The 71,433-nt window shown below is 40.6% G+C and overlaps 5 protein-coding genes and 1 long non-coding RNA gene across 6 annotated transcripts; 2 read left to right on the top strand and 4 right to left on the bottom strand.

The window, feature by feature from the left end:
* The first annotated feature begins 16,034 nt into the window (after nt 1-16,034).
* LOC120045999 (G1/S-specific cyclin-D1) lies at nt 16,035-23,803 on the top strand. The gene is made up of 5 exons (XM_038990917.1): nt 16,035-16,557; nt 17,936-18,151; nt 18,617-18,776; nt 19,938-20,086; nt 20,227-23,803. The coding sequence occupies exons 1-5, from the start codon at nt 16,360-16,362 to the stop codon at nt 20,380-20,382; spliced, it is 879 nt and encodes a 292-aa protein (XP_038846845.1). The 5' UTR covers nt 16,035-16,359; the 3' UTR covers nt 20,383-23,803.
* A 4,053-nt stretch (nt 23,804-27,856) lies between these two features.
* LOC120052188 (protein LTO1 homolog) lies at nt 27,857-33,617 on the bottom strand. Its single transcript, XM_038999025.1, has 5 exons — nt 33,595-33,617; nt 31,947-32,052; nt 28,390-28,460; nt 28,154-28,271; nt 27,857-27,925 (listed from the first exon to the last, which is right to left on the bottom strand). The coding sequence occupies exons 1-5, from the start codon at nt 33,615-33,617 to the stop codon at nt 27,857-27,859; spliced, it is 387 nt and encodes a 128-aa protein (XP_038854953.1).
* A 4,156-nt stretch (nt 33,618-37,773) lies between these two features.
* Nucleotides 37,774-40,094, bottom strand: LOC120045973 (fibroblast growth factor 19-like). The gene is made up of 3 exons (XM_038990897.1): nt 39,805-40,094; nt 38,893-38,996; nt 37,774-38,455 (listed from the first exon to the last, which is right to left on the bottom strand). The coding sequence occupies exons 1-3, from the start codon at nt 40,013-40,015 to the stop codon at nt 38,135-38,137; spliced, it is 636 nt and encodes a 211-aa protein (XP_038846825.1). The 5' UTR covers nt 40,016-40,094; the 3' UTR covers nt 37,774-38,134.
* Nucleotides 40,095-40,698: 604 nt separating this feature from the next.
* LOC120045992 lies at nt 40,699-59,746 on the top strand. Its single transcript, XR_005476761.1, has 3 exons — nt 40,699-40,885; nt 58,933-59,038; nt 59,245-59,746. It is a non-coding gene; the product is annotated as an uncharacterized LOC120045992 (long non-coding RNA).
* On the bottom strand, nt 48,185-52,609 carry LOC120045983 (fibroblast growth factor 4B-like). Its single transcript, XM_038990906.1, has 3 exons — nt 52,066-52,609; nt 49,460-49,563; nt 48,185-48,775 (listed from the first exon to the last, which is right to left on the bottom strand). The coding sequence occupies exons 1-3, from the start codon at nt 52,358-52,360 to the stop codon at nt 48,599-48,601; spliced, it is 576 nt and encodes a 191-aa protein (XP_038846834.1). The 5' UTR covers nt 52,361-52,609; the 3' UTR covers nt 48,185-48,598.
* Nucleotides 59,747-61,175: 1,429 nt separating the features above from the next.
* Nucleotides 61,176-64,169, bottom strand: LOC120052179 (fibroblast growth factor 3-like). Its single transcript, XM_038999015.1, has 3 exons — nt 63,893-64,169; nt 62,293-62,396; nt 61,176-61,565 (listed from the first exon to the last, which is right to left on the bottom strand). The coding sequence occupies exons 1-3, from the start codon at nt 64,167-64,169 to the stop codon at nt 61,176-61,178; spliced, it is 771 nt and encodes a 256-aa protein (XP_038854943.1).
* Nucleotides 64,170-71,433: the final 7,264 nt, after the last annotated feature.

Here is a 71,433-nt window from a genome sequence, read left to right as displayed (position 1 = left end):
TTTCCCTTTCTGGTTTTGCCCGTGGAGTTTCCTGATCCGAAAGGTGAAATCCAATTTAGTTTTCAGTTGAATCATAATGAAAGATGCCTGTAAGACTGCATTTCATTTGACTATTTCTGGGAGTCTGTGTCCTCAGAGTTCTTTGCCTGGTAAGGTTTTCATGAGCCTTACTGCTTTTTTGAGCTGGCCTCAGATTGACAAGGACCTGCAATGTTGATTTTCTTCTATTTGCTGACACTACATTGTCCTGAAAGTTTCAATAACACTATTTCAAATCAAAGGGTATTCGTCACATGCGCCTAATACAACGGGTGTGGACTTCACCATGAAATGCTTGCTTATGAGCCCTTCTGAACGATGTAGAGTTTAAAAAAAACATATATACAACTAAAAAGGAATAAAATACACAAGAATGAAGCTATATACAAGGAGTACCAGATCAATGTGCAGGGGTACGAGGTATTTCAGGTAGATATGTACATGAAGGCAGGGTAAAGTGACTAGGCATCAGGATAGATAACAATAAGAGTAAGAATAAAGAACTGAGTAGCAGCAGCATATGATGAGTGTTAAAGTGTGTGTGTGTGTGTGTGTTGTGTCAGTATGCACGTGTGTGTTATGTGTGTGCGTATGTAGTGTATGTGAATGTGTGTGGGTTTTGTGTGAGTGTCAGCCTAGTGTGTGTGAGTGAGAGTGTATATAGTTATCTAGTCTTGTGAGTGTGCATAGAGTCAGTGCAAGATAGGGTCAATGCAGATAGTTAATTAAATTGTTACCCGCACTATTTATTTTATGGCTTGGGGGTAAAAGCTGTCTCGGACCCAACCTCTGTAGCTCTTTGCGGTCAAAGGGCGTTGCATTTGCTATACCAAGCGGTGATGCAGCTAGTCAAGATGCTCTCGATGGTGCACCTGTATAACTTTTTGAGTATCCGAGCCCCCATGCTAAATCTTTTCAGCCTGTTGTGGGGGAAGACGTGCTGTCGTGCCCTCTTAATGGCTGTGAGGGTGTTTGTGGACCGTGTCCTTAGTGATGTGGACGCCAAGGTACTTGAAGCTCTCGACGCACTCCACAACAGCACCGTTGATGTGAAAGGGGGAGTGCTCTCCCTTCTTTCTCCTGTAGTCCCCGATCAGCTCCTTGGTCTTACTGACATTGAGGGAGAGGTTGTTGTCCTGGCACCACACTGCCAAGTCTCTGACCTCCTCCCTGTACGCTGTCTCACTGCTGTCGTTGATCAGGCCTACCACCGTCGTGTCGTCAACAAACTTGATGATGGTATTTGAGTCATGTGTGGCCATGCAGTCATGGGTGAACAGGGAATACAGGAGGGGACTAAGCACGCACCCGTGAGGGAGGTGTTCTATTTCGAGTGAGAGGGATCCTAGTCAACATCAAAACTTTCCCAGAGGCAAATTACCAATTCTGGATCACTATTTTACTCTTTCTATTATTACTCAACTACTCTAGTACTTTTCCATTCTCAATGTTCAAGGTCTATGCAAATTACATTTGAGGGGCGTGAATGGTGTTCTTAGATATTGAGATACTGTAAGTATTTGTTTAAGGATAAATAGCACATGCATATTTCAAGGTGTTCATGATTATGATTATTTCATGAGTCAAGCAAGAGAACACCTCCCATCTACACACACAAACACACACACATACACCCTACCCACCCCACCCCCAGTATGCATTGCTTTGTCTATAACAAGATAGGAGAATAGGGAAGAAAGGAGAGTTATTCAGAAGCAAATGAGCGTCAGTCTTACAGCTCTGAGACCATCAGACAGAAAGGACCTGGAATCCTCCTTAAGCCGCCAGAAGCTTCTACAAGACAATCCTGCCATCAGCACCATGGACTTTACAAATGGCTGTCAGGATGGAGGCTTATTGACACATAATTGTCAAAAGAGCAAACAACTGACTACAGATTGTTGGATGAGTTTATTTCGATCCAAACCAAAAACTATGACTGTGTGGTGTGTACAGTATGTACAGTAAATGTGTACACGTACATGCACGCTCGTGAATGACTTTTGCAATCCGTTGTGCCCTGAAATCATAGCACAGGCTCCAACTTTCTTCCAAAGCAGATATGGGCCATATAAGTAGAAGTTTTTCCTTCATTATGCTTATCCCATTCCTTGTCTGGAGTCCGCCATGCTCCATGGCTCTGTAGGGCCCCGCATGACAGGGACGAGGTCCTTCTCTCTCCCAAGGGCCTCCATTGTTCAGGAGACCTTTCCTCTCATTGCTGCCCTTGGCCGTACATGGCCCCCAACCACCCACCCAAGCCAGTGATGTCAGGTCAGGCACGGTGCAGGCGTGCCCTCCAGACTGGACCCCCACCTCTCTCAGTTTGCGGATCACTAAACAGGACAATCACTCTATCCATCTTTTCAGGGGGGCATTGTGGAGCTGCCTAGAGTTGAGAAAGGGGCTTCTTTCAGTGGGAAAACTTTTCTCTCTTTTTTCATTATGCTTGTCTGGGTTTGCGGATGGTTAAAAGAAAAGCTCTCAGACTATGTGTCTTTTATTGCAAGGCCTTCTCCCTTTTCGGCGCACACATCCAGGATATGAAGAGGAATCAGGACATCAAAGCTGGAGATCTGAGCGTGAGAATGCCTGCCCCCCCCCATCCTCAATATTTAAACCAACTGTCAATATACCTATCAAGGAGTACATTTACATGCATACTGACAATTCAATATTAATCTGATTATGGCAGTAGGCAGAATATGGCATTAGTCATGTAAACACCTTACTCTACTTATCTTAATCGGCGCACGGTGTGTTTGAGCTGTGCACGTGCTAGCACCAGCAGACCAAGACTCCTTCTTTTGCGCAAGTGAAGTGAGTTCAGAAAAAATGTAAAGCATGCATCTTAAGAAATAGTTTTCGCATACAAACTTTACATGTCCGAACTCAAACAAACTTTATATGGTCGATGTGGTAGAATGTTTATTTTGATTGGGCGATTTTCTGCATTTATCAAAGCCCCATCAGGTAGCCTGATTTCAGATGTGTCCATGTAAACAGGATTATTAGGGAAATCATAGCCCTGCTTCCACAAGATTTGTCATTGCTATTGACTTCCTGCATTAAAGCTACAATATCTAACTTTTTCGGCGTGTATTACATCATTCTCAATGAAAGCAAGTCTAAGAAGCTAGTTCTATGTTATCTATTTCTATGCTTCTTGTTCTTGAGTTTCGTTTTTGCATCTTTTACTTTCGGTTTTGTACACCAGCTACAAGCAGCTGAAAATACAGTATTTTTGTTTTTGGAAAATATATTTCACAGCAGTTTAGATGGTACAATGATTCTCTACACAGTGACTGCTTGTTGGTTTGGCACATAAACTGAAATCAGGCAAACTATTAGAATTTTTGCAACCAGGAAATGGTGGAGCGGTTTCTGCATATTGCATCTTTAACAACCAGTAACACACTGGTGTCCCCCAGCAACCGGTTCTTACATAAAACGTCATCTATTCAGTCTGCAAAGGCGTCAGGTTCCTCCTTAATTTGATTTAATGGCCCGCTGGCCTAAAAAAAACGGAAAATGTTTGTACACCACCATTTTGATGTTGCACACCACGTTCAGCCAATCAGGTTACAGCAGTCTGTTTTTTACCCCTGGCTGAACATGGTGCGCAACATCAGGAAGTAGCATTAGTCACTCTCGCATGGTGGTGACGGTGTTTTATTAAGACAGTACGCATATTTTCCCTGTTTTTTTTAGGCCGGCAGGCCATTAAATTGAGTTAAGGAGGAAACTGACGTGTTTGCAGCCTGAATGGAGGATGTTTTATGTAACAACTGGTCACTGTTTTGGTAAACAGCTGAGGGATGTGGCTGGAGAAATGTAACCACTCTTAAATTCATAGACAGAGCTATGGATGCAAGGACTGACCATCCATGATCTCAACATTATAGTTTTAACCATGTTTTGAAGCTATACATTGTTTTCAAACAATGGAGTAAAAGTTTATATTTTGGGTTATGGAGTACGACAGTTGAATTAATCTCATGAGGCATTTCTCTAAGTTATTTTCTTAGAGAATCAAACATTTGAAAGTCTAAAAATGTATGTACCAATTGCAGATTGCCCCTTTAAAGTTATTTCAGGACATTAATCAGTAGTCAGTTATCAACAGAAACGTGTCAAATTTGATGAAATTATCCTATTACATTTCAATAATGATAGCTCGCAGTCATCTTACGTGAAGCAAGTAAAAGCAACTTTGGTAGAGTTGTCAGAGACAAATTATATTCCATGATATGTAAACCAACAGACGGTTGTTGTGACAGATCTACATAAAAATAAAGTTATTCAATTTAAATCAGTTGACCGATTCACTCAAAAATTCATTCATTGGTCAATGCAAAGTCATTACAGTTTAAGAATGCCACATGTGCTTCCAGTAACTGAAGTTTCACTGAGAATCGTGAGTAAATCTTCTAATGATAGGGTTTTTGCACCGTTACACCCATAATGTGGGAGGACACTATTGTTGCTTAAATTGACAGACATGACACGAAGCTGTACTGACAGTAGTGGGCATTTATTCATCAAAATGTCACAAACAGATTATTAGAATTTGAGGCCAAATTCATGACTCACTGAACAAGAACTTGAATGAGCCACCTACCCACTCCAGACCCTTAATTTAAAGGCAAGTTCCAACAATATGAGACAAGATTATCTAAAAATGCAATCTGCTAAATCCTGAGTGAGATGATCAAGGTAGGTAAGCACTATTTAAAGGCATATTTCTAGTTTTGCAGTTCAAAATCACACACACTTCTATCACAACACACTCCCTGTCTATTTCACCACTTACGCGACACACTGTAACAGAAAACTGTAATTTATAATAGTAATTATGGGTATTATCAACAGTAAAAAACGGTGAAACATATTTTGTTGGCAGGGAAAGAATTGCTGTATTTCGAATGGTACTGTAATTCTATCCCACAGAATACTGTACCGTATTTATGGAGTGCCAAAAACCTTTTGACCATTAGTGGTTGCATGGTATTGTTGTTTCTGGCTCATTAACATATTTTGAGGTGTGCATTGTAAGAGGCTAAATTTGTTGCATCCGTTAGTGAGAGTGCTGTAGTAGTTAGTTGGTATGTGGTATTTAAAAAAAAATGTAGGGGACAGATTGGAGTGGCAGCAAATGTTAAACCTTTCAAGTGCAACTGCCCCTAAAAAAGCTAATTCTCGTTTTGACAATAGCTGTATGTGGCATCGATATGAGTCAGAAACATTTATTTTAGTGCCAAAATTGACTACAAAGTGTAAATAGAATAATTTTGGTCATAAAGTCAATCTCGTCCAAAATTGAGATTTGCGAGATGATAGGTAAAAATTGTATGTCACAAAACGAAGGATACCGTAATAGTTTTCTGTGGGGTGGGTTTATTTTAATCCTGCCCACAGCTGGCAGCACTCAAGTAATAATCAATTCGGAGCGCTGCTGCATAATGCCCATGGTCAATTTGGTTTGACATTCAATATCCCTATGGGGTTAGTTAGGGACCATCAGCAAATGACACAATATACATGGGACAATATTTTAAAAGGTCAATAGCTCCAAATTTCAATGACTTAAACCTCACCAACTATAAATTGTAGAAATTCATATACAAATATTGAAAGCATTTAATGAGACAACTAAAAGATGTGCAACATGAAAGCATTGTCCAATTTACATTGTGTAATTTATTGACGGCCCCTAACTATCCCCAGAGATAAGCTATCCAAAGACAAACCAATTTTGCCACAGTAAAACACCAGCAGGCTAAAGCTATTTGGCAAAATCATTTGACTAACTTTTCCCACCTGCGAACACACACAAGAGACACCCACATTTAACCACACCCAAAAACCAACTCATGTTTGAATTCAATCATGTCATGGCCACTAGCATTTCTTAATGAACCAAATCTAAAATGAGGCCAAATCAGGAAGTGTAGTCCTCCTTTAAGGGTTTAGCATTTAGCCATGTGCTTTTGGTCTGTTTTGCCACGGAGTCGCTGCCAGTTTAGAAGTCTTTGTTAAGGCCTCTAGAAGTTGCCTGGCTACCCAGACTCCTTGTTCTGGCCAAACGCTACGCCACGCCCAAAGACGTTAGTTTCTTCTCCGAAATGAGTCCGGATCTGAGTACCCCCCTGACCCTTCACAAAATGTGAACACATTTGGGGCCATCTGATTGGTCCAGAAACCAATGGGTTGGCCCAGAGCCAGAAATCACGTGGGTAAAGCGGCAGTTTGGAAATCCGTCATTTGCTTTGATACTCTGATTGGTTAGAGACAATTCAATCGCTGATGACTTTGATTTGTACAATGCCCCTCGTGCCCCTTCTCACCACAAACAACTTCAATGACTGCAATCTCAGACTAAAGTAAATAGCGAACGACAGAGGAGCGGAAGAATTTAGTGTGAGTCATCAGGCTACTCTAGAAGAGCACGTGATATAAAACACAAAATATTAATTGATGTGCTGTATGTGTAAACACATTACCTAGCAACCAACCTGCTTGCACCAATCCCATGTAATTACAGTAAAATACTGTGAAATACAAACCCCACCTCCCCACAATGAATTTCATTCATCCATTTATTCACACATTCATTACTAATACAGTAGCATTTATTTGTTTACAGTATAATACAGTACATTCTCCACTAGTGTACAGTGTGTCATTACACAGTACATGCATTGATACTGTATTTAGATTACAGTAGGTGTACTGCAATATGAAATACAGTAACTTGCCAATGAGCTGCCTGTAAGTTACGAAATGAGTCCGGATCTGAGTACTTCCCTGACCATTCACAAAATGTGAACACATTTGGGGCCATCTGATTGGTCCAGAAACCAATGGGTTTGCCCAGAGCCAGAAATATGAAATACAGTAACTTGTCAATGAGCTGCCTGTAAGTTACAGTCAAATTCAATGCAACCCCTTTACAGTGTACAATATAGTTTTACATCAGCACGAGTTGACCACATGAGATGGCCAACATAAAGCAGTTATGTCAGGCACGCAGGCTGCCTCTGACCCTTGAACCCAGAGATACTTCTGGTGTCAACCATGCTCTGTATGAATGGGCCTACTGACTATCAAATGTGTTCCCTGTGGCCTTTTTGCCAGAGCCCCTGGTCGAGAACAGAGATTCCTGTCTTTCTCAGTCTGATGCATGGAGTCAGAGCATCTCAAAACTCATTGAACCATTCAAGCAACCACACTTCTGAGAAACATCATTTTGCAGAACTGTAATTCTTACTATGGTAGTCCCATCAGAAATCTATTTACTATTATTGGTCAGTCAGATAGATCCAGGCAAAGCCAGTGTCCCACCTACTCAGTGAGTTTAGTGAGTTTGATGTCTAACCAAACATTTGAGTTTTACTTTAAACATCTGACCTGACAAGTGCTATGGGCCTCCTTAAACACACAAACAGACAGACAGACAGGCAGGCAGACAGACAGACAGACAGACAGACAGACAGAGACAGACAGACAGACACAGGAGAGAGAGAGAGAGAGCAATCTGCCACGTCTCCATTAATCTCTGCAGAAAGAAAGGGGCCTGCCTAGGGTTTGGCCTCTACTGGCGGTGAACTGGGAATCCTTTTGATTTCCTTTGGCACCAAATTAATCTTGATCACCATAAGCCAAATAAAAGGTGGCTTTGAGGAGCGAGTGTCTTTGGGAGTGGTGGAGAGATGGATCACAGAGACAGTGGTGTGGGGGAGTGTTGGGCCCCTCACAATGAGATTCAATCTTTGTCTAATTGCATGCAAAAGTGATGATGTAATTTGTGTGGAATAAATGTTATTTCAATAATCGAGGGGCCATGTATGTTAACACATTATGTGTAAGTGAAAAACAGTGGAGAGTGGAGAGTGAGAAAGAAAAAGAGAGATGTATGTACAAATCAAATCAAATGTTTTTGGTCGCACACACATATTTAGCAGATGTTATTGCGGGTGTAGCGAAATGCTTGTGTTCCTAGCTCCAACAGTGCAGTAATATCTAACAAGTACTTAACTAAACATGGTGGCTTAGCTCTGTGGCAGCCAAACCAGATCACCATCAACATACAAAACTTGTGTTTAGTTTATAATGATGGTGGCAAAAGTTCTCCTAACCAGACCCAATTTATGACAAATGATTTATTATGAACTCTTTAAATTGAGCTTTCACTTATTAACAGTGCTATGTGGAAGATATTCAGATTCCCCATTCAGGTTTTCTTTTTGTGCAGACTTCAGAGCTGTTCTTTTGATTTACAGCAGGGGTCGTGGGGGTCGGGCACTGCCATAGCCCATAGACTGAGAATGCTGCCCATTAATCTTTGATACCTGTTACACAGTACTTTAGCACTCCTTGTGTAGTTGGCTTTCCATTATAGGTCTGTGATTTATTGTGGCATCAGGGGGTCCCTGAGGTGGTCTTCTTCCAAGGGCCACAATTTATACTTTCAGAGACGTCGTAACATAGGACCAGCCTCTCTAATGAAGGAGAGAGGCCTGGACTTCCATGGACCAGCTGGTTCTGAACTCCGTAGTACTAAGGTCCCCGTACTAAACTATTACTCACTAAAGAGTAAGGCACAGATAGTTGATCCATCAATGGAAATAAACCATCTACTCAAATTCACATATTCATACAACAGAGCCTTTAACTAACAGTAGCCTATTAGTGTAAAGTCTTCCATGTTCACAGCTCAATAGGTGTGCAATTATCAACTGGGCAGGAATCTCGCTCTGTAATGTACAATAGACGAACACAGCTACACTTTAACCCACATTACTAAAACTGAAACGTCATGACCAGCAAACTTTTGCAGACGTTTACCGGAGCACATTTTCACAAACCATAAGCTATACTGAAAACGCCGCCCCGCCCTTAGGTCGTTAACCTCTATAGGTCAAGGAAGTCTGGAGGATTGACCCCGTATTAGCATAGGGTGCACGCATGACACCCGCCGAGGAAAGAAAGTGAGCTCAATGCATCTGAGTCCATGGCGGAGTGGAGACAAAGTGTCAACGTGGAGCAATCCTCAAAAGACAAAGAGAAGTGGGAGGAGGCAGTGGCTGGGAGATGGTGGGAGGTGGTCAGGTGAACGTTATGTTAAGTGATTGACAACCTGTAATCCTCTCATTAGGCAGCTATTTGTTTTGGGATTTGCAGCAGCACAGGTTGGTGGCAAGACACCAGCACTCGTCACCCGGCCTACAGCTGATTTACTGCACACCTGTGTGAGAGAGTTGCAACAGCAGCAGGGCCTCGGGACACTCAGTCAGGCCACTCTCCACTATAGAGTAGCATTTTAATTCCTAGAAAATCGTTCTCTCTCTCTCTCTCTGATAAATAACCGAGGTCCATTCAGACAGTGAGCGTGTACTCTTTAAAACACACATATACTTCATATATTAACATAAACACAACACAAACATACAGTACTAGCTATATACAGTAGACAATACCAGCCACCCTCCACTAACACAGAACAGCACTCGTATTGTATGTTACTAACAAAGCAGAACTTCAACAGACTACACGTCATCTCACTTCTACGGCGATAAAAACGGCATCCCTTTCAGAAGGGGAAAGGCACATAATTGTAGCATTGCTATCACAAAGAATGAGAAAGGAGTGAATTCCTAGTGCTCATGAAGCATTAAACCGGCAGGTAGCCTAGTGGTTAGAGCGTTGGGCCAGCAACTGAAGGGCTGCTTGCTCAAATCCTTGAGCCGACAAGGTAGAAAATCTGTCGTTCTGCCCCTGAACAAGGCAGTTAACCCACTGTTCCTAGGCCGTCATTGTAAATAAGAATTTGTTCTTCACTGACTTGCCTGGTTAACTAAAGAATATATATATTTTTCTTAAAACAAAAAGGGCCATGCAATAATCTACCACAAAGCTCTGACGCATGAAAAAGAAGTATGCTTGTTCAACCAGTGTGAGATCACACTAACAAAGAATAGAAGGAGTGGTAGTGTGTGCTGCAGCTGCAGAAGGAATGAACTAGAGTTACTAGAGGGTGTCATCATCATTCATGAATCTGAAACTTGCCAATGATGGATCCCATTTTACAACAAGTGTATTTATGTGGTAGTCAAATGTATTCACACCCCTTTACTTTTTCCCACATTTCCTTGTGTTACAGCCTGAATTTATAATGGATTAAATTGATATGTTGTGTTACTGATCTACACACAATACCCCATAATGTCAAAGTGGAATTTTGTTTGTAGTATTTAAAAAAAAAACATTTTTATAACAAACAAAAAGCTCAAATGTCTTGAATCAATAAGAATTCAACCCCTTTGTTATGGCAAGTCTAAGTTGTGCTTAACAAATCACATGGACTCATTCTGTGTTCAATAATAGTGGTTAACATTCTTTTTGAATGACTACCCCATCTCTGTACCGCACACATGCAATTATCTGTAGAGACCCTCAATCAAGTGGTGAATTTCAAGTACAGATTCAACCACAAAGACCAAAGGTTTTTCAATGTCTCGCAAAGAAGGGCACCGATTGGTAAATGTGCAAAAATTGTAAAAAGCAGACGCTGAATATCCCTTTGAGCGCGGTGAAGTTATTAATTAGGCTTTCAATGGTGTATCAATACATCCAGTCACTACAAAGATACAGGCGTCCTTCCTAACTGAATTGCAGTTGATTATACAGAGTTCTCACTTTAATCAGTCCAGGGATCACTTAGTAGACTGACAACCTTTGTACAACTTTGAAAATAATATACCTTTAGTTTACATGCAACATAAAATAGGCTTACCCAATACAATAGGCTTACTGTGTGCAACTAACACATTGAGTTGTTATGGAAGTCACTGAAAATCAGGGGTGTCAATTGGGTATGCCAGAGTATACCCTAGTTCAATACCAGTAATTAAAATTCAACTCCTTCCAATCCCAATTGAAAAATGCAGTTTAACAGGCTGGCTTTAGGACCATGCTGGATCAGAGCTGACGAGCAGGCTCTTTTATAGATGAGTTGGTTGTTTAGCAACAAAACCGACGTGTGCGCAAGTATGGAGCAAAACAGACGGGGTTGGCTTATGTTGACAACATGTAAACTACACTGAACAAAAATATAAACGCAACATGTAAAGTGTTGGTCTCATGTTTCATGTTTCATGAGCTGAAATAAAAGATCCCAGAAATGTTCCATATTCACAAAAAGTGAGATAGCAGATAGCAGACAGCGTGTATGGTGTCGTGTGGGGAGCGGTTTGTTGATGTCAACGTTGTGAACAGAGTGCCCCATGGTGGTGGTGGGGTTATGGTATGGGCAGGCATAAGCTACGGACAACAAACACAATTGCATTTTATCGATGGCAATTTCAATGCACAGCGATACAGTGACGAGATCCTGAGGCCCATTGTCGTGCCATTCAACCGTCGCCATCAACTCATGTTTCAGCATGATAATGCACGGCCCCATGTCGCAAGGATCTGTAAACAATTCCTGGAAGCTGAAAATCTCCCATGGCCTGCATACTCACCATACATGTCACCCATTGAGCATGTTTGGGATGCTCTGGATCGACGTGTACGACAGCGTGTTCCAGTTCCCGCCAATACTCATCCACTTTGCACAGCCATTGAAGAGGAGTAGGACAACATTCCACAGTCCACAATCAACAGCCTGATCAACTCTATGAGAAGGAGATGTTGCACTGCATGAGGCAAATGGTGTTCACACCAGATACTGACTGATTTTCTGATCCACGCCCCTAACTTTTTTTAAGGTATCTGTGACCAACAGATGCATAACTGTATTCCCAGTCATGTGAAATCCATAGATTTTATTTATTTATTTAAATTGACTGATTTCCTTATATGAACTGAAACTCAGTAAAATCTTTGAAATTGTTGCATGTTGCATTTATATTTTTGTTCAGTGTATATTTAGTCTCCAAATGTTTATTGAAAACATAAATACATTTGCACAATGAGCACTTGCTGTCCCTCAAACACATTGTTACAGTTGTTGGTTAGCTAGCTAGCTTGCCATATTAGCATTGACATGAAATCAGTCAAAACAATACCAGAGGGGTGTCCTACGAAGCAGTTTTAAGGCGTTAGCAAGGTAACTTTGGTCAACTGAGTTCAACTCGGATAACCGGTCATATGAAATTGGCTCACTTTTTAGCCAGGTACATTTCTATGGTAGCGAATCCTTCAGAACCAACTTGCTCCGGAGCAGGCTAACTCATGGCTAACATGCTGACCATACCACACGCACGCGTGCGTCTGCGTGCGCCATCGCGCGCATGTTGATTTTGTCCGCCCACACCAGACGTGATCAGGACACTCAGGTTGAAATATCAAAACAAACACTAAACCAATTATATTAATTTGGGAACAGGTCAAAAAGTATTCAACATTTATGTCAATTTAGCTAGCTAGCTTGCTGTTGCTAGATAATTTGTCCTGGGATATAAATATTGGGTTGTTATTTTACCTGAAATGCACAACGTCCTCTACTCCAACAATTAATCCACAGATAAAAGGGTAAACCGAGTTTGTTTACTAGTAATCTCTCCTCCTTCAGGCTTCTTCTTCTTCTTTGGACTTTATATTGCAGTTGGCAATCAACTCTAAGGTGCATTACCACAACCGACTGGAGTGTGGACCTCAGTTCATCTTTCAATCACCCTCATGGGTATATGCTCCTAAAAAACAATGAGGAGATGGCACGTGGGTATATACTCCTAAAAACCAATGAGGAGATAAGAGAGGCAGGACTTGCACCGCGTCGAGCGTCACAAATAGAACCATGTTCTATTTTAGTGCCTAACCACACAGACGCTCGCGAGCAGTATGGGTGCAATGATTGAATAACATGTACAGTATGTGTACATTTATTTTGCAACGCTCGCGCATGCGACGAGTCCGGTCTGGTCAGCATGTAACCCAACTTACCCTGAATGAAATGACTGAGCCACGAGTTGGGGACCAATTAAACCAGATTCCATCCTTCTTGCAAAGATTGCGTCCTCGTCCCTTTAATTTGAGGAAGACGACTGATTAAATATTTTATTAATTAAATGTTTTTTTTAATGTGTTAAAAATGTGTTATGTCACGCACAGTATGACTTAATACAATTATTTTATCAATAGGAGTGGGGGAAAAATGTGCTTGTGGTTGTGCATTGATAAGCACACCAAAGCACACCGAAGTCGGCATTAACGATAAGTAATAAAATAAAGAAGGCCATTCTAAAAGCCTATTTTACACCATAGCCTGCTGAATTTGCAAGATAACTTCTCTCACATTTTTATTTTGGCACAAATGAAAATGTGGCACTGACTCGCCATGGATTTATGTTTCAGCATTGTCTCAATGAAGAGTTTGGCGTTCGACTATCCATGTGCAACATGCATGCGCAGTTACAAGCCTGCTAGTTAGTGGGGGGCGGACGAGCAATATCCACCATTGTAGTACGGACGAAGACTGGGCTGGAATGTGAAGCTAACTGAAGCTGATTAGCTTTAGAAAATCCTGAGTAGATCTAGCTTGCTTCGTAGGACACCCATCAGGCAGTGGTGTAAAGTACTTCAGCACAAATACTTTAAAGTACTACAAGTAGTTTTGGGGGTGTCTGTACTTTACTATTTATATTTTTGACAACTTTTTATTTTACTTCACTGCATTCCTTAAGACAATAATGTACTTTTTTCTCCATACATTTTCCTTGACACCCCAAAATTGACTTATCAAGCGAACATCCCTACTGCCTCTGACCTGGCAGACTCACTAAACACACATGCTTCATTTGTAAATTATGTCTGAGTGTTGGGGTGTGCCCCTGGCTATCTGTAAATTAAAGAAAACAATAAAATGGTGCCATCTGGTTTGCTTAATATAAGGAATTGTAAATGATTTATAGTTTTACTTTTGATACTTAAGTATATTTAAAACCAAATACTTTTAGACTTTTACTCCAGTGGAATTTTACTTTTACTTTAGTCATTTTCTATTACAGTAGCTTTACTTTAACTCAAGTATGACAATTGGGTACAGGTATCAAGAACAAGATAAAACTAGCTGAAATGAGACACCTACCATTCCCAACATGGCAGCTTCTTGCCATTGTTGCTAGCTATCTGATCATTTAGAATCACAGCGAAGCAGGGCTTCTGGCCCTATCCATGGGTATGCATTTTCTGTGTGACTTTGTCAGCCAACCCATCTATGGAGAGTGGATTGACACAGCTGCAGGGGACAGCATTACTTTTCTCTCAAAACAGTGCAGAGGTGGAAGATGGCTGTGGTAGAAAATACCCCACTGTAGCTTTGCCATACCCTACGTTTAGCTGAAGCCCCTGCTGAAAATATGTAGGGATTTTGGCACATGATTTGCATAATGTCCCAAAAAATGAAAAAAGTTGAAAAGAGTGCAATAATGTACAACTTGGGTGATAAGAATACTAGGCCTACCTTATAGGCCATATGGGTAATGATAAAAATCACAAAGACGCTAACATCGATTTTGATTGAAAATAAGTTTAGTTTAAAAACTTGTGAAGGTGAACGAGTCACCCACATTCAGTCAGCAATAGCAATTCTTGACAAAAAGAAAGTCTCTTTCGGTAGTTTTAGGTAGCTATTCAATAGCCTATGAAGAGGAATGTTAAGAATGCGAAAAGCTCCTATTCCTATTGAAACGACTGAGATGAAATGTTATTGCGACTCTTAGAAAAATTGTGACAAATCTGATTTGGACTATTCATAGAATTGATCACTTATTTAGATCCTCTTCCACACAACAGCAATAATATTGATATTCTGCTCCCATGACTTGCAACTGTTCTAAAGGCAAAAGAACATACCTACCTCTATTTTCAAAATGTACTTTTTTAGTTATTTTTTTAGAATGTTATATAACAGAACAGTTCACACGTTTTTATTTGGCCTACAGCCAATGGTATTTTAACCAATCACATGATTATCGGTAACTTTAATTTGAATAGAACATTTCAACACTCTCATCATAAGTGCTTGGTCGTCTTCTGCCTGGTAACAGCAATTCCTCCTATTGGTTTAGACCAATGTCGGTCTCCTCCCTAGTCAGAGAGAGAGAGAACTTGTGTGAGAGTAATACTTACTGTTCCGTTTTTATTGTTCATTTCACTTTTGTTTATCCATTTCACTTACTTTGGCAATCTAAACATATGTTTCCCATGCCAATGAAGCCCCTTGAATTGAATTGAGAGAGATAAGAGGGGGGGGGGGGGTCAGGTTTTTAAACTTTTATATCAGTCACCACGTTATTCATCTTATACATGACTATTTCTACACACACAGCATTGTAAAGTGAGGTGGTGCACTTTTGTTGTGCCAAGTTTAATGCCGTAAAATTAAACTGAAACCTGAAATCAATATTGATAATAGGCTAATTTGTCTAAATTATAGATGTTTATAATGCAATTATTATTAGGTTTTAACGTAAACGACTTTGCACATCGTGTTTTACTCATGAAACATTCAATTGCCTGCCTTATTGAATGGCTCTGAAAGTTTTATATGCTTTTTACAGGTTTTGTGATGCATAGGTCTATTGAATATGCCTGCAATCTGAACAAGTACATGAATTGCTGCATAATGATTATGTTAAAGTGATTTAAAAAATACATGCCCCACTGTTAAATGTCTTTGTGTGTTAGAAGCTTGCCCATGTGCTCACCTCATGTTCGACTGGGTGACGAGAAGAGAAGCCGGAGCTATTCTCAGAGCTTTTTTTAACAGGAAAGTTTCATGAATGTGTCTATACCGCCCCCTATCAAAATTGAACCAATTCACATTAATCTCTGCATAACCAACTTCCCTATACCGACACTAGCCCTTTACATCCCTCCTCCCTCAAACCCCCACCACTCAGCGTACGTTCTCTTCACCCCCTCCTGACTCCCCTCCGCTGTATAGGCTACGCCACCCAGAATACTGGGACCTCCCATTTCCATACCTATAGGAGTGGATAAGCAGCGATTGGAAGGACTTGGAAACTTTAGAGGGGTAGTTCTTTAGAGTTATCCTCCTCTCTCTATAGACTCCTTAGCTCGGCTCTCTCCGACTCGCTGTTGCTTTGATCTTCTCCTTAACAACAGTTAACGTCATCGCATAGCCCTCTGAAGGGGAGTTTTGTCTAGAAGGGTGAAGCGTTGGAGCTCTCAGAGGGCTTACATTGTAGGAGCAGCAAGCAGCATCCACGGAGCCTCACTCACTCCTAACAAGAAGCACATCTTTTGATTGTTTATTCAGCCCAGAAAACGCAAGCTACCACCGCAAAAGATATGGAACACCAGCTGTTGTGCTGTGAAGTGGAAACCATCAGAAGAGCTTACCAAGACGCCAACTTACTAAATGACCGAGTTCTACAGACAATGCTCAAAGCAGAGGAAAATTACCTTCCGTCTCCGAATTACTTCAAGTGTGTCCAGAAAGAAATAATACCGAAAATGAGGAAAATTGTGGCTACATGGATGTTAGAGGTGTGTACATTTATGATGTCTAGATGTATTGCTTTAACGTTTGTGTCCTAACACTAACCATGCACTTTGGACGCAATGTATTGAATTGGTCGTTTTATGCATCGTACGATTATTCTTTCAAAGCATGATCATTCATAGTATGTAAACATACTGACATGTAGTAGGCTAATGTTTCATTTGTAACGGTTGTCCAAGTAGGCTAAAATAGATTTGGAACACTGTTGTAGCATATTAGGCTATTTCCCAGGTATTGTGTGTGTTCAGTAATTACAACACTTGCAATGTAGCTGCTCGATTCTTTTCTTTGTCGGGACTTAGGAAATGTATTTAGATTGAAAAAATGTTCCAAATTAATAGCAATGTACACGTATGCAGTCTTACTCTTGCCAGTATTATGCGCCATCTTTGTTGTCGTATGCGTAGGTTTTTAATATCATTAAAAATCTTTAATAATGTCAGCAATGACAGTAACTCAATCAGCAAGTCGAAAAGTATATCTTGGGTATGCACTTATAATCCTGTCGCACAGATAGCGAAAAATGATTATATAAAACCATGAAGTTTTGTTTCGGCTTACTTATCAGGCTGCTGTTCCTGCAGTTTCTGAAGGTCGCTCTGGAAACATGATCATTTTCGCAAAAATGTTAAATAAGAATGCATTTTCAATGGTCGGATATGATACTATATCGATTAATCAACATTTACATGTAGTTAGAGATTGAGTCTTATGTCGACATACATTTTTTATTAATTTCAGAAATTGTGAGTCCGCACAAGATCTAAATGTCGCACGCTCCACGAGAAAGAGCGGTGTCTTGTAAATTAAATGTTTTTTATATGTTTACTATATGAAAATTCGACACATCTTAAAACTATCCGATGAGGTATACCATAAGGATCATTTACATGCTAATTTCACAAACCGGGACAATTTTTACATATTTTTTATTCTTTTTTGAAAAGATGACGAACTAGAAATTTCAGGGGAAAGTTGCATTGACGCCACCTTTGTGTCTTAGTAAGAAGCGACTGAAAACAGCCTAAATTTTCAACTATTTCAATTTCCGTTTTAATTAGGCTTAAGCAACTGTTTTAGTTTTTCGAAATGCATGATTTTATGTTAATTGCATTGGCAGACTATAGCCTACTTTGCGCCAGCTAAAGGCTATAATTAGGCCATAGCTTTGTTTTAAGGACAGCCTTAAGGAATGGGAGGATAATTTTAAAAATGCGTAGTGTTGCCATTACAGTATTTCGTTTTCACTTATGGACAGGCCTATTTATTGGTATATACAATCGACCTGAATGCACTTATAGTCCTATATTATAGGCTACTGTAATTTGAGGCTATAGGCTAAATTGCTGTTTTCACTTCTAGGTCTGCGAGGAACAGAAATGCGAGGAGGAGGTTTTTCCCCTGGCTATGAACTACTTGGATAGATTTTTGTCTGTGGAGCCCACACATAAAACCAGATTACAACTCCTGGGGGCTACTTGTATGTTTTTGGCCTCAAAGATGAAGGAAACGGTCCCTTTAACTGCAGAGAAGTTGTGCATTTACACCGACAACTCCATCCGGCCCAGCGATCTATTGGTAAATGAGCAATGTCAATCTTCTACATATACACTCTGTATATGGATGTAGTTATAATCCATTTAATATCGTATAGGCTATTTGACTGAGCATTTCCATAGTAGGCTATCTCATAATGCAATGGTAGCATATAGGCCTATGCCTACAGGTAGCCTACTACAATGCATCCAGTTTGTAGGCCTATAGGCCTACTACTTGTCTTAGTTTCTCTTCGACGGGATCTAAATCATTATTGCATCATTTTTGTTGTGTTAATTTCAAAGAAAGTTTGCATCAAAGAAAGACTTTGGATTCTTGTACATTTCACATGATGGCTTACAACGGTTAGGCCAGTGTAGCGCAATGACATGACGAGGGCGACATCTCCCTCTAGTGGATAAAGTCAAATGTAGAATCAATTATGTGAAGCCACTTGTGAAGTTCGATTGTCTCATTGCGCACGTCTGTTTTGTCTCTCCTTTGTAGCAAATGGAACTACTGACTCTAAACAAGTTGAAATGGGATCTAGCATCAGTAACGCCTCACGATTTCATAGACCATTTCCTCTCCAAGCTACCAATCCATCAGAACACGAAGCAGATTCTGCGCAAGCATGCCCAGACATTCGTGGCTCTCTGTGCAACAGGTAGGCCCACACATGAACCATTGTCTGTTAAGTGTGAGCTTTTTCCTGTCACTGCTCCATAACCACTTTTTCAGGGGACCAATGGCTAAGATATGTGTTTGATGCAAGATATAGATTTTTTTTGTCTGCATTTTTTTCCACTTGTGAGGATAACTCTTCCTCCTTGAAAGCCCCCAGGTGGCCAATGGTCAATGTAAATGGTTGGGGGTATGGGCTCCGGTGCAGGAATGTTTGAGTGTACAAGGCCTAACATGTTTTATGGAGGGTGTCTCAGTCACTGTGTAGTGTGGACAAGTAAATGAGAGCACTGACTCCATTCCAGTATATATTTTTCTCCAGATCAGTATTATACGAGTACGAGTTTGCTTCTCACCACAATGGTTTGTTTGCGTGGTGTTTCTCCCCAAAGTCAGAGTTTACTCAATAGATTTTGAATGAGTTGTCACTGGGGTGTGTTTTAGGGCTATTGTGGAAAATGAAACAGGTTGTGCTGTTAATGCATTTATTTGTGAAATTATATCTACTGCATGCATGGGGGGGGGGGGGGGGGGGGGTTCAGTTGGGGGATGGACACCCCACTCTAGATTCATGGTCACCTTTCATGCACTTGGAGTAGGAAGTGGGGTGCTAACCTCTTCAGAGGGAGATCAGCTCAATGGGGTTTAAAACTATAATTTATGTGAGGGAAACAGGTAGGAAGGAGTGGTATTTCCTTTCTTCTTGGAAAAAGTTTTGAAGTGGTGTACCCATTGAATGTGTGTGCTGGAAGTACTTTTGTACCGGTCCTATTTTGTCGATGAGCTAGATGTATTGTTCTTGGAAGTCTGTGTGCATGAGCACTGGTGTCCTGTCAGTAGCCGGTTGTGAAATAAAGCACATTCAGGATATTGTGACTGTGAGTGAAAAAGGAGCAACAGGATTTCCATTGTCCCCTACAGTACCTCATTCTGCCACAGCCTAGAATGGCCTCCCTCACATACCCTCCATCTGCCTCGGTCTCTCTTTCTACCCTTGTGTACAGTACTTGATAGCTCTGCCTCTTTTATTTACCACATTAATCCTTTTGAAAGCTCAGGTGTACCATTTGGCCAATGATCTGTTTCAGATGTTTCGCTTTACGACTCAAGTACTTACCGTCTTTTTCTTATGTCTTCCCTGTAGATGTCAAATTCATCGCCAACCCTCCCTCCATGATCGCAGCGGGCAGTGTGGCAGCAGCGGTCCAGGGGCTGTACCTAAAGAGCAAAGACGGTGCACTGTCATCCCAGAACCTAACCAACTTTCTGTCCCAAGTCATCAGGAGTGACCCGGTACGTCAAACACAGTTCTCCAGGCCTTTACATTGCACCACACACATGCTTGCATTGACTATTTGTCACAAAGCCTTTCGCTACTATTGTCTTTGAGGTATTTTGCTTCATTATGCTGACATTATTCTCTCTCCTCACAGGACTGCCTGAAGTCGTGTCAGGAACAGATTGAGTCTCTGCTTGAGTCTAGTCTGAGACAGGCACAGCAACATAATGTCTCCACAGAAACAAAAAGGGTAGAGGAGGATGTGGACCTGTCCTGCACCCCTACAGACGTGAGGGACATTAACATTTGAGTGGCAACCTCCCCATTTTTTTGGAAATATTTTTGAGGCTCTGGCCTTACCAAGAGGCCATCTGGGAAAAGAGGACACCAGCGCACCCTCGAGTCGTCACCCTCTGAACACACTCTGGCAACCGCTAATGTGCCACACCTGTTACGGTGCCCCGGCCTGTATGGCCTCCCAGTGACGTGTGGCCGCCCTCAGCCAGGGCTGTCAAGAAAGGACTGAACACCTCACTTTTCTGAGACCATCAGTCATATTCCCTCTCACTCTCCCATCCTGTCTGGCTCAAGACATAGACAAGGATGCTAGCAAAAATGAATTATTGTGAAAGATACACAACTAAATGGATGAAACAAAAACATTATAGTTTATGTGCAAGATTAAGCCACAGAAATATACATTGTTACCACCCGATGTTGAACTAGGATTTTGAAATACCATAGACTGACTTTACATGCCTTCTTAAAACATTCAAAATAACAACAAGTAGGTCTTTTTTGTCTGTCTTTGTGTCTAGGTTTTTATTTGAAGTATAAATTCATTTATAAAAGAGAAGGGGCATTTTTTGTTATCTATTAGGCATTTTGCTTGCTATCAAAGCTCCCGTTTTTCCCCCCAGTCTAGTCGTCTGTATATCCCTGCTTGCTTATGCGTTTAATCACTTTATTATATTATCTAGACTTCTAAAGAAATTCTGAGCCCCTAGTTTTGGCCTCTTCTCTTTTTAACTGAGTTATATAACTCAACAGTATACTTTTAGTATATATTGCTCTGTTTTATTGTTTAGGTTGTGGATTGCTGGTGCTGAGGTTTGGCAAATAAGTTCATTCATTCTTCAATATAAGGACAATTACTTTATATTCAATTAGGAGTAAATAGAATGCACCAGCATTGTTTGGCTGTTGATTTGTGACTTATTTTGTCCTCATTGCCACATGTGTACATATATCAACAGCTAGCTATGACACAATAAGCTAAAATCTAGCGTTAGTTGCAAATCTTTACCATGCAATCCATAGTTCATTTTTTTGTGGTTATATCTTACTTTCTAATTCCATTCCATTTTTAAAAGCACTTTTAGTCAGTTTTTCTGACTCATAAAAGAAAAAAATCACAAAAAATTGAAAAAATGGTATGGAGTGGAGCAGGTCTCTTTTAACTATGGTGTTATGTGTTACAATTTTGGGTACAAGTCAACGCAGCCTTATAGCAATCCCGTGTACACTTGATGTAGAAGGGTATCATTTTGGAGATTGTTATGCCACAGTTCTTACAGGAGTGGTCTACAGTGAGACGAGCATTGGGTGTGGCATGTTTCTGCATCCTGTATCCCATCGCTTGAACGGCATCCAGAGCATTTGAAACACTAAAGTATCAAACTTGAAAGCTAAAACAAAGATTAACAGTGTTTATTATTGCATATTTTCCTCTTGGAGCCAGTGCAGATTAGAAACAGGATGCCAAAGTCTGTCTGTGCGTAACATTTTGTATACAACTATTTACCATAGTGCTAAACACATGCCTGCCCTTCAAATCATGTATGACAGTGTTTTCTCAACACAAAACTGAAATATAAATACCATAGTTAAAATGCTGTTTAGAATATGTGTAGTTGAGGGGGTAAAAATACACACAAAAAAATTTGGTTTAGAGATGATTTTGCACATACCTGAAGACATAGGCTATGTTTTTGTGGCTTGCCTAAGAGAAGTGGATCACTAAGATGGGATGGGTAACGTTGAAAAGTGGGAGTGGGAAAAAGGGAGGCAAAAGGGGTGACAGCTTGACAGCAACAAGTTTTTGTTGAATTGCTGAATTAAGGTGTTTGATTGTACATTGAGAAAAAGAGATGAGGAAACAGGATAATGGGAGACCACACTCCTCCTTTTGAGCTGCTATGGAGGAATTTCCAGCAAAGTGTAAAACAACAAGAAAAACAACAAGAAAGAAACAATGCTTTTTCTCCTATTGTTTGCTGCTATATATTTTATACATATAAATGTCAATATACTGCCATGTAATAGGTTTTTAATTTTCTGTGAGAAAATTGTTATTGACATCTTTGTTTTTGTAGTCTTGTCATCAGTTTTACTTAATATGATTTCAGTGCTATTCCAAAAAGATAAAAAATTAGACAATGGACATGGTTTTTATCAACAATACCTCATATTACAGTCAAGATTTATCTTTAATTTAGTTTTAATTTTTAATTTTTTTAAATTGTTACTTGTTTGTTCAGTGGCTGATTGTCCTGTTGTAAACTGCTAATGGTAATGCATTGATCATTATCCAAATGGGTCCTGATGTGAGCAAGTAGAGAGCATTGATTGAAACTGGTGCCATAACAGACCGGATTATATAACTCTTTTGAGTGTTAAGCTGTCTCATTGAAAGAGTCTTTATCCCCTTTAAGCTTCTGAAGGCCCTGCTATTTTTTTATTTTTATAAAGCATTTGCTCAAGTTAAAGCCCGTAATGAGTTTGAGTTTGTTAAATACCAAGCCATAGAATTATTTTCAAATCATCATGCCGTTATTCCACACAGTTCAGTTCATGCTTTTCTAGATATCTTGTCCTCCACCAAGAAGCATAGCATATTCATATTTGTGTCAACTGCACAATAAATGGTAAATAGATTTAAATCTTGGAACACTGCAGTTTTTTTCTTAACTGAACCGCTACTGGTACATTGAAGCCAAAATAATGGGCTACAGATATTGTTAGGCACACTTCCATTTGACCCAGACATCCTTCAATCAGAGTTAATGAGTGTGAGAGCCAACAGTGGTTCACTTAGCCATAGACATGATGCTGCTATATGTTCTGGTTGTAGATGTGAGGTAGGCCTAGTGTTGCCTAGTATTTGACAAATGATGTTGCTGCAAGCTGCTCAAATTTCTACTAGCTAACACAGGACCCAGGATAGAGATATTGTTTTTCTGTCTAGTGTAAGGAATACTTGTTACCTCAAAGAATGGAAAAAAAATACATGTTGATACCCCTGGGCTCAACTAAAGATGACATTACATATTTTTGTCATATTAATACAAAGTGCTGTTAGTAAAAATGAAAACAGAAGGGATGGAGATCTTTGTCCAAACTTTTCAACAGAATGTGCTACATTGCTCGCCCCCCCCCCCCCAAAAAAAAGCTAAGTGGTCAGCTTTTTACCATTGCTTCTATTGTTAATGACGGTCGGGTAGTTCGCCCCTCTTACTGAACTTTGGGTCAGGATCTGTGTTCATTGCAATGGGTCAAAGGTAATCTGGGGTCGAAGAAAAATAAAGCAAAGATACTGAAATGTCTGCTTTATATGTCTGTTTTGTGTAACAGTCGCTGGTCTGAAATGCACAACATTTTACTTGCAGATCCATTCTAGAAACATGATTTGAACATCAAACTAAACAAAAATTAAAAGTGGATTAAAAACATCCTGTTTTGTCTTTTCTTGATGGGAAAACAAAAAAGAATGTTGATGTCTTTTACAATGTCACATATTTCTTTCTAAAACAGTTATTGTATTCCATACATACCTAATTACATAATCCTACCTCAGTTATGATTTTTGTTTTCTTTTGGGGTGCTCCCGAGTGGTGCAGCGGTCTAAAGGCAGTCCCTGGTTCAAATCCAGGCTGAATCAAATCAAGCCGTGATTGGGAGTCCCATACGGCGGCACACAATTGGGCCAGCGTCGTCCAGGGTAGGCCATCATTGTAAATAAGAATTTGTTCTTAATTGACTTGCCTAGTTAAATAAAGGTTAAATTAAAAATATATTTAAAAAATGATCAGTAATTATCCATTTTGACTAGGAAGTTATAGATTACTGACAGTGACTGAATAGTTTTTCAAAAAGCAACATTAATATACATCGTGATATTGAGGACATTTTCCAAAATCTAAAGTACAAATGCTTTTGTGGGGCTAATGATTACCCATGCTATTGGTTAAAGCATGTGTGTGACAGTACTCATTGATTTATTATGCAAGGAATTCCTTTGATCGGGGTTTTCTATAAAGAAAAAGGCGTGAAATTCTAATCCTTTCCCACAGCCCTGCAATCGTGAGCTGGACAAACAGTGGATAAAGGGTTTCAGTACATAAGGCAATGCGGCACCAAACCCCTGCTGGCACACAGACATCTCTCTCAACATCATGCCGCATAATGCATCTTATAGCATTTGTAAACGAAAGGATAAAAAAAAAAAAAAAATGCAGCCATAATGCTCACTATTTAACAAGCACCAAAAACAACAGTCATAAAATGTTTAATTTAACCCTAGCCCTGTGTTATAACTGTTTCACTAATGATTTATTTATCCTAGCCCTAGCTTTAACCTGTTGTTGATTGTATCATAAACCTTTTGCATCCGTATCTGACCAGTCAGATCAGCTCTTTTGCCAATAATCAGCACTGCGTTTTAACACTGGGGACCATTTTCGTACGCGTCACTCCGTTTTGTATAGTTCTGTTGGCTGGGAGTCCCTGACTACCAGAAGGGCCCAGCACTGGCTACTTTTTGTAAATAAAGTTGTTCTTCAGAGACTCCTCCATGACGTCAGCTCACATATTAACTGGAGATCCAGCGATTTTCAGACCCGCTCACTGTACTGGCCGGTTCTGGAGGTCCCGCGGGTCTCCACGGACCTGGGAAAAAAATGCTTTTCATTTTTATTCCCCCAGCTCATTGAATCTTCTTCAGGCCACCTTGAAATTAGACTTGCTTGTCTCCATTGGACAGTAAAGATTGAGTTTAAGGGAGGTGATATGTGAGAGAGTTGTGTTGTTTTGATTAATTTTGTAGTATTTATTGTATGTTCATGTTTTGTATTTATTAAGGATCCCCATTAGCAGCTACTCTTCCTGGGGTCCAGCAACATTAAGGCAGTTATATACAATTTAAAATATTACATGACATTACATTTTAATAACACTTTTCACAACATGTTCACAGGGCTCCCTTGCAAATGAGACCCTGGTCTCATTGGTGACCCACCCTGTATAAATATAAGTCATTTACGGATAGCCAGGGGGAAGCATTTGTGTTTGGTGAGTCTGCCAGATCAGAGGCAGCAGGGAAGACTAGGGATGTTCTCTTGATAAGTGCGTGAATTGGACGATGTTCTTGTCAAAATGTAATGAGGACTTTTAGGTGTCAGGGAAAATGTATGGAGTATAAAGCATTATTTTCATTAGGAATGTAGTGAAGTAAAAGTTGACAAAAATATAAAGAAAGACACCCCAAAAAAACGACTTAAGAAAAAATACCTTAAAGTACTACTTAAGTACTTTACACCACTGTGTAAAAGCAACTGATTGTTGGGTAGGTCACAAGAAAATGTCAAAGGCTTTCAGATGAGCCAGAGTAAAGAAAAGACGGGACCCACTGCTCTAATGTACATGAGGCACCAAGGCAGTGAAAAACTCTGCCACCATTTAGTTTTTGTAGTTTTTTTCTTCCTCGAAGTGCCTGGCGGTTGCATTTGTCACGTCTTCTTTTCATGTCACCACTCGCCACCTGCTCCAGAAATTCCAGAACATTCTCTAAACCCTCCAGTGCCCCCATAGCCCTCTCTGCCTCCTCCCTTTCCTTGGCCCCATCCACTCTGCTTGCCCAACACAGGGAATCAAAGAAACAGTGCTGCTACAGCTTTCATTCACTGGCTTACCCTCTCTCCCTCTGTTCTTTTTGTTGTTGTTGCATTGGACTCAGGCACACACAAGTAACTACGAATCAGGTCAGACTGCACAAAGATAAGCAGTTCCTTCTTCCCTCCAGCTCATTTGGGCTTTATCTGTCCCCCTCAGAAGGTGCCGCGGGGCAGTGTTCACCTGCTGCTGCACAGTGCATCAACCAGCTGCCACTGGCCCCCACCACCGTTGCCCCCCCCACCTCCCTATCTGGTTGTCTGAATTTTTATCCGTACATTGAATAGAAAGGGGGGGGACACGAACGAAAAACAAGCACTCCGTAGCCCCTGCCATCGCTTGTGCCTCTTGATACCATTGTTACAGCCAGAGGCCAATCCCACACATGACCCAGGAGAAGGGGCCGAACATGAACTGACTGCTGACCACCCATGAAATTAGGCTGAAAGGCCCAGTGGTGGAATTTCATGGGGATGGAGTTGGGTGAACAAAACCAACAGACCGTGATTGCTTTGTGCCTCTGGCAGGTGAATCAACTCTCCTGTCATTTGTCATTCTGTATATGAAGTCATTTTACAACAACAAAAAAGTGTTTTAGAAACCCATACCACCTCAGTTTGTATCGCATAGTAAAGAATTGTGGTTTTGATCGCTTATTTCATATCATTGTGAGTTCAATTAATGCTGGTTAACTAATACACCATAGCTGATGGAGGAGATCCGTCTCCATACTCTTCCACATTATCTCAGCCAGAGGAGCTCACTAAAACATGCGTGTGATATTTTTCATTGACCACACGGTGGGGATGTTGTAGTAGAGTTGAAGTTTCTGGCTGTCCAATAAAACTTCCTACTACTTGCTGATCATTTCAACCGCTGGAATTATGTATCGCCACGTGACCATTTAAAAATGTTTTAGCAAGTGTGGATACAAACATACATACTTCACACAAGTATTTGAAAGAAATAGCTTTTTATTATTCATGTTGTTATCATTATTTCACATCAACCAGTAGTTTTAGCAATCTCACAGCACTCATTCTCAACCAGGAGGTCACTCAGAATTGATCTACACTATTAGAAAAAAAGTGTTCATTGGGGTTCTGTATAGAACTTTTAGGGGTGTTACTGTATATATATGAAGCAAGCGATAGAACCCTTATTGGTTCCATTTGGAACCTTGTGTAGATTTTTTTAATATTCACTCCTTTTTATATATAGAATCCTTAGAATTACAAAAGAATTGAGGAAACTCAGCTCTCTTACCACCCAAACAAAGCACTAAACATCCAGGACTATATCAGCTGAGGACCCCAAGACGTGACCATTCTGTTTTTTGCCCTAACACAGCTGATTCAAATTATCGAAGCTTGATGATAAATTGATTATTTTTATCAGCTGTGTAGTGCTAGGGCAAAAAAACAAAACGTGCACCCCTTGGGGTCCCAAGGACAGAGTTTGGGAAACCCTGGTCTATATAACACCAGTTATGCCTATGTAGCACTTGCAGTTCACTTTGTGTCCTCAGTGACACACCATATTTCAAAACTAGACTGATGGCCCACCAATTGATATCGTAACCTTTGTCATTCGAAAACACCAATTCTTCATAGTACCAACTGATAGCATACTTTATACTCCACTCTGAAAAGTCAGTTAACTACACTACAGACCAACTCAGGACTTCCTGTTTACATAAGAGCAGGCCCAACTCCAGGTTCCTCCTCCTCAACTGTTCTCCTATCTTCTCGTCTTCAGAGCCACAATGCTTCACAGGAAAGGTTGCATTTAAGGAACCCCCTTCAGATCCTCAAGCTGAGGGTTGCCAGTTCCCTTCAGAAGGATATCCCCCCAGACTTCACATAATCACTGAAGTCTGTTGGCACATTTAACAGAGAGCAGACCTGAAGGTGAAAGAGATTAAGGGGAGCTAAAGATCAGTACCTACTTTTTCAGTAGACATTAGTTTAGACATCAAAATAAGAGCATGGAAAACACTGCTAACCAGTGGCCAGTCATGGATAATCTAAAGGCCATGAACCTTACATTGAAAACCAGTTGAGTTAACCATTCGTTGGTTTCTAAGAGCTTCTTCACACAATTGACATGTGGTTTCAGTGAGATAGTCCTACCAGTCTAAACTTGGCCCGAACCTTCTCCATGTCTTCCTGTAGATTTTCATATTGAGGTTCTTCATGGGGGAACTTCAGAATCAACCCAAGAGGAGATTCCAAGGCTTTCAGCCTTTTTCTGAAACATAAAATAGACAAACTGAAGATCATATTATTTGCATGAAAGTCAACAGGAACAAGTGACCGATGAGTAGATAAGCTATAGGCATTTTATTACTGCAGATGAGAGGTCAAACCTGGCTTTCACATCTGTGTTGTTTTGAAGAAGGCATTTCCAAGTGATTCCAAATCCATAATCGAAGGAAACCTATAAAAAGAGGTGAGTGTAGTTTAGAAAGTTATCTGTAGTTGGGGAGAAATTAGTTGTGAAACTCAAATCACACTTATTTAACAAACCAGTAAGCCTATATATGTAATGTGCATGTAACAACATCATATGTATGACTATAGCTGAGTAACAAATCAGCTGCTGTAACAACACTGGCTTGCCATGCCTGCCCTGGGGTTTAGAATAGCTATTAAAAAATAGTGGCTAGCCAGACCATTATTACTGTTCCAGCTGGATGATACAGTACCGTGCGAAAATATTCACCCCCTTGCATTTGTCCTATTTTGTTGCCTTACAACCTGGAAGTAAAATAGGCTTTTGGGGGGTTTGTATCATTTGATTTACACAACATGCCTACCACTTTGAAGATGCAAAATATTTTTTCTTGTGAAACAAACAGAAAACTTGATCGTGCATAACTATTCACCCCCCCAAAGTCAATAATTTGTAGAGCCACCTTTTGCAGCAATTACAGCTGCAAGTCTCTTGGGATATGACTCTATAAGCTTGGCACATCTAGCCACTGGGATTTTTGCCCATTCTTCAAAGGCAAAACTGCTCCAGCTCCTTCAAGTTGGATGGGTTTGCTGGTATACAGCAATCTTTAAGTCATACAACAGATTGTCAATTGGATTGAGGTCTGGGCTTTGACTAGGCCATTCCAAGACATTTAAATGTTTCCCCTTAAACCCCTCGAGTGTCGCTTTAGCAGTATGCTTAGGGTCATTGTCCTGCTGGAAGGTGAACCTCCGTCCCAGTCTCAAATCTCTGGAAGACTGAAACAGGTTTCCCTCAAGAATTTCCCTGTATTTAGCACCATCCATCATTTCTTCAATTCTGACCAGTTTCCCAGACCCTGCTGATGAAAAACATCCCCACCGCATGATGCTGCCACCACCATGCTTCACTGTGGGGATGGTGTTCTCGGGGTGATGAAGAGGTGTTGGGTTTGTGCCAGACATAGCGTTTTCCTTGATGGGCAAAAAGCTCAATTTTAGTCTCATCTGACCAGAGTACTTTCTTCCATACATTTGGGGAGTCTCCCACATGCTTTTTGGCGAACACCAAACATGTTTGCTTATTTTTTCTTTAAGCAATGGCTTTTTTTCTGGCCACTCTTCCGTAAAGCCCAGCTCTGTGGAGTGTACGACTTAAAGTGGTCCTACGGACAGATACTCCAATCTCCGCTGTGGAGCTTTGCAGCTCCTTCAGGGTTATCTTTGGTCTCTTTGTTGCATCTCTGATTAATGCCCTTCTTGCCTGGTCCGTGAGTTTTTGTTGGAAGGTTTGTTGGTGCCATATTCTTTAAAAAATGTAATAATGGATTTAATGGTGCTCCGTGGGATGTTCAAAGTTTTGGATATTTTTTTATAACCCAACCCTAACCCAAACCTGAACCCTGAGTACTTCTCCACAACTTTGTCCCTGACCTGTTTGGAGAGATCCTTGGTTTTCATGGTGCCAATTGCTTGGTGGTGCCCCTTGCTTAGTGGTTTTGCAGACTCTGGGGCCTTTCAGAACAGGTGAATATATACTGAGATCATGTGACAGATCATATGACACTTAGATTGCACACAGGTGGACTTTATTTAATTAATTATGTGACTTCTGAAGGTAATTGGTTGCACCAGATCTTATTTAGGGGCTTAATAGCAAAGGGGGTGAATACCTATGCATGCACCATTTTTCCGTTTTTAATTTTTTATACTTAAAAAAAAAAATGTTATTTTTCATTTCACTTCACCAATTTGGATTATTTTGTGTATGTCCATTACATGAAATCCAAATAAAAATCAATTTAAATTCCAGGTTGCAATGCAGCAAAATAGGATAAACGCCAATGGGGGTGAATACTTTTGCAAGGCACTGTAGGCGTTATTAGTTAGGTCATGATAAGCATAGCACAGAGAACTTTCAACCAACCTTTACCTGGCGATAGGCTACTTCCTCAATTCCCGACTAGGAAGACAACAAATGTCTTCTAAACTTTCATGTCTAGTTATAGGGAGTTTGTTTGAATTTAGAAAATGCTCCGTTATTAAGTTAAATAAATGTAAGTAATCAAACAATGTGTACGACACCATTTTGTATATTTAAAAACTTCTCTCCTTGAGAGTGTTATTTTATGCTGGCCCGGGTTAAACCGGGTAATGGCACGTCACGTCATTTGGGAGAAAACGGGGAGGGAGGCGGGCCCTTCTCAAATCGAACAGTAATCTGTGCTGCTCAGTCATGTTGTCAACAAGACAGCATGGTGCATCATCCAGAAACATACTCTCTTTTCCATGAAATACATTTTTGAATTTTAAAAGTAGTTTTCATTGGGAAGGCAGATAAATCATTTTTATCAAAAGGAATCACTTTTGTATGGGAAAACACAGAATCCTACTACTTACTACACAAGTTTAATTACGTCACTTTTGTTTTAAACTGACTTCGGCGTCTAACAGAGTGGGACATCTGGCTCATAACCAGGAGGCGAAATTAATGGACCTCCTCATAGATTGAGACAGGTGGGTGCCCATCCCAAAGTGCTGCATGACATGGTGACACTAATCTGTCTCAATCAATGAGAGAAGATTTGAAATAGACAAGATGGCTGCGTACACAATTTTGGATTACTTCATGGAGCAAAAAAAGGATTTAATTTAATAACGTTCTAAATGCAAATGAACCCCTACAACTGTACATGGAAGTTTAGAATAAATTTGTTGCTTTCCAAGTTGAAAATTGTGTAAGTAAAGGTTAGTCGACAATTATCTGTGCTACGTTTAGCATTACCTACCTAATAACATCTATCAGGCAGCTGGAACAGTAATAATGGTCTGACTAGGTGATATTTTTAAAGGGATAGTTCACCGGGCATTTTATAATTTGGGTTTCCTTGCCCTGTAAGCAGTCTATGGACAAGGTATGACAGCAATTCATGCTTAGGTTTAGTTTCTCTGGCACTGTTTCCACATGTTAATTTGTGGCATAAATCCCATTCAAGTCATGGGACCGATGTTAGCATTTTTTGTGCATCAAGTTCAAATCATCTTAAGTGATTTTGTTGAGCTTCACAATCCATTTTAGATACTTTTGGATGATTTGAACATGATGTGCGAAAAATTACAATATCAGTCAGATGATGATTGGGATTTGTGACAAATGCTAAAACGTTAGCATGTGGAAACAGTGCCAGCAAAACTAAACCAAAGCATGAATTGCTGTCATACCATGTTCACAGACTGCTTACAGGGTAAGGAAACCAATGTGTAATTTTGTAATTTGGGTAAACTATCCCCTTAATATCTTTGACTAGATGGTTTACAGTTTGTCAGAATTTACTTGTTGTAGCATGTTAGAACTTACGCAGTAGGTTAGGTTAATTAACGTAGCAGGTTAGGTTTAGCTCAAGTGCAAAAAATATAAACTTTTGACGTCAATATAGACATGACCCTGGCTGAGTGATGCTCAACTTGCCTCCGTTGAAAGCTTGGCGCCATGTGATGCTCTATGTTTCCGACCATCAATCATTCCTTGTCGCGTGCCTTCATCGAACCCCTTGCGGTACCCCTCTACATGGAACCTGAAAACTCATACGTAATCACAGAACATTGCTACAACTCTAGCTAGCTAACCAGTGAACTATAAACAGACAGGCATCATGCTAGCTAGCTAAATAAACTAGAGCAAGGCCGTGTTCAGCCTCTTCACTTTTGTGGGCCATTTTCAAAGAGTATTAAAAGAGTATCGGCTATTAAAAAGATTACTTGGTTAGCTATCTAGCCTAGCCAACAGCTCTCACTTCTGCAAACATCAATTTGTGGCTACAACATTGCTTTGGATAGCCCAACAGTTAGCTCGCACATCACTGCACTCTACTAAGTTGGAGTTTGTTGGAGCCAAGGTTACTGTTAAAATCAGTAAAGAGATGCTAGAGTTGAAAATAAACATTACATTTAGAGCTATATTGTCACATCTCGCAATGAACATGACGACTAACACCATGAACATTGCCACTGAATTAACAGCCAGTGGATGTATCTCAATTACTATAGTGCTCTAGCAGCACCCAGTGCAAGCAGTGGTGTAAAGTAATTAAGTAAAAATACTTTAGAGTACTACTTAAGTAGTGTTTTGGGGAATCTGTACTTTACTTTACTATTTAAATTTATTTTGGTCAACTTTTACTTCACTACATTCCTAAAGATAATTATGTACTTTTTACTCCATACATTTTCCCTGACACCCAAAAGTAGTCGTTACATTTTGACAGGAAAATGGTCCAAATCACACACTTATCAAGGACACATCCCTGGTCATCCCTACTGCCTCTGATCTGGCAGATTCATTAAACACACATGCTTATTTTGTAAATGATGTCTGAGTGTTGGAGTGTGCCCCTGGCTATCCGTCAATAAAAGAATACAATAAAATTGTGCCGTCTGATTTATACTTTTACTTTTGATACTTAAGTACATTTGAGCAATTCCATTTACTTTTGATGCTTAAGTATATTTAAAACCAAATACTTTTAGGCTTTTACTCAGGTAGTATTTTACTGGGTGACTTTCACTTTTACTTGAGTCATTTTCTATTAAGGTATCTTTACTTTTACTCAAGTATGACAATTTAGTACTTTTTCCACCACTGAGTGCAAGGGAAGTCCACATTTTCTTTACCCTAAAAAGGCCTACCAGGAGATGAAAGCCGCTTGAAAATATAGAAAACAAACAAACATTTTTGTTTATATGAATGACAAAACATTGTTTAAAAAATAACAGGATTAGCATTCGCTGAATTTCTGTCCATGCATGGGTAGGCCTATCAGTTATCATACTGGCCTAGTACTTTCCCTATGGCGGTATATTTAATGTGTTATATCTTTAGTAGGGTACTGCCCCAACCCTACCTTCAGGCTATGCGCAAACCCTACACCCCAACCCGAGCACTCCGTTCTGCCACTTATGGTCTCTTGGCTGTGGCAGGGCTTGAAAACTATTACGAGCTACAAAGGGAAACCCAGCTGCCCAGTGACACTAGCCTACAAGATGGGCTAAATGCCTTTTATGCTCGCTTCAAGGCAAGCAACACTGAAGCATGAATGAGAGCACCAGCTGTTCCAGACGACTGGGTGATCACGCTGTCCATTGCCGATGTGAGCAAGACCTTTAAACAGGTCAACATTCACAAGGCTGCAGGGCCAGACGGATTACCAGGATGTGTACTCAGAGCATGCGCGGACCAACTGGCAAGTGTCTTCACTAACATTTTCAACCTCTCCCTGACTGAGTCTGTAATACCTACATGTTTCAAGCAGACCAGCATAGTCCCTGTGCCCAAGAACGCCAACGTAACCTGCCTAAATGACTACCGCCCCGTAGCACTCATGTTGGTAGCCATGAAGTGCTTTGAAAGGCTGTTCATGGCTCACATTAACACCATCATCCTGGAAACCCTAGACCCACTCCAATTTGCATACCGCCCCAACAAATTCACACATGACGCAATCTCAATTACACTCCACACTGCCCTTTCCCACCTGGACAAAAGGAACACCTATGTGAAAATGCTGTTCATCGACTACAGCTCAGCGTTCAACACCATAGTGCCCACAAAGCTCATCACTAAGCTAAGGACCCTGGGACTAAACACCACCCTCTGCAACTGGATCCTGGACTTCCTGACGGGCCGCCCCCAGGTGGTAAGGGTAGGCAACAACATCTGCCACGTAGATCCTCAACACGGGGCCCCTCAGGGGTGTGTGATCAGTCCCCACCTGTACACCCTGTTTACTCATGACTGCATGGCCAGGCACAACTCCAACACCATCATTAAGTTTGCCGATGATTCAACAGTGGTAGGCCAGATCACCGACAACAACGAGACAGCCTATAGGGAAGAGGTCAGAGACCTGGCCGTGTGGTGCCAGGACAACAACCTCTCCCTCAATGTGATCAAGACAAAGGAGCTGATCGTGGACTACAGGACAAGGAGGGCCGAACACGCCCCCATTCACATCGATGGGGCTGTAGTGGAGCAGGTCGAGAGCTTCAAGTTCCTTGGTGTCCACATCATCAACAAACTATCATGGTCCATTCCCCCTCAGGAGACTGAAAAGATTTGGCATGGGTCCTCAGATCCTCAAAAAGTTATACTGCTGCACCATCGAGAGAATCCTGACCGGTTACATCACCGCCTGGTATGGCAATTGCTCGGCATCTGACCATAAGGCGCTACAGAGGGCTGTGCATACGGCCCAGTACATCACTGGGGCCAAGCTTCCTGCTATCCAGGACCTCGACTAGGCAGTGTCAAAGGAAGGTCCCAAAAATTGTCAAAGACTCCAGTTACCCAAGTCATAAACTGTTCTCCCTGCTACTGCACGGCAAGCGGTACTGGAGCGCCAAGTCTAGGTCCAAGAGGCTCCTTAACAGCTTCTACCCCCAAGCCATAAGACTGCTGAACAATTAATCAAATGGCCACCCGGACTATTTGCATTGACCCCCCCCCCCCCCCCTCCCCCCACTGCTGCTACTCGCTGTTTATTATCTATGCATAGTCACTTTACCCCTGCCTACATGTACAAATTACCTCACCTAACCTGTGAGGTAATTGACTCAGTACCGGTACCCCCTGTGTATAGCCTCGTTATTGTTATTTTATTGTGTTACTTTTTAACTTGAGTTTATTTAGTAAATATCTCCTGAACTCTGTTTTCTTCAACTGCATTGTTGGTTAAGGGCTTGTAAGTAAGCATTTCACCGTAAGGTCTACCGAGTGGGGCAGCGGTCTAAGGCACTGCATCTCCGTGCTAGAGGCGTCCCTACACACCTTGGTTCGATTCCAGGCTGTATCACAACAGGCCGTGATTGGGAGTCCCATAGGGCGGCGCACAATTGGCCCAGCGTCGTCCGGGTTAGGGTTTGGCCGGGGTAGGCTGTCATTTTAACTAAGAATTTTTTCTTTATTTGACTTGCCTAGTTAAATAAAGGTTGAATAAAATTAAAATACACTTGTTGTATTCAGCGCATGTGACATATAACATTTTGTTTGGATTTGATTTACAGGGTAAGGAAACCAATGTTTGACTTTGCTGATAGCTATTGTATAGAGGAAAAATGTACGTACTAGCCTGTGATATGTGGTTGTCCCACCTATCTATCTTAAGATGAATGCACTAACTGTAAGACACTCTGGAAAAGAGTGTCTGCTAAATTACTAAAATGTAAAATGCACAAACAAGCCCATGTGACAACTCATATTGGAAATAATCATAATAAAATACTATCACAGATTACATCTGTGATACTGTTGTATGAATGATAGTCGTTTCAGTACACAATAAGCCCAAACACTGAATCATCAAAGCTACTCTGGACAAACTCAAGAGCGTGCAAGAGGAATGGATGATAATGATGTTTGTTAGAGTTCCAAAACTGATAAAGAATTGTGCGACTTCGAAAATGTTCAATGTGCTAGAATTTACTACATTGTGTGCCAATAATAAACACCTTTTTTGCATGTGTTAGTCTTGTTGAACCAAAAACTGCTGTGAGAAACGAATCATCAATATGGCTTTCTAGATCTGATGACTGATTGAATGATCAAAATGCATTCCAATAACACGGGGTGCCAACAATGAGGTGACAACAATTACACATTTGGACAAATTATTTCACATGGTGTCTTTAGTACATTTGAAAATGTAAATGCAAAGACATATGAGTTAAAATGAAGGCCTAATTATTTTTTTTAAAAGCTGTACAAATACATAAGTATTTACAAATACAGTTGAAGTCGGAAGTTTACATACACCTCAGCCAAATACATTTAAATTCCTTTAATCCTAGTAAAAAGTCCCTGTCTTAGGTCAGTTAGGATCACCACTTTATTTTAAGAATGTAAAATGTCAGAATAATAGTAGAAAGAATGATTTATTTCAGCTTCTATTTCTTTCATCACATTCCCAGTGGGTCAGAAGTTTACATACACTCAATTAGTATTTGGTAGCTTTGCCTTTAAATTGTTTAACTTGGGTCAAACGTTTTGGGTAGCCTTCCACAAGCTTCCCACAATAGGTTGGGTGAATTTTGGCCCATTCCTCCTGACAGAGCTGGTGTAACTGAATCAGGTTTGTAGGCCTCCTTGCTCGTACGCGCTTTTTCAGTTCTGCCCACAAATTTTCTATAGGATTGACGTCAGGGCTTTGTGATGGCCACTCCAATACATTGACTTTGTTGTCCTTTAGCAATTTTGCCACAACTTTGGAAGTATGCTTGGGGTCAATGTCCATTTGGAAGACCCATTTGCGACCAAGCTTTAACTTCCTGACTGATGTCTTGAGATGTTGCTTCAATATATCCACATAATTTCCCTTCCTTATGATGCCATCTATTTTGTGAAGTGCACCAGTCCCTCCTGCAGCAAAGCACCCCCACAACATGATGCTGCCACCCACGTGCTTCATGGTTGGGATGGTGTTCTTCGGCTTGCAAGCCTCCCCCTTTTTCCTCCAAACATAACTATGGTCATTATGGCCAAACAGTTCTATTTTTGTTTCATCAGACCAGAGGACATTTCTCCAAAAACGACGATCTTTACCCCCATGTGCAGTTGCAAACCGTAGTCTGGCTTTTTTTATGGCGGTTTTGGAGAAGTGGCTTCTTCCTTGCTGAGCGGCCTTTCAGATTATGTCGATAGAGGACTCGTTTACTGTGGATATAGATACTTTTGTACCTGTTTCCTCCAGCATCTTCACAAGGTCCTTTGCTGTTGTTCTGGGATTGATTTGCACTTTTCAAACCAAAGTATGTTCATCTCTAGGAGACAGAACGCATCTCCTTCCTAATTGGTATGACGGCTGCGTGGTCCCATGGTGTTTATACTTGCATACTATTGTTTGTACAAATGAATGTGGTATCTTCAGGCGTTTGGAAATTGCTCCCAACGATGAACGAGACTTGTGGAGGTCTACAATTTTTTTTCTGAGGTCTTGGCTGATTTCTTTTAATTTTCCCATGATGTCAAGCAAAGACGCACTGAGTTTGAAGGTAGGCCTTGAAATACATCCACAGGTACACCTCCAATTGGCTGAAACTATGTAAATTAGCCTATCAGAAGCTTCTAAAGCCATGACATAATTTTCTGGAATTTTCCAAGCTGTTTAAAGGCACAGTCAACTTAGTGTATGTACACTTCTGACCCACTGTTATTGTGATAGTGAATTATAAGTGAAATTATATTTCTGTAAACAATTGTTGGAAAAATTACTTGTGTCATGCACAAAGTAGATATCCTAACCGACTTGCCAAAACTATAGTTTGTTAACAAGAAATTTGTGGAGTGGTTGAAAAACTAGTTTTAATGACTCCAACATAAGTGTATGTAAACTTCCGAAAAAATGTAGACAAAGTGCATACAGAGCCCCATATTAGTTTTTCAAAATACATGGATCAAGTATTTTCATTAAATAATATGGCTAAAAGTAAAGTTTTAAAAATTATAATGAAATAAATACTACAATTGATTTCAATCCGGTTCTTCTTGGGCCTGTATGTTTGGAGTGGTGTATAATGTCATGTGCCAAAAACAAATTTTGAGTTTGGAGACACCTTGTAGATGTAGAAGCTTCTTAGTATAGATTGCATGTTAGCACCATCAGTTGCTCATCTCTTATTGAAACTGGGGCTTTGGATCGAGATCTGGGAAAGTTTCCCAAAGGCATCCATAGTGTCTATGTCCAGGCCTGACTGAGGGCCTTGCTCGGGGTGGGCTGACAACTCCAAATCTGTTGTTATATCCAGGGGCAGGGTGCTCACCCTTGGTAGAAACTGGGACAGTGCAGGAATGCCTCTGTCTCGCCCCTGGAGCCTCTGCCTGCTGCCACCCAGGCTCACCAGGGTCCCATGCTTGTCAGAGACATAAATATTGTAGCCGTCTGGGAGGATGTTTTCCTTGAAGGAGCAGTCATCTTTCATATAGGTTTTCTGTGGGAAGATGAGGGAGAAAATAAGGTTTAGTGAATATGGAGTGACACACATAGGCTATTTGTCAGAACCTCTTCATCAAAGTGTGTCGTCCTGACTGACTCCTGCCAGGAGTTCTTCGAGAGCTATTTGCATAGGGTACACAGAGTCAGTAGAGGCCAAGGTTGTTGTTCCTATTCCTTTCCAATGAGGTTTTAACTATACCCTACCAGTGGACAAAGGTTGCTGCAGGGACATATAACCTATAGTAAACCATATATTTCTCAGTATTTGACAAATGTATTTTAAATCTGGTATGGAAATGTAATGTAACATTTTATGCAACTCCAAACTGTGAATTGCTGTTATTCACAAATCGGAGCTGCATCTGAAATTGTTCAATCAATGTGAACGTTAAATAAATGTTACAATCAAAAGTCAAATGTGAGTGCTCTTACCGATGCATACAGTCTTCCATTCCCTTCCATGCAGAGATACTGCGAGGCTGCTACTCCTTTGATTGCGACACAGCCCGTGTCTACAGGTCGGATTTCCACCAAACCTGTATCAACACAACAGGTCATTCAGTTGACTTTTTACAATTTATTTTGATGAAATATTTCAAAATAATAATAAAACAGTGACAGAAATACATAAAGTCATACCAATAGACAACCACAACACGTGATAAGACAAAACATAAAACACAGGTTTATATTGTGCCTAATCAGAATAATATCTCAAATTTGGGATGAAATGGGAAAAGTTCAGTATTTGGACATGAGCTGACTCCTCTCCTTATTTTGGATGTTATGGAGGAGATGGCGGAGAACCAGGTGGATATTGTGGTGGCTTTAGCTCTGTTGATTCTAGCGGTGGATCCCTCCAGGAGATAACAAGTTGTAGATCCACAGAGTGTTCAAGTGAGCCTCCTGATCAAACCATGCTTTCAAAATTGCCTTTTTTTGCTGCAGTAAGCGCAGTTATAAGTGGATATAAATTTTTGGAGTTTAGACAGGTTTACACAATTTCTAAATTCAGTTAATATTAGGCATATCTCTGATGTATGTAAGTATAGTGAACAACCTAATAGAGTTACCATTTTATAATCCACAAATGTCTAATTCATACTGACACGTTTTCAAATTACTTTCTCAAAGGATGCCAATACGATGCTCAACCAAAAGTTCACCACCTCTTTCATCAAAACAACCTATCCAGAATATGAGTTCTGGTTATGAAGTCTCCAATAAATATTGTGAATGACCTTGCCAGTGATATTCAAAGATGGCAAAGTTAATAGGGTCTCTATGTCTCAACAAAATGCTACTTTTTCATCGCTGCTCTATTTATAGTGGTAGCCTACTTACTGTAAGAGCTCTGCTCAGGAGATCCGTGCACCTTGCCATTCTCGTTGATTAGCAAGTGCAATCCGTGTTTGGCCGCATACAGATGTCTGAGTCGGACCGTCTGTCCCCATCCGTTGGCTATATGAGGCCCCGAGTCTGGCAGTGGCAGACAAAAAACTCCAACAGCAAAAAACACGCTGACCATGCATACTGCAGTAACTGCAAGTGTCATTTTTCTCTTGACTATATCAAATTCTATTTTCTGATGCTTTTTCTCTGTCTGTTATCCCAGGCCGTCTCCCTTCTTTGTATCTGTCGTTATTTTCTAGTAAGACAACGTCCCAGCCTTTTTAAATGTGCTGCTTATCAGTACGATCGATAACCCTTTTCCCAAAGCCAATTCTGGGAACAACATGACACACTTTCTCAACATCCAACAAAATCATAGGTGACTGGTGGCCCACGCCACGACCAAGGATTTATAAGAGCAGTTAGTCCTTTAAATTATCAACGTCAAAACATTGATGATCATAGAGTATTAGAATTAATTGATCATAATGATCTTCCATTTGATTTATATGATTTATTTGATTCCATTTGATTTATATCCCTGTGTAATTCATCTTGAGAAGTTAAAGTGAATTCTAGGCTACTGGATTAAAGTATAGCCACTCGTCGTTATAATATAGCAACAACCGTATTAAATTAGGCTATACTAATTAAATCCGGTTTGCCATTGCTCAATCAGGGGGAGCGTTCCATTATTTCACTAAATGCGAAGGGTACAAGTCATGTGTAATTCAAACCAGCTCTGGCACAGGAGAATATCTGTCTTTGTTGGACTTGGTCAACTAGCACACATAACAGATTTACCCCTCTGTTATCTGATTTTGACCGAGGGTTTCCGATGGTTAGTGTGCACTCGTGGTCAATTGACGAACTCCTCAGTGGACTGTGAAATGGAGGCTACATAGAAGTTAAACAGTAATTTAGAGCAAATATCCTCATTCATGAAAATGCAGCCGAGGACCTACATTTCAAAGCGCAGTATGCCAGATCAGGTAGTATTAAACTGTGTGGACGGTCGAGACAACATCTCTCGGTGAGTAGTTTATTCCAGTAGGCCAATATTTGTCAAAATACATGTTTTGAATTTTTCATCAAACTGAAGTCTTTAACTTTATTCATAACATTATGATTTGACCGACTAAACGGGAGACTACTTGAAGATTACTGACTAACCACTACAGACCGTGCTCTGCCTAAAATAAATAGACTAATTCTGTAAACCAGATTATTTTTCACTCAGTGGTCCATGTCATGATACTCACTAGGTGGCGCACAATACCACATTATCAATTTTAAATTCAAAAGCGTCTTCGTGAGCGTTGTGGGCTTGATGGAGTCTTCCCTTGACACATGCAATTGGTTGGTGAAGTTCGCGCTAATGACGTCTTCAAAGATTACAAGTATGTTGGATAGAAAAGGCTTTGCTTTTGCGCACTTTTACGCGTTGAATTGGGTGCACTGCGCAGTTGCCTTCGTTATTTGCACGGAGGCTAGCTGTCTTCTCGTCTGTTCAGGGCGATAGAGGTTGATGGTGAGTAGGGGAGCATAGGCTGATTAACGAGATGAGATGGGAGCCTTAACTCTTTTACAGCTACATTTAATTGTAGGCATACCGAAAAGGAAAAGTCATATTGCCATGCTGATGTTGTCTTTTACTTCAGATCAGTATGCCTTATAAGTCAGTATCATGCCCATAGTCTCACACAGGCTCCTGTCCTCTGATGATCGAATGGCGACAAAAACGTTGTGTTTACTGGTTGGTAGACCTCGCGAATTGTTTGCTCCAGACCTCTTAGTAAGAGTCAGTTGGCGTGCCTCGACCAATGGCCTCAGCAACAGTGAATTGAAGGCCTGCACTGCAATCCTGTGCTGTGACCTGATGGTGACATTTGAGAGAACGCCTTCATGCTTTGGATGAGTGAGTAATGTTCATTGCACTGCTTGAGTCACAGTTTAAACTAGGCTCTCTTGCCCGGCCGAACTGTCTGGTGAAAGACTTTAGAAAAATGATGTCATGCTGAAATGAATCCATGGCTTTTGTGTGACGCGCAGTGCAGAGGATGTGACATTCATAGGCCTACTGATGTACAGCACTATTGACCTATGTGGTCATCCTGATGTCCCATCAAATGAGAGTTGTTTCCTCTGCTAATGCACTCACTGGCAGGCAACTTCCATCCGTTATTATACATATATTGCAGTTTTATTGTAACATAGGGTAACATAGGGTAACGTGGCGTTGATCCTGTTGCCCAAGATTTATTGAGGCCACTCCTCTTGGGGCTCATTCAAAAATACTGTCTTACAATATAAATATTCTGAGAGAAAAGAGTAGAGCATTTAAAGGATACCATCGTCCCTCCATAAACTGCAGATGGATTTTGTGCATAGGATGCACAGCTATTGTAGTGCATTGGGAAAACTGCAAAACAAGTTGACACACACAGAGTGATGTCATTGGCTGCATAATATGCATGTTAGTTAGAGTCATGTTCTAGTTCCAAGGAAGTAGGCTTAACCATAATCTAAAGCTCCAATGAAATTTGTTTGTGTATGAAATAAGGGAAGCGGTCCATGGCCTCCACTGTTTCTGCTGAAATGGTGACCATCGGCCCCATGATTAAAGGTCCATATCATTTCCTAAATGCCCCAGGACAGAAAGCATTACACAGCATGGAAGTGAAAGAGGGGGGAGTCTTTTCAGCACCTTTTGAAGTACTTTGTCTTTATAGGCAAACATCTGGAGGATCTCAAACAGACACCCCCCTCTCCCCCTCTTTCTCTCTCTTTCTCTCATACATATTTTAAGCACACATTTTAAGATTCTGGTAGGGATGTATGCATTTGTACCTAGTTGGTGTTTTGCATTCTGACCCAAAGCCTGTTTGGTTGTTTTATCTCTGTAATGTTTTGAGCTTTATCATCAGGTGGAATACTGTGGGACTGTTAATCCTAGCCGATATCCTAGCCGACCTGAGGATCAACAGTAAATACATCCGATTCCTATCAGGTCGAAACACACACCACCCATAAGGTTTCATCGCAGTGACGAGCGCGGGATGCGGCTCGAACACGTACCTCAATCCAATGATCCCATTATCCGAAATGACAAATCAAGAAGATTGAAATACTGCTCGTTTTTAATGAATCTGCATTTTTCCCCCGTCCTCGCGCTAGTAAATGCTAGAGCTAGCCTATCATGTGGACGAAAAAGGCAGTTTAATAAAAAAATAAGCAATATTTTAATCTTCTTGATTTGCCATTTTGAATAATGGGATCATTATGAGTACAGTAACATCTTCCATCCCTGGATTGAGGTGCGTTTTGGAGCCATATCCCGCACTCGTCACTGCGGTGCAAACATGGGTGGAATGCATTTCGACTTGAAGAAAGATACTGAACGTAAAGGCAAGTTTTGGCTAATTCAATCCATAGACTTAGCCATTTAGAACAAAAATATACACATTTCCATTACTCGGTGTCGCAGTACATTCAAGTGAGACACTATCAAGGTTTTACTGTGTTACACTGAAACAGTATGTGATATAATAATACGTCTCTGAAATGGGCAGCAGCGTGACACACCCTGGCTCTGATGCCCTCCTATGTGCCGAGTTCTGCCAACCACACTCGGTCTGCCAAAGATATACCGCCTATTATCATGGCTGAATGAAGCTAAACCCAGGCTTACGCTGAGGAGCCAGTCACCTGATAGTACACCAGGTGTTTATTAACACAAACGGTTGTTTGCATGTGGTTTAGACCAGGTGTGGCTATTTGAATTTCCTTGCGTCTGGCTGATGTGCTTCAGCGCCTCGCTGTTATATTTTGCCAATTAAGTGTCATAGTGCCATAGATCAAAAACTCCACTCATTGATGTCTTGAGAGAAGTTAGTACATCCGAAGCATCTATATTGTGGTTGACTAGCAGGGAATAATGCAACCGTAGAAAAATTAAAACGACCACCAGAAACATTTCCATTATATCCTCTCTGCCGCTGCGCTTATGAGGGATAGATAGCCCCACACAATCTCATTTTGTTTTGACAGTAGAGAACAATTGAGCCCCGTCCCGCTTCATCCATCTCCTCTCATTGCCCCCTTTCCCCCCCAGAGATGATCCAGTCTCACTGGTGTTAAAGACTCAGGCTTTGCTTGTGTTTGCCGGCTGGATAAAGCAGCAAAACCCTATAAGCTGGGGCTTAGGAGGTGCGATACCCATGGAATCCAGGGACTCTGTGAGGGGGCCTAGATAACTAAGTGCTCAAGGTGCCCCTGCCAGTCAGCAACACGCCTGGCCCCATCCCACTGCAGCATGATGTTTTAATCATTCTTTACAACTGCTATCTACACGGATGGCTTTAGACTCTGTTGATGATCTTGGAGTTAAAAAGACTGATTTGTGTGTATAATGTGTATGTTGGGGCTGCATGTGTGCAGTTGTCAGTCTTAAATAGCTTTTGGCAGTGAAAAACAGTTTGTGGAGATTGTTTGTGCCGTTCACAATTCCGCAATTTCACTTTTATTTAGCGTCTTTTTTGCTAAATACATTTTTAGTTTGACTATTTATTTAACAAAGACTTTGATACTCTACCTCACATCACATGCCTTGTGTCAGTTCCCCATTGCGGAACCCCTCGTATTCACTGAACTCTGTTAGGGCAGTGGGACAAAATCACATTGGAAATGTAGAATGGCTGCCTTCATCCTTACATAGCACCATCGGACAACCATGCAATTACCCATCTCTGTTATTGAACAAATCGTTGCAAGTTTCCCTGGCTGTCTCGGTGAAGTCTTTTGTGTTTTACAGAACTTGAAAGGCACATCTGAAATAGAAAGACATGTTGGCCCATGGGTTGATGGATGTTTATTTGGTTGACAGACAATAGAGTCAAGGCAGATAGATGGTGTGTAGCCACTATTTTTAGGGATTGTTTACAATCCTTAAACATTGAAGCCTCAGTTTACTGGAGCAGAAAGCTGTCATTCTTTCAGGCAAAGACAAGGCTCCATTTAGCTCGAGCTACCCAGTGGACAGAAATACATGTGTATTGAGTGGCCACACCTGTCTCGCTCTTCCAAGGCAATTTTTCTTTGAGGCATTTATCAAAATGGACAGTTCAACAAAGAAATAACTTGGAATTGACGTAACTTGCTTTCCTCTCCTCAGTTTGACAAATGTATTTCTGGTTTTGCCATTGAATAATGTGTATTGTAGTGCGGTAGATAAAATAGAATTTGATGTAACTTTAATTTGAAATTCTGTGCGTTAGAGCCACTGGAATTCTGAACTCCTATGTTATCACACTTCTTTCCAAAACCGTTCAGTCAAATTATTGCACAATTGATGTTGTCAGAAACAAGTATTTCATCTGTGAAGACTTTTTCCAACAAGGGTTCAGACAGGAAGGAGTCATTTTACAACATTGGGAGTTTTATTAACTTCAAATTTAAGTTAGGCATTAGTCATGTGCACAGCACATACGTCAAGATATTTAACAAGACCTGTATAAAACTACAGATAATAAAGACGATGAGTAAGAAGACCACAGGACTCAAAGCACTTGTTACTTGAGACCCAAGAGCCCTCCAATGGATGCAGAAACAGCACAGCAGTGGAAGAAATAAGCGCCCAGAGGAGACAATAGATAATGAACATTTAACACGGAAACATGCTCATTATTCTGCATTTGAAGTTCTTGTCTCTGTGCCGTCTCATCGGATCGATTCAGGGATAGATTTAAATGTCTGAACAATTGTTCAAACTCTCTTGTCTACACGGCGCACTTCTCATATCATTGTGTTTGTGTTGCTTGTACACTTGCTGCATAAGCAAATGAGGTGACTCTACTGGGGTTGGAACCGGGTCAATGGGAGAGGTCACAGAATATTTGCCAGTGACTTCTCAGTGTTTTTGTAAACATTATGGTGAGCCATGCAAAACAGTCTGTTGGGGAACGTTTGGCACAGCTGTGGCAAAGGAAAATAGTTATGGGATTGGCAGTGCAGCCTGAGGTCTCGGGTGACTAAATAATATTACCAACAGGTGTTTTGAGCATCCAGGTCATATGTGACAATATTAAGTTAGGTACAGCATTGGAGAGCTCTCTGACCAGTCGGTCTAAGGAGCTGGATGGTATGCAAGAGCATCATAGTCTTGACTCATTTTGGCTGCCATGTGCTTGTGTCTTTTTGAAGGGCAAGACGGGATCCAGGTTAGGATTGTTTTACGGGAGACCTAGACTTCTACAGCAGGTGTTTGGAAATGGACACCGAGAGTTCACCAACAACACCCTGAGATATTTGCTGGAGCCTCGGCCATTCTATTTTTTACTACTACCCAGTGAGATGCATTTAGAAAAGATATTTGCTGTGTCAAAAGTTACGCCTCTTTAGATTTCTCAGGACTTGGACGCTATTGTTACTTTTGTTATATTGAATATAAAACAATGGGCCTTCGCTTCCAGTTTGAGTTGTCTAAAATCAGTACTGTACATTGTAAACTGCCATGGTATGTGGAATGTTGAACCTGAGATGGAACCCTCTCAGAAGAGAATGAACACCATCGTACAATCTAGAACTATTCTAATAGTCCCAGTCGGTACTAGATAGAACGTTGCAGCCCTGCCCGCTTGTGGGCTAAACAACCGGTGGTTACATAGGTTGCCCTATTGGCTCTGAGTAAAAACGTTACCTTTTTTAAATGCAATTTTCTTGTTGCCTGCTTGTTTTAGTCAATTACAAAACAACATTTACGAAAAGTATAACATGCCTAAAGATAACTTTTCAACATTGCCAGCTTCCTAGTGTCCTCACTACTTAAAAAAAAAACATAACATTGTATGTTATGACAGTGCTAGCAGCCACGCGAGTGAGTGGTAGCTAGCTAACATTAGCCAAGACCAACAACACAAACAAACGGACTATACAGTGGAGTGGAGTGGAGTTACAAACGGACTATATTAAACAAGTTAAATGTCTTAGCTGTGATTTAAATGTTTTCCACACACCTAGCTACGTGTAGCCTACTTGGACACCGGGTCCCCAGATTTCCCCCTCTCCCACGCCGAATAGCCTGAAGCCACAGCACAGGGCTCTTCTCGCAGGCTCTATTACCCTACGTGGGAGCATTGCGAACCGTAGGTCAGGATTTTTTGACCTGGTTACATTGAAGAACACAGCAGCTTTTCGTCATTGTAAAAAAATGACGACGAAGTTGCCTCTTTTACAATGGGGGTCAATAGGAAAGAATGTTGGTTTTCCCCAATTTGTGGTCGAGGGAATTCCTTATTACGTGAATGCCAACTGGGACTACAGACAGAGAGAGAGACACCCTCTGGCATGGGCCATCTCCTGGTCAATCCCCTTCATCGTTGAATGAATGTTCCCAAAGGAGGAATAACAGACTTTTTGAAGCAGCATCGCTATGCTCCGCCAGTTACCAGGGGTTATATTTACAAAATATATAAAGAAAAATATAGGGTTACTGGTTAAGCATATAGTGCGGTCTAACAGCTGTCTGTAAATATTCCCACCATGATCATCCTTTCTAAAAGTAAATCACAGGGTAAAGATAGCTCAAACGTGACAAGGCGCAACTGGGACAAAATGGCTGCCTGAACTTCTGCCTATGGCATGGTGCTCCGAGAAGATGAGGGCTAATTTCAAACTGGTTCAACAGAATTACTTCAGGACGAACTCTAGAAAAGTTTTGAGGGGGTTTGTTGATTATGTGAGGTAGAGGATAGATAACAAGGGCAATGGGAAGAAATGGGAGGCAATGCATGTCCCCCCCCCCCCAAAAAAAAAATGTATACCTTTTTGGTGTACACACTTGGGGAAAACAACCTGGGACAATCATTACATTATCTTGCCTTCTTTTTTGCACTCAGGGAGGAGCTCTGATGCTGAACTTGTGATCATTTCAATTAAGCCTTTTGGGATCCATATATCCTCTATACAGCTGAGGACTTTGATTTTTTTACTTCCCGTCATAAAAGCTGAATGTTATATAGCCATGGCTATGGTTTCTGCCGTTTGTGTCCGCACACTGACCTTGCCTATAAACTCTCAAATTCCCTGCTTATTCAATGTCAAGAAGATGCCTCTCTCTATCCAGAGTCTTATAGATCTGACAAAGATTGACTGCAGAAAAGTTCAAAGTTCAACCCCCTGGCAGAGCTAAAAACAGATTTGAGAGGATAGGACTTCAACGCGGCTCATTCTGTAACCAGTAGTAAGCTGATACTGTTTCAATTAGACTCCAATGCCTACAAAGAGTCCTGCCATTGGACAATTGCTTCTAAAACCAATGATTTGACATAATTTCACTTGTTTGAACGTCGGTCTAAGACTTAAAAGTTAATTCCATAGAAGAAAAATAAGTCACACAAGTATCCTTTGCTCTGTCGCTGTAGAATATTTTGTCTATAAACAGTGCAAAGAAAACCATAATTCAACAAAGGAATCTCACTTACCCGAACACTTAATAGCAGCAGACTTCTGATAAATTAAAAAACATAAATAAATGTGTTGATTTCTGAAATTACCCCTGAAGTGGGGACCTGTTTCCCCCCCAAATACAAAATTGTTTTACATAATAAATAAACTGATATACAAACTTATACATAACATTTTAAACAGGATGATACACTTAGTCTTGCATAAAACTCCAGTTGAAAGTGCATCGTTTTGAGTCCCCCTCACCCCACCTTTATTGAGGTTAAGTCTATTTCTGAGTGACTCAGATTCTTGGCAAGAAATGCGTCACCGTCATGGCTGGTGACACTCGGTTTCCTCTTTTTGTTTTACCGGTCTTGCTTAGTCCAATGTACATCGTTGGGTATGCCACTGATTCGTAAGCGTTGTAATTATTTGCCAGGAGAGTTTCTTTGAATTTGCACTCGTTGTTGTAATGAACCTAAAACAGAAGATTAGAAAGATGTTTAATTATAGGTGTAGTATGAGCAGTATAATAGCATAGACAAGAGCTAGACGTGACCTACTTTGTGGAAATTGAAACTTGACAAAATATTGTAAAATGTTTCTAACAGTTATATTCCATATATCCTTTAATGAATGACATGGGGGTAGGTTAGTCCATTTGACTGCTTGGTTTTGCCTTTGATATTGGTGCTTTTGTTTGGTAGGGATAAACGGGGCAGGTGATTTAAATAAGATTACGTAAGAGCCACAATCCAACTATTTATCTATCCCATCAAGAACATTCATGAATGTGCTGTGTTGTGGGGTCTATAGGCAGTTTGTGTGGGTGGTCTTTTTGGCCAGTTCATCTTTACTCTGAGAAGGACAGTAAGGTGCATGTGGTGGCTGGCAATGCTAAGAATGGAATGCGCAGTCTGAATGATCTACTGCGCTACCGTTCCTGGGTTTATCCGGCCCACAATGAAAACACGGCCAGGCACTGGAAACATGCCATAACCCAGCCCAACAATGTGACGCGGAAAGGAGCTGTCTGGGGTGCTGTCGTGTATGTAGCAGAGGAAGTGGTCGCTACAGCTCAAGTGGTAGCATGTCATCGAGTAGGCTACCGATAATAACATCTACCGGCGGAAATCCACCGTAAATCATCTCGTACACTCACAGATCCGTACAGCTTCCCTTTGCTGTTCATGGCCACGAATAGACCGCGTTGGACGCCAAAGATTGTCACAACTCCTCTCTCTACTGGAGATATCTCAAGGAGACCTGGAAAGAAGAAAACAAATAGTCTTGTATGTGGTTCACAAGCAACTAACTTCATATCACGTCGTCAGTTGATTTCACTCATGTCCGGAGACAGAAACCAACTTTTTCAAATTGTGCAAGCATGCGTCCTCCAAGAAAGAGGCTTGTAGTCACTGTCAATTTAGAAGCCTTTGTTAAGGCCTAAAGTGCAAGTGATTTATAAAACACCAAATATCAGTTGGTATGGTGTAATATATATAATGAAATATTCATTATTAGCAATTGTGAATATTAAATATTCAATGCAATTCAACAATAAAGTACTGTTTTGCTATGTATTTACTCGCAGCATACTGTAAATTATTGTGCGTTGTGGGGGAAATATTGTGGGAGGAGAAAGAATCGCTGGTTCTTTAACATATTTTAAGGCGTGCCTTGTAGTGGCTATATTTGTTGCATCCGACAGCGAAAGTCCTGTACCAATTTAAGGGATATGTGGTAGTAGTTCCCTGACAATTTAAATGTATATAGGGAACAGATCAGAGTGGTAGCGGGTCTTTAACCTTTTAATGGTTGAATATTTACCCAGGTCCGTTTGCCCTGTAATCGGCCAGTTTGGAAGACTTTGTTTCGGCCTCTAGAAGTGCAAGTGATAGAAAACACCAAGTATTCATTAATATGCTGTAATATGCAAATGCATGCAGCCAACTTGCTTGCTCTAATCCCTTGAAATTACAGTAAAATACTGTAGAAATCATTTTCTTACAGTTTGAATAGTCACTTTTAATGTCTTGCACTGTATTTCATTGCTCTGCCATCAACTTACCATGAATATCTCAGTATCGTATTGACAAGATATCTTGTTGTAATTACAATTATTTTGAAGATCAATGTATCCACAACTACAACAACATTTTCAGTAACGGTTACAGAAATGTTTACTTGCTATGACTTTTTACTTGCTATCAACCTTGGTTGAATGCACTGACTGTAAGTTGTTATGGACAAGAGCAGAGCATTGTTATGAGCATGTTATGGACAAGAGCATTTAGTTCCCTGAAGGAACTAAATGTAAAAATGAAAACTTGCAAAGAACACTGGGTAATATGTCGCTGCATGGGTATTTCCAGTAATATACTGTAAAGTGTATTACAGTAATATTTTTGGTACCATAAAATGGATAACAGTAGCTGTACCGTAAAATAAATTACAGTAAACTACTGGCCAATTGCTGCCAGTAAATTACTGTACATTTTACAGGAAATGTTTGACAGTGCATTAACAAACATTGACACATCATTTGTTACAGATCAGGTCAATCAAGCACGCCTATGGACCTCTGATGCTGTTCTTGTGCCTTTTTGTTAAAAGTGTGCAAACTGAAGCATCATATGTCACTTTTGAGTCCAGAATGATGTCTGACTCCCTTTTTTAAATGTGTTTTTATGGCGACTAGAACTGTTCAAACAGAATCTATGTAATGTATCTCGCTTGAATTGTATGTCATGTCTCAAAATAGGCCAAGGGAACACAAAACAACCTTTAAATTCACAGGCAGACCTTGTCGATATAGGCGATAGGGGCTTATTTGTCACATTATGTCGTTGAGAAGTTACAGGATCATATTTGCAATGACAACTGTTAGACAATTAAATGTTTGTTATTATTTGTGTCTGCAAATGTAATTGAATATGACTTTGTCTCGAGCGGACATTAATTTGACACGCAAGGCCAAGGGGTTAATTTACCGTAACATATGGGTTTATCTCCGTCCTAACTTTAGGACGTATTGGATCTTGGCTTGGTTCCTAGAAATCTCTGATTTCAAACACTGGTTTCAGAGTGGAAAGCACCCACACGTCATTTTTAGCCTCCAGATGTTCCAACGCATGCCCACCTTATTCGCTCCTTTGACACAAGACACTTAGGCCTATTTATTTAATAGGAGCATCGCTTTTTAGATGCTAGCATAGCACTGCATGTCACCGATGCCACACAGACAACATATTTCATCAGCAGTGAAATAAGAATCACATTCTAATCCTGCAATCAAGTCCTATCTATTCCACTTTCAAATTAAACACATTGGTGAGGCATTTCAAACCGTGCCAAGAGACCCCTGCCGCGACACTGACCCTATCACATAATATGCCATATATTCATATCGCGATAATATGTTTATGAAGACACAATCTAGCAGTCACTTCAAATAAGTATAGGCTAATTGGAATACACAAGTGGCACATAAAAACGTGTGTTTTTATACATAATGTTTGGGGGCGTACGTCACTAATTTTTTTATAGTTGATTGCATGAAATATGTTATGAAATATTGGATTTCATTTTATGAATAGCCTAGGCCTATTCTAATACCAATGGCTCGCACGGGAACGAGCTATAAGTGCATGGAATGACCAGGCAGGCCAGAGATCAGGTTGGGATTGACAGCACAAGAGGCATATGCAACTAATGCGAGAAGGCAGTCTAATGCGTGAAAAGTCGAAATAATCACGTTGAACTTACTGTAACGGTTTTCACTGTGCACTCCTGTTATTCTCCCATCGGGTGAAACTTGAATATGAAACCCAATTCCTACATTGCAATAAAGGCGTCGTAGCCGTTTAATGCCCATAAGATAGTCGCTGTCCCGGTTTATCTCTCTCTTCTCCCCAGGGATCCGAGCCAAGGACCGCGAGTAGAGTGTCTCCCAGTGTCGTTCCACTGTGCCATTCAGCCTGCCAGGGAAGGGGGCACAACGCACCAAACTAGTCAACAGTCCCAAGACCAATATTGGTAAGAGGGCCGATTGAAAAGCCATCCTTGCCAACACTGCAGTAGCCTACAGTGTTTGTTGAGGGAGTTTAAGGGACTAAAAATATCACCCCAGTGCCGGCCTTTACGTTGAACTCCGAATAAGAAAAAACGAACGAATGAAAAAAAGCAACGAAAGACGCTCATTCCAAGACAAAGATGAGTTCCGGTTGGTGCGACATCTATTATTTCTTGGTATGACTGTCCTCTCGGAGGTAACGTGTGTAGATTCGAGTCGAACTTGTATAAGTTGAGAAGTGTTGGCCGTCCTAGCAAGCGCGGCTCAGCCATGCCGCTTTTCCCTCGCCGACGATATTTATATCTGCTGCGAAATTACATCACGCACTACCTACTGCATCACGGGACAGTATTCTAAGCGACTTTAAACAGACGGATCCCTCATAATGTACATGCTGTGCCAAGGGAGGGGGGCGTTTAACAAATGTCAAAACTAGACTTGCCCAGATAACAAAACGACATTTGCCAGTGTTCACTCATATTGAAAAGAGCAAGACTGCGGGAAGTTGTCTATACAATGTCCTTATCTAATAGTGAAAATTAGAATAAAGACGTTGTAATAGGGTTTCATTGTGTAAAGCTTCTTTCATTATCGGACTGAAATGAAATAATTTATGTATGGGAGGATGTAAAATAGGAAATAGCTAACTTTACTGACTGCGGTGTCAGACAGGAGACAGTTCTATAAATGAACAATAACAGGAAAAAACAAAAGTTGAATTCATCGAATTGAAAACACTAATTTAAGACTGGCAGAAAAAAATGACCCCGGTTCTTAAAGAGAACAATGGTGAGACTAAATAGAATATGAAAAGCATGATAAGGAGATGTTCCGACTGATAATCTGCGCAGTGAAAATAGTGGCACAGAAAAGCCATTGACGACTTCAGTTTTCTTTGCCTGCCTTGTGGAGGATATCGCGACAATGTGAGTCATTAGGCTATTGCTGGCTCTAGCGTTGCCATAGTTCTAATAACACCAATAAAGTGTAGACTATAACATCGCTGATAATGATAAACAATTATTATTCAATTTACGAACACATTTGAGAATGTGGACAATGCAGAATGTTTGGTCACGTTTCATGTGGTCCATAAGCTTAGTGAATAATTTTTGGGAAAAAAGGTTTGTGTTATAAAAGTGTTTTTCTTGTTTTCAATTACTGCGTTCGTCTGTGTCCAAATAATGCCCAAATTCCATCCGTGGCAGTCTGCATGAACTGTCTACTATAAGCCGCCCATTTTGCTTCTACAATACATACGTTACTTACATCTCTACACGTTGGTGAAATGGATTGGGGGAAACTATATTTTCATTAGGCTAGTCAAAACTGTTAGGTAAAATGTGTTTAATATTGAGTGCGCACTGGTTCCATATAGGGTTGTGAACAGTAAGTACCCTCGTTCATTTCTGATTAAAAAAAATAGTTTTTTTTGCTTTTTCGTGTATCTCTAATAACACACTGAGATCGCTATGCTTAGAGAAAGAAACAAACAGACTATCCCTTGGAAATCGTTGGTACGTTTACAGGCGCTCCCCCCCAGTCACAAACTGATGATTCTCATGAAAACTTTTCCTCATGTTCACGGTTGGGTAATTCTCAATGTATAGGCTAATAACATTCCCCCCCCCCCCACTCTATGCTGCAAAGTGGAACTTTGAATGCAGTCAGATCTTGGAGCCGTATCCCGAGTTGCTCAACCTTTAGCTTGGCGACCCCTCTCTCATGGGTTCGCTAGTTCACTATACGCTGCCTGCTGATGACACAGAAGACGCGTCTTTTTCAGTCGGTTCATTTGATCTTTTTCTGTGTCTCACAAGTGGGCTGTTTGTTCTCTGCCTTATGGCTCATCAAAAAGATCGGGAGTGACATTTGTTGTTGCGTTGGCAGCGATCACCGAGGTACACCATGGATTGTGACTCGTTACCATTGTACACATCCAGTACGACTTTGGTCTATTTGTACACGTTTGAGCATCGATTCTGGAGGTCCCCCCCCCCCCCCCCCCCCCCATGTCAACAGGGCTTCAGGCCTATACTTTCCCCTGGTTTCGTTTTGGATCAATTCCTTATAAGTGATGGGAAATAAACTATTGTGTACATAAAGCAGACATCAAAAAGCTTTTCATCACAAAGCTTGGACAAAAATCGGACAACCCAAACAAATGTTTTAATAATTGATTTAATAACTTGCAGACTTTTTCAAGCAAATATAACGGACTTACACGGTTTCTAACTGTCCTTTGCAGATGCAAGTTATTTGCCATACTACTTCAACAAGTGACGTTTTTCCTTTCATGTAGTGCTGTGGTGCTGCTCTCCATGGTACTGTAATTTGTATCCGCATTTTTAAGTAGGCTACACATCGCGCTGCATAGGGATTCGCTATCAATGGGTAACGTTTTGTTTGACTTTTTTTTAACTGTCTTCGTGTTAGTTGTTCGGTTGCTCAATATTTTTTCCCCACTGATATTTGACTGAAAACATTCTCGACGTTTCTGTCTTGATAGCTTGAGGTTACTCCACATCTAAGCCTGTAACTTTTGAGCATGTCTTTAAACGTGTTAAAATAAGGACACCATTAATGTGTAAAGAGGATGTTTGCATCAGACCTTGAATATGACAGCACTTTCATCAAGGTTGTAGCCGGTTTTGCTCCACATCTATGGTTCTCTTTCACTCAATCTCTCCTGGTCAGCAAGGCAATCGACAAGTGTCTATGATGTCTGCCTCTGCTTTCGCCCTTTATCTGACGATTTCGAGGGACACCGTACACTTAAATTGCCCTCAAGTCTGCACGTGAAAACCCACTCCTTGTCCCCTTACAAAAGACAGCTGGCAGAGAGCTATAGTGTATTATGCAAGGTACTGTTCACAGTTCCACTCACTCAAGTTTAAACCTTCTGTTTTTGTTATTAATCGGTATTAATCGGTATTAATCGGTATTAATCGGTATTTATACATAGAAATGTGCGCGCTTTAAAGGACATTGACCCAACCGCATACAACTGTGATCTTTACACTCAAATTGTAGGCTATGCGTTGATAAACTGTGATAGTCACACTTCAGTGTTTTGAGTTTAGGTGTTGCTGTTACCCATAACTGCACATTTGTCGTAAAACAAACCGATACAAACCGTAGAAGCTATACACTTGATACCCCTATTTGAAATCTATTTTGTTAAAAGGAACACGATGAAAACATTTTAGCATGCTCTATGTCTAGGATTATGCATTTTGCATAGTGCACATGACCTAAAGTCATACTTGACTATGTATTTTATGAGTAAAATCATTCAAAGCGGTATTCGATTTGTTGAATATTTCCTCAGTGCTGAAACTGAGCATTTACCCAATTTTGTTCATTTGAATATCACCCACTTGATGATTTTTCAAGTTTGATTTGGCCAGTGTCAATCTTTTTGCCTATAAAGGGAGAAATCATCCTGGTTTGATCTTCTATGATGCTTACTACTAGCGGTTACTGCTGATACCAAACTCGAGGACCTCCTATATCTCGTGGGTTGCGTCAGCCAGGCTAACTGGCAGTAGGTGAACAAATCAGCCATTTCAGTGACTATCATTTCTTTATAGTTTTAGTTCTGCTGGTGAAAGAACATTTTAAAGTTAATGTCACTAATTGTGTAAAATGTATTTACCAAAACAATGGTAACAATTTTCCTATAGACTCAGGGTGGATGTTTTCCAGGTAGGCCACGTCACTTTTATTTTAAAGTGAATAGATCAATAGGCCTTTGAAGTAGGCCTATCACTCTTGTGGGATAGAAGTCGTGATTTTAACTTTTGCTCATTATTTCACGGCATCTTATAAGTACTTGCTGACGCGCAACAAATATTATTTGAGACCGAGTCTCACACAATTTGGAAATTGTGTCTATATTTACATAAGCACAATTTAGTTCACATCAACATGTCACTCCTCAGTCAAGTTATTTGACCACTAGGAAGATGCTCAACAAATCAAATATTTGAAAACCAAAACAGTGAAATGTCTCTTTGGCTGAGAGGTCATGGTAAGCAGTGCAGACGGCCTGCACAGGACAGTGACAAAAGCCTCCCACAGGTTCTGTGAAGGTGGAATTCCTGGCCACACCAATTCGGCAGGCATGAGGGCCTGTGTCCTGTTGGCGAGACAATGAATACCTGCTATTTTAATTTGGTGGGACATCTTTGACCGATTTGTTAAGATTACATGTTCAAACAACAATAGCAGCAACGATAATAGTAGCTTATTCAAATTCTTCGATTTCATCTTTGCATCTTCATCACTCCTTCTTTTTATCATTATTTTGACGATTGCTTGGTTATTATATTGAATTTGCTCAAATGATGACTTGCTGTTCATAAGCTCATTATTGATTGATATAGGTCACATTTCGTGTCGTATACGCGTATATAAGCGTTTGATGTTTAAAGGAAAAGTATTTGCACTCCATATATTTGCTGAAAAATCCAATTTGGTGCCACATTGATGTGCATTGTTTCATTTTTAAAATCGTCGTTTAGCGGAAAACTGTAAAACGTTGAATGTTAATTTTTCACGTTATAAACGTTTGGGCTAATAATAAATTGCAACAAAATATATATTTTGTAATTTTCTGTAAAGCGTTTGTATTATTAGGAAACCACTAGCCTAACGTCCTACCCCTAGGGTGCAGTGTCTACAAGTTAACACAATAGATGCTGTCCATAGATGGGAAAAGGGAGTCTGCTTCCTTACCTGTGATAGCCTGTGGTTTATCCCGCCGTCTGCCTTAGTTGTGGAATAAAAGGCCTTCAATCGCTGGATGTCATTACAGGTTTTACCGCGTCGACTGTGAGAGGGGACGTTTGCTAGCGCGCTAATGAGCATCTCCCCTTGACATGGCGACACATCATTGTGTTGTGCGGGTCAACAAAAGTCGCCCGGTCGAGACGCAAACTCTTAACTACTGAGCTTTTGTTTACTTGCTTAATGCCACTGAACTAATAAGAGCGCCATGTGCCTGAATAAATGTTCGGCGGGAGCACGGAGGGGAACAGGAGAAAAACATGATCTGTGTGGGAATATGCAGAAGGAGCCAAGCTGCATGGTAGCCTCAATTTCTACCATTTTAAATCAGTTTGAACTAAATCAGTTTTAACTCCTGATTTCTGTATGCTTCCTATTAGGTTGAATGAACATGTCCCATAAAGCCGATATCAACATTTAATTGGAGGGTATCAACCATTCATTTTAAATTTTTGTACTTTGTTTGTGGGCCGGGTGTAATTGTGGGTCTAAAATATAGGTCTAGCGAATAACCAAGTTGCAGTTATCATGGCAGACTAGGCTACAACCTTTACATGCAAATTAAATGAATCCTGTCTCTTTATTTTCCTCTTAAAAAATGCCAGTGGGTCACACATTGATGGGTTAATTATACTGAACAAAAATATAAACGCAACATGTAAAGTGTTGGTCCCATGTTTCATGAGCTGAAATAAAATATCCCAGAAATGTTCTATATGAACAAAAAGCTTGCTTCTCTCAAATGTTGTGCACAAATTTGTATACATCCCTGTTAGTGAGCATTTCTCCTTTGCCAAGATAATCCATCCACCTGACAGGTGTGGCATATCAATAAGCTGATTTAACAGCATGATTACACAGGTGCACCTTGTGCAGGGTACAATAAAAGGCCACTAAGATGTGCAGTTTTGTCACACAACACAATGCCACAGATGTCTCAAGTTTTGAGGGTGCGTGCAATTGGCATGCTGACTGCAGGAATGTCCACCAGAGCTGTTGCCAGATAATGTCATGTTAATTTCTCTACCATAAGCCGCCTCCAACGTAATTTTAGAGAATTTGGCAGTACTTCCAATCAGCCTCACAACCGCAGGCCACGTGTAACCACTCCAGCCCAGGACTTCCACATCAGGCTTGTTCACCTGCGGGATCATCTGAGACCAACCACCTGGACAGCTGGTGAAACTGAGGAGTATTTCTGTCTGTAATTAAGCCCTTTTGTGGGGAAAAACTCATTCTGATTGGCTGGGCCTGGCTTCCCAGTAGGTGGGCCTATGGTTGTTCCCCTGCTCAGTCATGTGAAATCCATAGATATGGGCCTAATACATTTATTTCAATTGACTGATTTCCTTATATGAACTGTAACTCAATGAAATTGATGCATGTTGCGTTTTATATTTTTGTTCAGTATATATAATTCTCGTCTAATGCTCTCCTGGGAAATATATATTTTCGTCAGCCAGCGGATATTAGGCTACATCAGAATGTAGATTTTATTGTCCGGCTGATAAATGCATGTCTTTGTAGGGTGACTGCTTAGCCTAGGCCCTAGTCATTAGGAGATGAAGATATGATGATTTGTCCCGTCAGATTAGACGAGATGCAGCTGAGAGTTGAAAATAAGACAGCGGGCGGGGAAAGACAAAGGCTAATTCAAGTACTTCCACTTATCCGAAGTCCCACATTCCTGTTAAGTAATATTAGAGTTTGGCATTCATAACAAACTATAGCAACGTGTTACATTTTCTATCACACCGTTTCTTTTTCAGGAGGGATTGCCTTGTTTATTGGATCTGAGGCTTTGGTCGACACAGTTTCCCAGGTTCCCCCAGAGACGTTCTATTGTCATGCTCAGGAAGCTTCCAGAACCTCAAGGTATAGGATAACACTTCTTTTATATACTCCTATAGATTTAGCAACGCACAGTTAGTGGTTGGTTGCTAGGTTCAGTTTTTCATATAAACTTTAATTGAACATTCAATGACCAGATTCAGTGCTTGAATTTTTTTTTTAAACGCTCAATTTGAAAAAAATATCTTACTGTATCCCTAACACTTTCTCTCTCATTAAAACGGGTGCAGTCACTCTGAATGGGTGAGAAGGGTACAGTACAGCACAGAAGGGATTGGTTCCCCTGAGAGAGTTCCATTCTGCTGGAAGGCCATGAGAGCCATTCTACTTTGGGACTGTGGGATCACACTATTGGGGATGATGGAGGCAAGCTACAAATTCTTGGTACTTGAAAATTAAAGAAACAACCATTCAGCTTTTAAAATGTACATGTTGACATCAGTAGCCTATATTATTTTGAAACTGTAAAAATCACCTTACCTTGACAGAAGTAACTCAGATGCTAAAATTAGACCTCCCTCTTAACCCCAGAATCCAATGTTCACAGGTTAAACATTTCCATATGACATTAATCCAAATACTTAATAGTTTATTGTTTACATGTTACAGTGTTCACTATAGCCTCATGACTCAACATTCACCATGAAATAATTGATTGGTGGTGAGAAAAATCATGACAATTACATATTTGTGTTACATTTGTGTTAACATGGAGTGGAACAAAGCTGTATTCCCCCATGCTCTGAACAGAACGGCAATCTATGAGTGACATGGAAGGCCAAAGCTAGGTCAGAACTGACAGAGATGAACCCAACCTGGGGTGAAGTGCAAAACATGGTCATGGGCAGGACAAGACAGTCTGCTGAGTGTGGTCTCATGCCCCAAAAATTGACAGAGGATTCGGTAAGTAAATTTGATGTATTTTGTCTGTTCAGTTGTACTAGCTAGTTACACCAATTTACCATTTTTTGTTATGTTTGACAAGCCAGATTGACCATTTTGTTTTGACAATATCTCTCGTTTGAGTGAGGGGCACGCCTGGTTGGTTACAACAAAGTAAAAAATAATAACATTGGTAAATGTAGAAACAATCTCATCAATAACTTAAAAAACACAGGTACCAAATAAATATTCATATCATTAGTAATATACAAAGTACTTCTCGCAGTTTACAGACAGACTATCACATCAGTACATTTCAAAATAAATGTGTTCCCATGTTTTTAATTGTTTTCTTTTTATGTTAGTATGAAAAAGTGCTTTGCTGTATTTCTATTTCTCTGGAGCATACCACCTCCTTGGTATCTGTAAGAACTTGAATGATGGAACATACCACCTCCTTGGTATCTGTAAGAACTTGAATGATGGAGCATACCACCCCCTTGGTATCTGTAAGAACTTGAATGATGGAGCATACCACCTCCTTGGTGTATGTAAGCACTTGAATGATGGAGCATACCACCTCCTTGGTGTATGTAAGCACTTGAATGATGGAGCATACCACCTCCTTGATATATGTAAGCACTTGAATGATGGAGCATACCACCTCCTTGGTATATGTAAGCACTTGAATGATGGAGCATACTACCTCCTTAGCATCTGTACTAAGTTGAATAACTTGAATGATGTCCAGTTCTTACTCTCACTCATTTTCCCAAATTAAAGCTGCTGATAAATGAAACTGATATTAAAAATAACTGTACACCTATAAACATACATTATTTATGATCTTTAAAAAGTTCCACAAGAACACAAAAACAACGTGTCTTTTTCCAGGTAATACAACAGTTGGAAGATATCCAGCTGTATTGACCTTAGTTGCATTCACACGTGTATGTACAAAACAAAGACAAAACGTATCATCTTTTCATACTTGTGTATTGGTAGCTCTAACTTCAGATATATGTGCCTAACTTGAATTCCCAGGCAAATCTTGTGTTGGTATTGCAATAGTTGTGGGGGATGGTTCGAGTTGCATGTATCCTAAGCAAGGATTTTGGCTGGAGCTTGTACAACAAAGTATAGTTTGCTGCCACTGACTGATCCAAGTATCTAAGGCAGATATTTCAGTAAGTTCGTTTTTGGTCAGTTTCATGTGCCGTGAACTGGTGTTCCTTAGCGGAGAAATAGGGCCTACTGCTCTGACAGTGGCTAGTGTCAGTCAGTCACCAGGCCTCTTGGTTCTACCCTTTCTTCCCCTGGCCCGGTGTCTCCGTCTCCGGTGCTCAGCCCGGCCCATAGGGGGGGGACTCTGCTGTCCAGCTGGGTGCCTCTGGCTGTCACGGAGCTTTCGCACCATCTCATGGTCCTTATTGCCTAGCACTCGAGGCAGGAAAAGGGAGGCTTTGTCAGTGCTGCGCGTCTTAAAGCCCCTCCTTGGCCGGCCTTTCCCATTGATGGACACATACCACTGCCTCTTGGCACTGGCTCGTCGTTTGCCACTGCCACCCCCTGCAGGGGGCTGCAGGGTGGAGTGGTGTCTTGAAGCATAGGTGTTGTAGCCCAGCTCATGAATCCGCTCCAGGAACTCACACTCCTGGTTGAACACATCCTGAAAGATACATTTTTTATTTATTTAATCTTTCATCATGGTCAACCTTTCATCATTGTCAGTCAGTCCTTTCATTAATCCTTAATGTATGGCCCTGGACCAATGCTCAAATAGACCTGAATCTATGAGATCACAATTTCACATGATTACTGCAAAAGCTATTCAATTAGGCCTCCTTGATTCACTGACATCTACACACACACACACACACACACACACACACACACACACACACACACACACACACACACGTTTGTTTTGCTATTCTTGTGAGGACCAAACAATTGATTCCCATTCAAAATACTATTTTTCCCTAACCCCTAATTCTAACCAAAACCCCCAAGCCTAAATTTTAAAGAGTGTTTTTCCTTGTGGGGACCAGTGATTTTTTTTTTTTTTTTTCACTTGTGAGGACTTCTGGTCCCCACAAAGATAGTAAAACCAAACACAGACACAAACACACACACATTCCATTTGATTGATCATATTGCCTTGCAGTGATGATGGGCTGCTCCAAACTCTTGAGAACTAGAGCAGTGACCAATTAGTTGGAGCAGTCGCACAAGCCTCACGTAAGAGAGGTTGTTTAGGGAAATCCCTACAGTTCGGTGCAGCTTTACGCAAGATAAACACCACAGTGGCTAGATGGATTCAAATAGCTCTCATTGTTACCCGAATCCTCTAAATGCATATCTAGATATCTTGGCAAATGTGACATAACACTTACCGAGGCGTATAGACGTCCTTTATCATTCATGGCCAGATATCTCCCGGAAAATATCCCCTTTATCGCTACCACTCCAACATCAACTGCGGTGATCTCCATGATGCCTGAGAAGATGAGACCAAATGTTATGCATTGATGCATTCTGAAGAATATTTACATCCAGCTATAGGAGTAGTAGTACTCTACTTCATGACGCTATCATTTTTGATGACATGCAGTGGCTTCGCAGCTTTTGGGCTCCATTACGCACAGAAAAACGCTGGGTTTATCTGGATAATAAACGTTACACGTTTTGGTTAAGTGTCGGATGTAAAAATACAACGACTATGAAATGTTAATAAAATAGGCCGTATTGCATATTTTTTTTTAAATTGTTGGTTGAAATGTCATCACAAAAGTCAATTTGCGCGCAAATAATTTTGATAAATTAAAAGCCAATTGGGATGTTTAGAAGATTGAAAAATATTACGTTTGGGTTTATTTGCTCTATCTTCATCCATTGATTAGTCTATGTAGGGTATTCAGTGGTTTCGGATAATCGTCATTGATTGGCTAAATACATCCGCTACGACCCAGCTATTGTCTCTCATAGTGTGTTAATTCTGATGTTCATATGGAAATAGGCCTCATTTTAGTGTTTGGCTAATGGGCGCTCTGTTGTCTGATAAGTGACTAGGCCTAAGTGTTTAAATAAAACCGAGAACAAGTGTCCTCTGGTCACGTTTTCAAAGATATACAAACATGATTACATTGCCCAAGTCAAAGAGGAAACGCATCCAGTATACCAATTATCTGTGAACGCCGTAATTTTAACCCTGATGAAGTAGCCTGAAGGCAGTTTACGTGGGGAACAGTGGGAAGTGATCCGTTTGGTAAAGATTGCTTCACAAGTATGCTTCACAAGCTTACCTACCGGTGTTGTCGTCTATATGATCTACTGTACCCCATAGGCTAATACTGTTTTATAGAGAGCATGCCTAACCTATTTTAAACCAATGTTGTCCCACAGAGGCACATATACACTTTACGGTCACCGCTTTAGCTATAGGTATCAAGATATACACACACTTTTCTACATCTTTAATGAAAAAAGTGGGAGCCACATGTAGGCTATAGGCTACTACCTTAATACAGCTATGAATGAAAATCTAGTTCAAATCGCATGGAATGATACTTCCAGCGCCACACAATTAAAACATAAATTATTACATTCAACAGATATTTCCTTTATAATTAAGTTATTCAAATGCGTATAAAGACTGTTCTTTAACCATATGAGATCTTCAATATAAAACTAAATATATACACTCTTAGAAAAAAAGGTTCCGGATAGAACCAAAAAGGGTTATATTGCTTGCTTCATGTATTATGGTACCCCTAAAGGTTATATATAGAACCCTTTTTTAGGGTTATTTGATCAGAATCCTTGGGTTCCATAGGGTTTTATATAGAACCAATTTCGGTTTTTGGTAGAACCTTAAGGGGTGCCATATATGAAGCAAGCATATAACCATGTTTGGTTCTACCCATAACCTCTTTTTCTAAGTGTAGGCTACACATATATACAGTAAATACACAATTAATTATAGCCTATACTTACTTAATTGGTTGTTTTCCTCAAGAGAACCGTCTATTTTCCCACTTGGATGTATTTGCAAATGATATTTAGTTGCACAGTAAAGTTTTCTGCATCTTGGTGCTCCTCCGAGGTGCTCGTAGACTCCACCGCGTCCCCCAGCATCTCTCCGCTGCCTTGGGTCACACGCCTGGCCAATGGCACAAGGCGCCCCTGAAGTCCTAGCAAGCCTCGGAGACAGATAATCCTGCTTGCTTTGGTCCAAGAAACTCAGCAACAACAGGAGCTGAATTATAACCATTGTGGCATGGCTGTATATCGTAAGATTCTGGCAAGAATGGATAGAAATGGCATCCGGGGTCCCATTAAAGAGTTGGCGTTTGGCTTTGCTGTAGTGTCGGCAAAACGCAATGATCCTGCCCACGAAACATTGGCAAGTAGAAGTGCTCCTCTGCAGTCTCTTTATCTGAAGTGATTTGGTGAAGCCGTGGTCATCGATTAGAGCCGGCGCGTTGACAACAGTGTGGTCTCGTCCTGGCGTTGTCGTCACCTTTGCTCTCCCTACAGAGGACTGCAAAAACTTCTGGATCCTACAAGGAGCCTATCGTGAGATTTCGCTGATCGACAGCGTCCACAGATATAAAAGAACCTTCCAGTGACAATAGCCTGAACTCCGACCAATTGATACAAAGGAAAGGGGGAGGCAAGGTATCAGCCTTGTGTGAATCAAGAGAGTGCAGCGTGGATAAAATTACACAGTGGCTTATTGCGGAAAACCGCATTTCAAAGAGCGTGCCATCTGATGGCAGGGTTTTCCTCTGAACTCCTCTCTTGAAATATCCAAAAAACGAATTATACATCCCAAATTAGACTGTGGTTTAAGACATGTGCGCCTATCCAAGTGCCCTATCAATTCAGTTTAACAGGTGAAGGTAGGAGTCTTTAACAAAACAAAATATTTAGGGTTTTTGAAACCTCTTCAAACTTTTATATATTTTCAATTATCCTAACCAAGCGCCCCAATGATCAGAAAACCCCAAAAAGTTGGTTCAGTTTCTTAGGGCCTATTAGGTCCATATTAAAAAAGTGTCTCACGTAATATTATAAATTAGGCTAGGGTTTAAGTGGTTTGATAGATTCAATTTAACTGAGCGTTTCAGAGTATTTCATTTGTTTGCCCATGCCTTCAGGTTGTGTCAATTATTTGCATAATTATGTTACATTTCAGACTTTTTCCTATTGGATTTTGATGAGATACTCTTACCAGTCTAATTTATATGATGTGTTTCATACGCTCAAATAATCGAAATGTATTCGTTTAAATATTAATTTCAGTCATTTTTAGGGTGGTCCAAATATCTCAAGTGTCTGTCCTACCAATTTATTAACGCTAGCAGGTGTCATTAAAGATTACGCAATAAATATATGTTCATGAGCTCTAGTATTTTATAATTTGTCCGAATCTTTCTTTTGGTGAGATACTTTCACAACGGAATCTTCAAGCAGTGTGCTTCTGATGGAGAGCATCGCCTATCTCCAATAACGCAAACGCACGGGGACGGAGTGTGGCAAGCTACAGAATAACTTATCGGAAACGACCTTTTGTCACAGATCGATAGCCTCAGAATTTCGTATCATCGCCATCCCGGGAGAGCGAACCGTTAAATTCCATTTTGACTTAACAATCGACTGGTTTTTCTGTAATCAAAAGATGGAGAATAAACTTTTCATGATACATTTCCAGCAGATTTGAATAAGCAGAGAAGCACCATTATTGGTATTAATCCAAAGTTTGAGTCCCCATTGCAGTCCACAATTTTATTGTCTCATTCTGCACAATATGCTCATTCATTCCTCTGTCCCAGGCTATTCTATTCCTAATATTAAGGCTCCGGCTATGTTGCAGCCGGTGGGCGGAGGAGTAACACGCAAATGACTACTGCCAAAATTGCTTCCATCTTGTTCGCATTATGGTCACTATTCTCGTAATTAGCAACGTCTACAAATCTCTCTGCCCTTTGGCGCTATTCCACAGAATGCTATGAAGGCCATGTTTCAAAACTCCCTATAAGGAGTGAACTTTTTTTAGTCAATAGCGTCAATAGAAAGGTGGCCATAACATATTCAGCATTGCGCATCGTAGACGCCTGCGAGTCAGACAACATACAAAAACATCAGCCAACCAATGTATGTCATACGTTGCGCTGGTGACCATTTCTGAGAGACTTCTCTTGATGTGGCTTGATTCTGACAGATGTTGGGTTGCTGGGACTTAAGATGTGGTCTGCTATTTCTTTCAGAAAGTATTTTAATTATGGCCTATAGCAGCCCACAAAGCATCTCAGTAATAATCAGTATGAACAGTCTGATTTGCGCAACACACACACACACACACACACACACACACACACACACACACACACACACACACACACACACACACACACACACACACACACACACACACACACACACACACACACACACACACAGGGAGAGGAAGGAAGAGATGGACTGAATGGTTGATGCTCAAATTATTCTTTAAAAAAAACTTTTTGATTATAAATGATTAAGGGGTTTTAAAATGTAATAAAACTGTTAGAAAACTTAGGTCAAATCAATAGTGAGTTTGCCACTATCTTTCAGTGTTTGATTTATTTTTCATCAAAACTTTTGGAATAAAGACCCCTTTAAATTGGGCATAATCAAGTTTTAACAACTGAACCAGACTGTAAATGTCCAGCTTGATTATATGGCTAGATTTGGTTGTTTTGAGTTGTGTTTTTGGTTATGGTTCCCCAGTAAGTTAAAGGAATAATCCACTCAAACTGTATTTTGGAATGTTTTTCATTAGTCCACTCCCACTCCCAATATGTTTTGCATGTCTGCAATTAATCTTTCAAGATATAGGACTTTCAAAAAGCACATTGTAACTTGCTGCATCATCATGCAAAACATGTTGGGAGTGTGTCAACAATGGACTAATTAACAAAATAAATATATATATATATATTAGTTTTTATGAGTGGATTATTCCTTTAAACAACGTCTCATCTCCATGATCCATTTGGTTAAATGTGTTAGCAAGACTGCTTCATGATATACCACACTCTTAGAAAAAAAGGATCTGGATAGAACCAAAAATGGTTCTATGCTTGCTTCTTATATGGCATCCCTTAAGGTTCTATATATGTAGAACTGAAATTGGTTGCATATAGAACCCTACATGGAACCCAAGGGTTCTATATGAAACCAATTTTGGTTCATTGAAAAATAAACATTGGGTTCTGATCAAAGAACCCTACAAAAAGGTTTTTATATAGAACCTTTAGGGGTGCCATATATGAAGCAAGCAATCAAACCCTTTTTGGTTCTATCAATAACCTTTTTTTCAGAGTGTACACCCATTTGAAAAATGATAAACAAAAAAAACAATGTTATATAAAGGGCAACCTACACATAAATTTGAACCTTTTAACTTGAAAAATGAAAGCAAGAATTTCAGAGCTTATTTTTTAATTGACCCCAAATTCCCCAAAAAGTGCACAATAGTGTATTTTCTGACATTACAAAGGTTATTAGCCACAGGTCCTTTTCTTGGCCCATTTGCAGAAAAAAGGAGGTACCAATAATCCAGACCAAATCAAAGTGACATTTGAACCTTTTTTGCTGTACTTTTTCTCATGGCATGGTTTCTTTAGTGAGCTAGTGATCTGAGGGCCCGGCCAAGGCTGCAGCCACTTTCCCAGACGGGAATGCCTCTCGTCCCCTGACAAATCACTGCTGAGCCTCTTTTGTCCACTTTTACTTTGATCTCACCTGCTTGTCAGAGACTAAGAAAGAACTCCCGTACAGTTTGAACGCATTGCAAACAAATTGGCAACAATTTTCTTCTCTCAACCCCTTTTTAATACAAGTTGGTTCGAAAATGTTAACCCTAGTTTTGCATCCACATTGATTTTCTGCAACACTTTATGTGATTGTAAAATGATTTTTAAACAGAACATGATTTTGGCTTCCCCATTCAGATTTATTTTGTAATAGACTGTGGGACGTTAGTCATCTACTATGTATTTCTTCTGATGGAGTTTAACCACCAAATCTTCATTTAGATTGTATGGTTGTGGTCCTATTTGTATTAACTGGCTACATTTGAAATTGTGAATGTTAGACAGCATATAAATTATATCACGTCTTTTAGGGTGCCCTATTGCTGCCATGTAAATGGTCAAATAGTTTCGAACTATGAAAATATTTTTTTACCACAGAATTATCGAAATAATTTGTTCTATCCGGGGCACTGGAGCAAGACACATTGAATGTATGGTTGGCACAGCATCTGTTCTGGAGTTTGATGTGGATATCAACCTCTCAATATCTACGTTTGCCGTGTTTTCTACTGACGTACTGCAGGTAAAGCTCTGACGATCTCTGTATATATGTCATATTGGTGCTCAGGTTCAGTGGTGAGCCGTTGACATGTATTTGTTTATTTGAAGGACAACAAAAGGGATGCTCTTTTTATTATGAGATGTAGGTCTATTAGAAAGCCACTTCAAACTGTAGGTGCAACCACTGCAGCACTGAAGTAAGGAGCAAGCACTTAGGAGATGCAAAAACATAATATTGTTAACCTTCATGCACATTTCCCTTATGCAGGTTAGCTCTGATATAGTGCACTGGATATGTGAGCATTAGAAAGATGGCGCAGGAGGGGATGGCTGCCACCTTGTCAGCTCTTAACCAACCATGCTATTTTTTTATTATTCTTTTTTTGCATTGTTCGTAACTTGTTTTGTACATAATGTTGCTGCTACCGTCTCTTATGACAGAAAAGAGCTTCTGGACATCAGAACTGCGATTTACTCCCCTCAGATTAGACCAAGACTGTTTGTTCAATGAGTTTGATGGGAGGGAGACACCCGACCAGGCCCAGATCCCCGTCATTCGCTGGAGAAGGAAACAGATTTTGCGGAAAAAGATCAGGGGGCCTTGTGAGGATCAGGTGATGAGTGACTGATCTGCTTTTGCCTTCTGTCTTGCTAGCTAATACTCAATCACTAGAAAATAAATGACGAACTGAAAGCACGTATATCCTACCAACGGGACATTAAAAACTGTAATCTCTTATGTTTCACGAGTTGTGGCTGAACGACGACATTAAGAACATACAACTGGCGGGTTATACACTGTATCGGCAGGATAGAACAGCAGCCTCTGGTAAGACACGGGGCGGGGGCCTATGCAAATATGTAAACAACAGTTGGTGCACAATATCTAAGGAAGTCTCTAGGTTTTGCTCGCCTGAAGTAGAGTATCTCATGATAAGCTGTAGACCACACTATCTACCTAGAGAGTTTTCATCTGTATTTTTCGTAGCTGTCTACATAGCACCACAGACTGATGCTTGCACTAAAACCGCTCTCAATGAGCTGGATACCGCCATAAGCAAACAGGAAAACACTCATCCAGAGGCGGTGCTCCTAGTGGCCGGGGACTTTAATGCAGAGAAACTTAAATCAGCTTGACCAAATTTCTATCAGCATGTTAAATGTGCAACCAGAGGGAAAAATATTCTTGACCGCCTTTACTCCACACTCAGAGACACGTACAAAGCTTTCCCTTGCCCTTCATTTGGAAAATCTGACCACAATTCTATCCTCCTGCTTTCAAGCAAAAATTAAAGCAGGAATAACCAGTGACTCGGGTCTATAAAGAAAGTGGTCAGATGAAGCAGACGCTAAACTATAGAACTGTTTTGCTAGCACAGACTGGAACATGTTCCGGGATTCTTCTGATGGCATTGATGAGTACACCACATCAGTCACTGGCTTTATCAATAAGTGCATCGAGGACGTTGTCCCCACAGTGACTGTACGTACATACCCCATACCATAAGCCATGGATTGCAGGCAACATTCGCACTGAGCTAAAGGGTAGAGCTGCCGCTTTCAAGGAGAGGGACTCTAACCCAGAAGCTTATAAGAACTCTCGCTATGCTCTCTGACGAACCATCAAACAGGAAAGCGTCAATATAGGACTAAGATTGAATCGTACTACACTGGCACCGACGCTCGTCAGATGTGGCAGGGCTTGCAAACTAATACAGACTACAAAGGGAAGCACAGCCAAGAGCTGCCCAGTGATACTAGCCTACCAAATGAGCTAATTAACTTTTGTGCTCGCTTTGAGGCAAGTAACACTGAGGCATGCATGAGAGCATCAGCTGTTCCAGACGACTGTGTGATCACGCTCTCCACAGCCGCTGAGTAAGACCTTTTAAACAGGTCAACATTCACAAGGCCGCAGATCCAGACGGATTACCAGGACGTGTACTCTGAACATGCGCTGACCAACTGGCAAGTGTCTTCACTGCCACTTTCAACCTCTCCCTTTCTGAGTCTGTAATACCAACGTGTTTCAAGCAGACCACCATAGTCCCTGTGCCCAAGAACACTAAGGTAACCTGCCTAAATGACTACCGACCCGTAGCACTCACATCTGTAGCCATAAAATGCTTTGAAAGGCTGGTCATGGCTCACATCAACACCATTATCCCAGAAAACCTAGACCCACTCCAATTTGCATACCGCACCAACAGATCCACAGATGATATGAACTCTATTGCACTCCACACTGCCCTTCCACACCTGGACAAAAGGAACACACCTACAGTTGAAGTCGGAAGTTTACATACACCTTAGCCAAATACATTTAAACTCAGTTTTTCACAATTCCTGACATTTAATCCAAGTAAAAATTCCCTGTTTTAGGTCAGTTAGGATCACCACTTTATTTTAAGAAGGTGAAATTTTAGAATAATAGTAGAGAATTATTTCTTTCAGCTTTTGTTTCTTTCATCACATTCCCAGTGGGTCAGAAGTTTACATACACTCAATTAGTATTTTGTAGCATTGACTTGAAATTGTTTAACTTGGGTCAAACAATTCGGGTAGCCTTCCACAAGCTTCCCACAAATAAGTTGGGTGAATTTTGGCCCATTCCTCCTGACAGAGCTGGTGTAACTGAGTCAGGTTTGTGGGCCTCCTTGCTCGCACATGCTTTTTCAGTTCTGCCCACACATTTTCTATCGCGTTGAGGTCAGGGCTTTGTGATGGCCACTTCAATACCTTGACTTTGTTGTCCTTAAGCCATTTTGCCACAACTTTGGAAGTATGGACGCAAGCGTTCCACATGGCCAACATCCAGTGAAAATGCAGAGCGCCAAATTCAAAAAATTACTATAAAAATCTATCTTTCATGAAATCACACATGCAATACACCAAATTAAAGCTAAACTTGTTGTGAATCCAGCCAACGTGTCAGATTTCAAAAAGGCTTTACGACAAAAGCACACCAAACGATTATGTTAGGTCAGTACAAAGTCACAGAAAAATACAGCCATTTTTCCAGCCAAAGAGAGGCGTCACAAAAAGCAGAAATAGAGAAAAATAATCACTAACCTTTGATCTTCATCAGATGACACTCATAGGACTTCATGTTACACAATACATGTATGTTTTGTTCGATATAGTTAATATTTATATCCAACAATCTCAGTTTAC

The sequence above is a fragment of the Salvelinus namaycush genome, chromosome 1 (assembly GCF_016432855.1).
Source record: "Salvelinus namaycush isolate Seneca chromosome 1, SaNama_1.0, whole genome shotgun sequence".
NCBI classification, from domain to species: Eukaryota; Metazoa; Chordata; class Actinopteri; order Salmoniformes; family Salmonidae; genus Salvelinus; species Salvelinus namaycush.
Note: the sequence above shows the minus strand (reverse complement) of the source record. Positions and strands in the feature narration are given on the sequence as shown.

What these genes read in the sequence shown, in the direction of transcription:
- LOC120045983 (XM_038990906.1), bottom strand. Translation starts at nt 52,360, where the DNA reads ATGGCTTTTCAATCGGCCCTCTTACCAATATTGGTCTTGGGACTGTTG. An exon ending in GCACAGTGAAAACCGTTACA is followed by an intron (nt 49,564 to 52,065) that starts GTAAGTTCAACG and finishes TCTTCTTTCCAG; the next exon opens with GTCTCCTTGAGATATCTCCA. An exon ending in AAGGGAAGCTGTACGGATCT is followed by an intron (nt 48,776 to 49,459) that starts GTGAGTGTACGA and finishes CTTCTGTTTTAG; the next exon opens with GTTCATTACAACAACGAGTG.
- LOC120052188 (XM_038999025.1), bottom strand. Translation starts at nt 33,617, where the DNA reads ATGGACAGCGTGATCACCCAGTC. An exon ending in AACACAGATGTGAAAGCCAG is followed by an intron (nt 28,272 to 28,389) that starts GTTTGACCTCTC and finishes TTTATGTTTCAG; the next exon opens with AAAAAGGCTGAAAGCCTTGG. An exon ending in TTCGGGCCAAGTTTAGACTG is followed by an intron (nt 27,926 to 28,153) that starts GTAGGACTATCT and finishes TTTCACCTTCAG; the next exon opens with GTCTGCTCTCTGTTAAATGT.
- LOC120052179 (XM_038999015.1), bottom strand. Translation starts at nt 64,169, where the DNA reads ATGGTTATAATTCAGCTCCTGTTGTTGCTGAGTTTCTTGGACCAAAGC. An exon ending in TGAGGAAAACAACCAATTAA is followed by an intron (nt 62,397 to 63,892) that starts GTAAGTATAGGC and finishes TCATCTTCTCAG; the next exon opens with GCATCATGGAGATCACCGCA. An exon ending in AAGGACGTCTATACGCCTCG is followed by an intron (nt 61,566 to 62,292) that starts GTAAGTGTTATG and finishes TGTATCTTTCAG; the next exon opens with GATGTGTTCAACCAGGAGTG.
- LOC120045999 (XM_038990917.1), top strand. Translation starts at nt 16,360, where the DNA reads ATGGAACACCAGCTGTTGTGCTGTGAAGTGGAAACCATCAGAAGAGCT. An exon ending in CGTGGCTCTCTGTGCAACAG is followed by an intron (nt 18,777 to 19,937) that starts GTAGGCCCACAC and finishes TCTTCCCTGTAG; the next exon opens with ATGTCAAATTCATCGCCAAC. An exon ending in AAGTCATCAGGAGTGACCCG is followed by an intron (nt 20,087 to 20,226) that starts GTACGTCAAACA and finishes CTCTCCTCACAG; the next exon opens with GACTGCCTGAAGTCGTGTCA.
- LOC120045973 (XM_038990897.1), bottom strand. Translation starts at nt 40,015, where the DNA reads ATGACACTTGCAGTTACTGCAGTATGCATGGTCAGCGTGTTTTTTGCT. An exon ending in TCCTGAGCAGAGCTCTTACA is followed by an intron (nt 38,997 to 39,804) that starts GTAAGTAGGCTA and finishes GTGTTGATACAG; the next exon opens with GTTTGGTGGAAATCCGACCT. An exon ending in ATGGAAGACTGTATGCATCG is followed by an intron (nt 38,456 to 38,892) that starts GTAAGAGCACTC and finishes ATCTTCCCACAG; the next exon opens with AAAACCTATATGAAAGATGA.